We start from the raw sequence: 72,089 nt of genomic DNA on the forward strand, positions 1-72,089 counted from the left end.
AGATGCTCAACCAAATTGAGATCTGGGAAATTTGGAAGCCAATTCAACACCTTTTACAATAATTTTTGAACCATTCTCAGACCATTCTTGAACAGTTTTTGCCTTGTGACTGGGCACATTATCCTTCTGAAATAGACCACTACCATTAGAAAATGTTGTTGCCGTGAAAGGTGTAACGAGTCTGCAACAATACTGGAGGTGTAATGAGACAAAAGCAAACACAGCAAACGCATCATAGCAACTGCCAAGCATTGTGGTGGAGATGTGATGATTTGGCCTTGTTTGCAGCCACAGGACCTTGATGAACCTGATGAACTCCCTTTTATACCAGAATACTCTTATATGTGAGATCTAGCAGCTTAAGCTAACCTGAAACTGGGTCATGCAACAGGATGTTGATCGCAGCATCCTATGAGGGCTGTGCAAAAACAAATGCCCTCAAACATCAATAAACCAAATAGATGTAAGAAAGTATAGTGGGTCCAAAGTTTTCTCCAAAAGAGTGTGAGAGACTGATGAAAGTACTTCTTTTATTATAATGAGTACAAGAAGTATAAAGTTGTCTTCAATATATGCATTTCCTCAAATTTCTGCAGACAGCCCATATCTTGCAGAATACTTTGTTGTATTTGGAATAGAAATTAAGCAAAAAATTATATTTTCTCAAATGTTCATATAATTAAGGTCTTATGTTTTTGGCAGATCAATACCAGATGAATCTCTATTTCATTGTCTTTTCTCTGCTCCATGCACCACCTACTGACAATGAAAACAGCTTTCTTTGTCAAGAGACCTGAATGTGGCCAGACATCACTCTTTTGTGCTGTCAGCAAACCATCATGAAAAGATTCCTTACTTAATTGACAATACATGTGGTAGCAGAACAAAATCTTCACAAACAGAATAGTACTTGAAACAAAAATGAGCAATGATGGATGAGAAAGTCATTACCTATTAATGCCTAAGCTATTTTGTTGAGTTGCTTTATGTCCCACTCTTCATAAAACCATCTACTAATTAAATAAGTGTAACTTTGATATTCAGTAGAAGTAGTACCAGCTCTATTAAATCTATTGTATCTGATCATTATATGTTTTAAAATACATTAAACATAACTCAAATATAATGCTCCATACCTCCATACAGTCAATTATCCACATTTAGATATCATTTTGACAGAATGATTATATCTCAATGTCTAAAAACCTATTTGTTCTTAAGTCTAGACACGTTTATTGTTATCTGCCATTTACAAACAATTTCATTAAATGAAGTAAAGACAAAATGAACAATGAGTAAAGCTAATTTATTTAACGTTATTCTTCAGTAATAACTCAAATAACAAAGTAAAATATAACAGAAAATAGTTTGCCAGCTGGTTATCAAACTAGGTTGAAGAGTGTTCCTTGTATATAATGCTTATAATTAAGAAATAAAGCAAATAAATACAGTTCAGAGCATTTCAACATTGCACTTTTATCACATTTTAAATAGCATAAGCATCTCTGGTATGTTTGTGCTCTAAGGTTAATGCATACTATTAAATGACACATTAATATGTGCCCCTGTGGGACAATAAATAACTAGTCAATGAGATAAACCATTGATGAGTTTCAACCATTCTGAAGGATCAGATGTAGGGAAAGTGAGGATTTGAAAGATTATACTGTATATAAAATAAAAGTGCTGTAGTTCCCAAAGTAGCCAACATTCACTCCACTCACAAACTCTGACTAAAGCTGCCTTTATGTACTTACAGTAACTAATGTGTGAATGTATATGCATATACAGACTATATGCATAAGGCATTAGTGAGATTTTACTTAAGTATCTACAACCAAAGATGTATGAGCAACTATGTGCCTGGTGTATGCTTCTCAGATTTACATTTTTTAATGTAGACCAATATGTCATTATGGATTTGATGACATGCTTTATTGCAAATAAATAAGGTAGTTAAGACCAGTAGATTTTCCATAATCTCCATAACCAGGCAGAAATATGTGGGTTTGTTACAAATAGTGCCTCTGTGAGATGTTTGCAGCCTGGCATTTCCTACTTGTGCCTCTAGGGAGTGACACAGGCCAGGATTTTTAAGTCCATTCATCCACACAGATAGAAGCCACTTATTGAGCTCAGGATGTACTTCTTGATTGTTCTTTGCTGTTATTGAATTCCTGAATAAGGCTCGTAATGGAAGAGGCACAGTAGGTACTACTATTTATAATTCATTCAGCCAACTCATATGGGCCAGCTTGTTTAATGCATCCTTAATAACCCATACAAATACAAAATTCTCAATAGCAAAATTCTCATTACCAATCTCATTGCTGTTTTCTTGCACAGCACACTGGTAAGGCACCAAGAGTTAGGCAGCAAAACATGAATGTGCAAATGTTTTTTTCTCCACACATAAGACAGTGAAAAGAGTTAGAAATCTAGGAAAGATAGAAAAATATACAGTTGAACACAACTTTTCACTAATTTCACTTCTTCTTTACATCAAACGGTCATTCATATCGATGATACATCAGTTTCCAAGACAGCATTATTAGTTCACTGAACCTTTAAGCAGGAGGTGTGTGCATGAGCGTATGTGAATGTGTATGTCATAATAAAAATGACACACATTCTCTGTCTCTGAATATCATTGCTCCAGATACTGGGTCTGGTGTTGGTCTAGACAAAAGCCTCAGTCTTGTCACTGCCATTGATTTTGATGTAGATCTTGGCATCATTTTCTTTCTCTTTTCTCTTTTTGTGAAGGTTTTTCCGAAAACATAGTAGGTAGAGGGGCAACAGGAACCCAAGCATGCTGAGGACAAAGAGACCCACATCCACCTAGGGCGCAGCAGAGAGAAAGTAGAAGAGGTTCAGCAAATTCTCCACCACCACTTTTATTACACACTATGTGATATTCAGCTTATATGAGTAGAGATCTGAGATGTCACCACTACAAACACTCAGATTCCTACTCTTACTCTGTTAAACAGTGTGTTCTTACCCAGAGTGGATTTCCTTCAAGTGGTCCCATCATGGCCATAAAAAGAGGTTGCTGGAGCAGAGCAAAAAGGGCACTAATAAGAGACTGCATCCCTGTCAGGGTTCCGAACTGAGAAGATGGGTAGCTGTAAACACATAAATATACATCCATAAGAATGGTTAGTTATTACATTACTAACTGGAGTGCTACACTGGCAGAACACTCTAAAAAGCTTGGATTAAAAGCAGCAAACTTACACAGCAGCATAAAGTCCTCCAACAGCTGAGTGGATAAAACCTCTGACAATGGTATGCAGAACAAAAGAGAGCATCTGGTGGGAGAGAATATTGGCTAAGATTAGAGATTAAATCACCTAATCTTTCTATGTTAATTAGGGTGTTAATGATCACATCTTTACATTTTATTGCATAATCCTATGAGTAATGACATTAACTCTGCAAACTGTTATGTATTTTCGGAACAAACATACATTCACATTGTCACAAAAACACTGTGTGCAATCATCAGTTCTTTGGATGAATTGGATGAATCAATTGGATGAATTTGGCACATGTTAATGCCATACAGTTCATAGTCCCTACAAATTTTTTTAATTACTTTATCATAAGGGCCACAATTATGACAAAAATGGATCATCAAATATTAAAGATTGCATCAGTTAAGATACCCATAACCTGTCTTCTGGGAATTGTTGGCCTTTTGCACTCTTTATGATTCTTGCGGTCTGTTAAATTTTTATTAACTGGTCATTTTCACACCAATTAAAAATTCATTTCACGTCCTATAATTAATAATAATACTATTATTTGTAAAGCATTTGGTCACTTTGTCCTCTAGGAGGAGACAAAATACAGAAATGAAAGAATCAAGAATGTGATACTAATTTGTTGGAGAATGGCTTAATAGATATAGGAAAAGTGTAGATAACCTGATAATATTACATATCTATTTTTATGCTGCTTTTGGTGAGAGTTTTTATCCTAATCTGACTTAAACCCCAACTTTACAATGCTCTCAATGTTTCCTGTTTATTCCTAATCAAATCTCTATATTTAAACCACTCCTTTAAGCAACAGTTTTTTGTGAGGATATGCCAACTTTTCAAACAAGAACTCTAAGCACTATTTCTTGATTGCTTTCTGGGTTTTGGCTCTGTCTTCTCTACATTGAAAGCTGTCCTCTACTTGTGTTTTTTTTTTCCTTCACATTACTGTCTGCGTGTTTGGATAATATGAAATAAAGATTAATAATAATCTTTAACGAATGTTAAGCTCATGCTTACATCCTCCTGCCTCTCATTCATGACTGGGTTCATATTTGGGCAAGTCATCGAAGTAAAGTTTTTTTACTTCTGAGAACAGAAATGTTTGCATTCACTTACCTGCAGCTGGAGGATAGGGATAAGACAGGTGATGCCAAAACCGACAAGCATGATGTTAGTTAAAGCAAAAGCTCGTATGGCATTAGTTATCTTTTGGATTTTTCTGTCCCTTCTCTTGGGCTGTGGCTGATCTCTGAGAAATAAAGTAAAAAAATATATATATTTTGATCTGTTAGAAGATTATTGAGACCATTACATACCATCTAAAAACATATAAGTCAGGTACATGCTTCCATTTAACACATCACAGACAAGTCGATTGAAGTATGTATTTAAAGAAATCATGAGCCTACATACACAGATCACAGATTTTCCATTAGCACGTTATAGCAATGTTTTACTATATACAAAAGCTGACATAAAATATGTTATGTATTAATATAATTTATTACTATGCATGTTATACATTAATACTATTGATGTATGATGCACACTCACTTAATGGCATCCTTCATGTCAGTCTCATCATCGCATTCCTTCAGCTTCCAGTCCATGATCTGACCAATGACTGGAGTGGTCAAGAGGCACAGCAGTTGCATCACACCAAAAATAGAGGTGTACAAACTAACTGTGAGTACAGAGGAAGAGGAAAATGTATCAGTGTATATAATAAATAATCAGAGGTCAGTCAGTATCTACTGTGGTTAATGAATGAGGCAAGGTAAGCATTAATGAGTTTAGTTTCCAAGGTCATGAAAAGCAGGACAGCTAAGAATAAAGTAGTCTTTTTGTCCAGTAGAGACCTGCACAGGTAAAGGTTAATTGCTGGGTTGGGAAAGTGGCTGAATTCCCTAGGCTAGCTTAGAAATAGGGGTGGGTGATATGGAAAAAATACAACACCACAATACAGTACAATATGTTGTTGGAAGTACTGATGAGACCACTGACACCATCATAAAATTGATATATTGTAATGTCACAATCTCTATACCATTTCACCCATCCCTATATACAACCACCAATTTCATACCCAACTCCATTCTTTCAACTTCAGAAACAGTCCAAGAAGCATGATGAATTTAAAAGGAAGTGGAACAGAAAAAAATAAGTCATTGCCATTGGAGGAATTAGGAAATAATATTGCAATACTAATTACCATGAAAACAATGGCCCACTGTCATCATCTTTAATAATTCATACACGGGGAAAAAACTGTAACAATCTCTCCATTTCTTCCTTATGTACCTGTATCAAGGTCTCCATTACTCATAGACTCCAATATGCTGTTCATGGCTCCCATGTAGAAGATCAGACGCAGCTGAGTGACACACATTGTAACTAGACTGAGCAGGAACAGAGGGCTTAATATGCTCTTCATGAAGGACTGAGCTGCAACCAAGAACAACAACACATTTTAGTCACCACAATTACATATGGAATATAAATTATATCGTTCCATATTATTTTAGACAATATCCCACTGTGTAAAATTAATTTCTTCTACCTTGACTACACCATGTAACAGATTCTGCAAGGGGTTATGCATATAGCTAATGAAACGAAGCACATGGAGTCTTACATTCGTCTTTAGGCTCACACTGCACCTCTAGGTCCATGGTTGAAAGGCAGAGTTTGTGACCTTCACTGTTGGTCAGTTCCTTCTGGGCGGGAGAGTTGTTTGTGCTTAATCGTTTGCCCACTGTTGTCACCTGCTTATAAAATTCCTTTCCAGTGATCTTGTGGTCAAACCCCAACCAGCTAAACTTGATTTTCACACTGAAGAAAAAACCAGGAAATCACAGGTTAGAAACAAGGTTGTGCAATGTATAATTTTTTTAATTTTACAGTAACACACCACAATTCTGCATTTTCTTTTAATATACGGAAAAACACTATTCAAATACAGATTATAGCAATACAATCACAAGTAATAATTTGTATCTCAATTTTACTACCGTTAAGAAGCATTATGCTAATATGCTTAACACAAATATGTGCATGCTAATGTTCTATGTCTTACGTGTAGTCCATGTCTTCAGGGCCAGGGAAGGCTTCAAGAGGCCAGTTTATGAAACAGTTGAGGAAGACGAGGCCAGCACACACTGACCACACTACCAGGATAGTGATGAAGTTCACTCCCAGGTCATAGATTACCTGCATGGCGGCATAGAAAATATAGTACATTGAAATCTTGACCTTTTATCTGACATCTGTTATTTCTGTTTGTCCTTTGCTCTTTTCTACTTTATATTTCTCAGTATAATGAGCATGCATTTGATTGGAACACTGTGCAGAAATCCCAATATTAACTACATATCATTATTATCTTCAATTTTATGCATGATTGGCATTTGATTGTAATGTGTTCACACCTTAACTCCAGGAAAAGTGACAGCTGATGATGCATAGGAGCCGATCATGAGTGAAATAAAGGTGGAACGTAGGTCTCCAAACATGTTGGGTAGCTGAAAGGACAAAAAAGAAAAAAAAAAAGAAAACACACTATTTATTTTATCTATTCAGTGAAAGTTTTAATTCTTCTTGCTGCCCCTAATATTCATAACACTAGCACCGTGTGGCCCTCTGTAGTAGGTATCAAGGTAAACTGATCTCAGAACAGCTCTGGGCTGTGTAAACTGCTCGACTAATTGGAAACTTGTTTGAAAGTCAGAGAAACAGTATGTGCTTGGTTACATTTCTATCTCTTCCCACTTCATTCTGTCTTGCTTCTCTCTTGTTTCTTTAATTGATCAATCTTCAATCAGACTCTAGTGATTTCATGATATTGTGATATTTATCCATAATAGGAAAATGCTGGAAAATGTAACAGAAAATCAATAATGGAGCTAGGCTGATTGAAAATACCTAGTAACACCAAAATATGACTTCAAACACGCATGATATGTGAATGTCTGATTGTCTGTTTACAATCAATTACTAGAATAAAGCTTATATAGAAAATAGTGAATTAGTGTATACAGAAAGAATTGTAAAAAGATACAGATGAATTAAAGAATGAAATTGGTTTTTGACAAGTAGACGTTTTCCTGGTCATATCGCAACACTCTCACTCACTCACTCATTTTCTACCGCTTATCCGAACTACCTCGGGTCACGGGGAGCCTGTGCCTATCTCAGGCATCATCGGGCATCAAGGCCATATCGCAACACCTTGTATCATAACACTGTTGAGCTCTCACTGGTCAAATACATTAGATTACTATTGCTTTTGCTGTTTTTAGAGCTATGTAGCTTTTATGTAGCTGTTCTTTGGGAGAACTCATTAAATCAGTGCTACCATTACTTATAAGCTTACATGATTTTGGGCTATTGAGGTATAGATTAAACCCATTCAAGTGATCAGACATGCTAATAAGTTTCAGAACTCAACATTAACGATTACTGTTACACCAGCTATGAGTATATTGCTACGCATCACTGCATTACCCAGCAAATAGTTACACAGGACAGCTATTAAACTATGTTGGCATTTGTGTGCTGAGATGAATTTATCTAAATATCAGCTCAACATCTGTATATGTTCTACATGAGTCTAGCAGCAGCAGGTTGATAATGCTAGTACATAAACATTGCACAGGTTTCAGTAATTTGGTGCCCTGAATACTTTCTTTTCAGTATTGCTGTCCTCTGCAATCATGAAAGTGACCCTCCCAAACAGAATATGTTGCTTGGCAATGGAAAAATGCTCCTAATGTTCAAGAAGCCATTAAGGTTGCACAACTGCACAAGCATTCCTGGAGCTGGTGATGACCTCGGGCTGTTGTTGCCAGGTCAGGGCTCTACTGCTCAATCAGGAATTAACACAGGACATCTCACGCCTCAGCAAATCCCAGTCAACAGTAACGCGAAAGAGAAGTAAGAACGGGAGATGGGCCTAATAATTAACCTACTGTACACTAATAGAGAGAGAGAAAGACAGGGGGAGGGGATTTGTTGCTAGAAAACAGAAAAACAAAGTCTCTCATTCTTTTGTCCCTCCATTCATCACCGCAGAGCCTCTGGTAACATCCTATTTTATGTTAAGAGACAAAATGTTAATGGCTTCATGAAAGGGAAGCTTGAGTACATATCCAAGTGGCCAGAGAGGAGAAACAGGGCAGAAAACAATGACATAAGGGGCCTAAAGGGAGTGTGCAACATAGGAGAAATATAATATAAAAGAATTGAATGAACAGCACAACAGAACAAAAATCATGAGAGTAACCCATACTTACTGTGAGGGAAGTGAAGGTCATGCACATTCCTCCAAAGCCGTTAAAAATCAACGCAATAAAGATGAGTACGGAAAGTTCTGGAACAAAAACAAACAGCCTTTTTCAGTTAACTGCACCTTTTTCAGTTAACAACTGCATCAATTAACTGAACTGCTATTCAGTTAATAGCAACATTTCTAATTAATGTTCTGATGATATTGGACAGATTAGCAATAATTATACCATTAGGGTTGCTTGCTCCATAGGCGATTAGCAGGCAGGATAAGCCAAAGCAGGCACTGAAATAAGAAGATGACAGTCAGAAGAAGATCATTTACAGCCTTAAGACCAAAATCAAAGACAGATCCATGGGTCTAACCTGCCAGTCAGACGGAGTTTGCGTGGTCCGTATTTGTCCATGACAATGCCGAGAGGAAGAGCGATGGCACTGAGGAGGAAAGAGCCCACAGTGAAGGCAAGGTTTAGCATCTCATCCTGTTCTTTACAGATCAGCCAGCCATTCAAATGTAGAGGCCCATCCACTGGCTTCAGAGGAACTATCTCTACCCCATCATCATGTGGGAAGTCGTCATACAGATAGTCATACCCAACATCTGCTGGTGGAGTGACCACTTTCGTAGAGGTGTTAAAAGTAGAACCGTTACCTTGAAAAGAAATAGGAACAAACACAGGATAAGCAAATTCATTTCAATGCCATGAAGGCTCTAGCATTCAAGCTAATCTCTATAGCAATAGACTACATCAGAAATACAGTGGGTGATACTGTGACAAGGAACATGGTATGGTTCCTGCTGATAACTCAACTATACCATAGAGTCGTTTACCAGTTTAGTGTTTCCTAGAACATTTTTGAGAACCTCTTTTTATTATTATTATTATTATTATTATTATTATTATTATTATTATTATAAATATTATTATAAATATGCAGTGTTTCAAGAGCTGTATTTAACAGTTACATCTTTATGTACATTACACATCTACATTAACAGGAAATCTCTTTAACTATTGCAAATAAGTCAAACAGATCGCATTTGACCATTTCTAAAAGGATTTTTAAATGGACAATTACCAAACCATTATTAGTTCTTTAAAAGATGTTTTCTGCTGTCCATTTTAATTGCTTTTCATGTTTTTGATATTCAGGAAACATATTTCCACTAAATGCCAATTTCAGCAGCTATAATCACAACAGCACAAAACATCTTTATAATAAGCTGATGGTTTGTGCTGTTTGAAAGCAAATGTAAGAAGACTACAGAAGAGAAAGAAGAGAAACAGATTCCTTCTCCACAGATGGAATTAATGGCGCACATGTGTCATATGGGTGAAACAAAGGTCTAAAGTAAGATAAGATTTAGTTGTTTATAACTAGTAGCTGTTCCATCACACAGCCTCACGTGCTGCTCTAGGAACTGCACAGCTGTTCTTGGAAAAATACACATTCTTTACCTAATATATGCACAGCAGGGTTAGGAATTAGCAACATAGCTCATTCTGAACTGCAAAGACTCAGCTTGAATGCAACAAGAGAGCATGTTATGCTCATTTTGTACTGTATATTACACACTTATGATCTATAATTTATTAGCTATAAAATCTAATTTGTTGTAGGACATTAGCATTTATGACTGTCCAATCTGAGTTTATTGTATCCCTAAGGCCATCACTGTAATGAAAACTAATTAAGTTATATTATGTGACAAATACTTAAGTATACAATAAGAGCAGAACTTTACTGTTCAGCATTACCATATGACCTTGTGCCAGCTGTAAAGTGCTGATTAGCATGGAGATTTCAGTAAAAGACTTAGATAAGACTGCGATAGGCAGGAGGAAAGCAGCAATTTGCTGTTCTTTTATTGTACACTGCTGGAAGAGGTTATTGTTGCACTCTGAGCCTCTTACGTAATCAAACCGCCTGTAACTGGAACTACTCCTTTTTACTTCATTCAGCAGAAGGCCTTAGAGGTCGCTGACACTGAAAAACGTGTTAGCTATTAGGACTAGCACTAAAGTCAAGAGAACACCACTTTACCTATCTTTCTTCTGGCTACACAAAACTGCAAGCTGTTCTTACTGTATATTATCCCCTGTGCCTTAATATTAATGCTGGTGGGCTCATTTGGAAGTGGGGTTTGCAATCATGACCTAAAAAGTGACAGTGATAGACATTCATTCATTCATTCATTTTCTACCGCGTATCCGAACTATTCTTGAGGTGATAGACATCTGAGAAGATTTATAAAATATAAAATGAGTATAATATAAAAATTAGTAACTGAGGTCAAAGCCTTTTGAACCAGTAAAACATTTGCAATAGGCCAGATACAAATTAATTTCTTTGATCATGAAAATCCTGTTATTTATCCTAGCAAGATATATAGATAATAATACACTAATAAAACCCAAAAAACTGATTTTGAGAAGTAAGTCATGCTTCAACCATCCTGTGGAATTCCCAGGTGCATTTAAATGTTAAATGTGCACTGCCCAAGTGACTGAGCAGCACATTTGGGCAAACATCACCCTCTGTCTTAACCACTTTATTGATCTGCATTACTGTGTTGGAACCCAGTTAGGTGTCATAAATTGTTTAGAACTCGTCATAGTGTAGTAATAGCTACATTCCTTGTGTGTCAAGATACCACACACTCTCCTGATGGTAAGCATCCGTTTTTTAAGTTCATCACAGGATCATATTTTCCAATTTTTTAGTAATTCACTAAACTCAAACGATCTAATCTTACACTAATATCCATAAAATAACAGACTTTAAACCTAGTATTTTCCTTTTTGCAGAGTTTAGCTACATGCAGCAAATCCAAAACAAAGGGTTAGCAAACGGTCTTGTGTGATGCTTCAAAAAACATCAATAATACTTTTTCCTACATGAAAATTAAAATTAAGGCACATGTTCTAAAGATTCAATTTTAAGATTAACTCTAAATTCTCCAAATTTGGTAATTGGTAAATCAGTTACCAGTTCCCAAAAATAAGACAAGGGAACTAAAACGAAAACCGCTAGTGTACTTTCTTATTTACAGCCGATACACTTAGCCAGATCTGATAAAATCAGGAACAGATGGTACATGAGGCCACTTTGCACTCAGATATACTCAAGATGAGGGCAAAGGCTTGTATCGCTCTAAAGTTTTTGCTGAGGAAGTTGTATACTATGTGCAACACTGGAACTTTGGCACCATTTGAGAGCTTTTATCATACTGTAATGCCAAGAAAATTTTTATTAGACCATCTGGTTACACAAATGCTTGGTCACAAGTTTCATCATGTCCAAAAGCATGAAATTTGTATCTTTTAATGCTTCTATGGCTGAATATCATCTTTTTTATATAATTCATCTGATAAATACTTGATAAAATGTGATGCTGATTATTTATCTTCAAGTTACAGTAGCTACTACAAATTGATCAAAGCTGTAGCTAATATAGATTGATTAAAGCTCTAAATATGTCTATGACATTCCATATAGGCATTTTGTCCCAATACAGTGTCTTAAATCAGTAGAAACTAGGCAGTATAAAACTGTTCTTTAAAGTCTGCCAAATGTTTTAAAGCTTCTACTAATAGAGATAATGTTTGTCAGTTCACTGTGCCTGTAGCAAGAACACTCCCAAATAGTAAGTCTCCTACAGTTTCCATTCATAGGCATCTTCTTTTGTGCTCTTTAGTCTACATTAGCATGACTTTTGTAATTTATCAGGTTCTAGTTTCTCATTGATTCAAATTCAAATTCAAGGAAACCAAAGAAAACTCAAGGAAGATGATGTGTTCAGGTGCAATCTTTAGACCCTGCAGAGCCACCAGGTCAATGCTTAAGTCAATTAATCAGTCAAGACAGAGCGATAACTCTGATAATGTAATACACAATGTTTTTAGAAGTTGAAAAACAACTATCTACAAAGAGTTAAGTTGTTATTTAAGACTTTATACATTTTAAAGGATTTGCCTCCTCAAATTGTGGCTGATCTGGTTAGGTAACTGAATCTCAGCGGTCAACTTCTTGACCCAAAAGCTCTATAAAGCATTGTAAACACAGAGACGATTTACTGATTAAGACTCTCCAGTGGACTGGCTTGTGGGGGATGAACCCATTCTTCATCCACAGGGAAGGAGAGCACAAAGGGCTTTTATGGCTTGTTTACAGCTGTTGAGCTGATAAATGGCTTTTAGCACTATTGTAGCACAATACATCCCACGCCTTTTAAATGCAAGATAGTAGATAGAAGATATAGTTTATATCTTCATTTGCTAGTTTAAAGCACAATATAAGCCAAACAAGGACTACAGGATCTAAAGCATGACAAAATTTTCACTACCAACATATTATGAACTTAACAAATCATGTTACATGCAAGCTTGGTCTGAATAATGAATTTGAGTTTCTTACTATGTTCTGTGCATAGATAAGCATAGAAGCCTTCAGATTTGAGCATAATGAGAAGAGAGCCCCAGCCAAGCAGTACAGCAGAGAAAAGCAGGTTCTCAATGATGGCCGTCACTGCCATCCACCACCGGCGAGCAAACGCCGTGGACAGTGTAGGAGCCATAGTGAACAAGAGAGTGGACTACAAGAGGTAGATGCACACACACCAGCTCAGGTCTGTAAGTGAAAGAGAGAATTGACAGTCATTTATAAAACTGATGGCACAGAAGTTGATAAGTTTTGGGAAATTGACAAGTGACATTTACAACAAAATAAAGTGATCATATATTTCTTTCCCTGATAAAATAGCCTTGTAGTCAACTTTCATTTTCAGAAACATTATGGCTGTAGGAAAATTTTTATAAGGAATTGAAAGTTAAACTTCCTTTTTTCCCCCCAAAGTTTCATTATGGTCTAGCTGTATATAGCTGTATATAGTATATTTATACCCAAGTGATATAAATGTGATCATATCTTTACTATCATTACAAACATAACCACTAAAACAATTAAAATGGACTTATCTACATTAGAAATAGTAGCTTCTTAAATCGAGTATATATTTTCTAGGTTTTTTTTTTACATTATATCAGAACTAGAACCAATAACAGATACAAAAGTGTTACTCTATCAGTAGCATGTCCATGCTTAAAATAAAATTCAATTTTCTATGGGCAGCTTATAGAAATATTTATTTTTTATTATATAACTTATGGTCTCAAAGCCTACCTAATAGAAACAGGTCGAAGCTCTTCCTCTCGCGCGCTCTCGTCACTAGAGAAATTCCATCTAGCCATTCGCCCTGATTTATAGGAGCCCAAGCCAAAAAAAACGGCAGGAGTTTCTGATTGGCTAACTGTAGTCTTCCACCCAATCAGTGGTGAGTTGTGAAATACACTGATTAAACGTTAACAGGTAACATGAACTCACTCAACTACAGTAGTAGAAGTGAGACACTAAAAGTGATATTATATTATTATTATTTTATAATATTAAAATATTATAAAATAATTAACTAATGTCAATAAAACCTTATTTCTTAATAAACATTAATAAATATTTCGTCCGAGATTTAAAAAAAATTATATTATTTTTATTCGAGATTATTTTTATATTTTATTTCTGAATTGTGTTGCATGGCTCGACAACAAGACTATAATTCAATTTTACTATATCAAGTTATTTAAAAGACAATAACCTTATTTAATATAATAACCTTACTTTAAAAAATAATATTATTAAATAATTAATTTGTGGACTTCAATTTTAGTATAAATGTAGAACACTGCATGCAACAGCCATTGTTCAGTGGTTGTGGAAACAGGCTATGTAGTACAATATTGCAACACTGCAGATAAGCAAAAATTCTAACAATTTATAAAAAATGATTTCCTGTTAATGCGAAGTAGAAGAAAAACAGCTCAGATAACAAGACTGAAATGCTGCGTGCGTTAAAAAAAAAAGAAAGAAAAAAACAGAAGAGGAGCTTTACGCAACAGCTTGTTCGCCACACATGGGCTTAGTCAGAGCTTTTCACGTAGGCTTTTTTCTTGTAGGCTGTCGGAAATGTCACTGGGATCAAAGAGTAAGTTCAGCCCTTTAAAAATTTTGCCAGGTTATCAGTAAGTTTCACAGCTTTGTGCACTCGAGACGTGATGATGATGAGGTCATTCTAAACCAGTCGTTCACGTGTTCTACAACACATGATGTCCTGTTGCACACTCAGCGTTCTCAGTTGTTGAACAGTCTGATCAGCATAATCACTCATCTTTATCGCTCGCTTAGCTAGTCTGCATTCTTTTCCTTCTCCATTTTTACTTCTTTGTTTTTTGTTTGTTTGTTATATCTTTCCGGAAGTCGTTCCTGAGTTCCTCAGGGCTTTAATCATGAGTCTTTACTCAAAATAACAATGGACTGCGCGAGAAGGCAGTAAATATCCGAAAAGATGCTCCACTTGGGGATTGTAAACAATGTCTTGTAATGATAATGATAACAATTAAGCTGAAAGTGGAGTTCTGTGATTCAGAATCATACAAAAAATTAAATAATAATAATAATAATAATAATAATAAAAACAAGATCACATGCTGGCACAATGAGCAGGGAGCTGGCATGAGAAAAGCTGTAAGTCGTGGAGCTCGTGCGCTGACTTCTGTTATTGTTTAATACCTTTTTTTTAATACCTGAAATCCTCCACATAATATGACAGGAATTTGATTCTCCACGTTATAAATCAACAATTTCATAATTGATGCTATCACATAATATACTATGATACAAGAAGACTCTGGTTTTAAAGCCAATGATTTGATATCTGATGATAGACTACAATATGATACAATTTAATTTCATATGACAATGATTTAACATTTGACATAGCATGAATATACTGTGATACTATAAAATACAATATGATTCACTACACTCCGCAATATCCTCAATACAGCTTAGGCTGATATGTGACCAACTTTGTTCAGTCATCTGGGGTAGGCCTGCTTTCAAATGTGATTCATGATGATGTAGAGAAGAACAGTTTTAATAACCAGAGTCACAGGCAAATTAGTTTGCAGTTTATATACACAACATTCATTATTTTCTCCAGGCCAGTGGTCTGTCCCCTTTGATAATAACTGATTTATAATCTATTCAATAGATAATTAACCATTTATGTTTGATTCTTTGAAATTGTTGCATTTTAAATCAACATATGAATCCAAACTTTTGTATATTAGACCCAATAGCTCCTAGATGCTTGTCTTTTGTAGTCTTTTGTCTAGTTATCAGAGATAATTCCACAGATGTGTAGTTTACTGAGTTCATATGATTTTTTTTTCTTTAAGAAATTCATTATACAATCTCAGTGACACCAGAAGCTTATGTAATATATTTAATTAGTTTTAGAATATTCTGATGAAGTATATACATATTTAAAACACATATACAGACAGATTGCATGTGACAATCTGGCTACAGAGCTGATAATCTTTTATGCAAAAATGGAAAGGTAAATTCTTGGACATGTCACAATTTACTGTAAACACACATCCTACACTCTATAAGATCTCTAGGTCAGTGGAATGATGATTATGTATCAACTATATCTTAGTAACATGGGGAACCAGATAATCACATAGTAAGCCATAGAATAGCCATGGCTTCTTACGGCTATGCATTTGGTCCAGTTCCCATACATCAATCAGGCCACGCGTTATTTCATTCTTTTTTTTTTCTTTTTTTTATTATTGATCACCAGCATATTCTGAAAAAATGTTTTAGTTTAACTCAGTTAAACCATAAATCCAAATCCAAACACTTCAATTCAACTCACCAACATGCAAAGTCAAAAATATACAACAGCATACAAGACAGAGACAGACCGTCTTCTTCATCTATCCTGATTTTTAAAGTGATTTATATGTAACTAAGATTTAAATTTCTGGTCTGTCTGGCATCTCTCATAAGTAGTCGTATTCCTCTTTTTTCTGTCCTCTTCTCCTTTACTTTCTTCTGCTTTCTTTGGCCCCTCTTTGAGGGCAGAAACAAAAGCCAGGATGGAGACTATACCCAGATGTTGAGCCACAGCACTGGCAACAACAACACACATATAAAACATCAAACAGTTGTGCAATCACTGCTACATCTTACAGTCTTTTTTAACAATTGCTAACAATTTATATTTTAACAAACTGATTTCTGTGGACTTTAACAAACTATGTCTTAACATGTAGTGCTTACTTCTGTTGACATCCTTGATATTAACACCTTCAGACAATTAAGGTCATATAAAATTATAAAAATGTTATGCTACTCACTCACTCTCACTCATTTTCTTCCGCTTATCCGAACTACCTCGGGTCACGGGGAGCCTGTGCCTCTCTCAGGCATCATCGGGCATCAAGGCAGGATACACCCTGGACGGAGTGCCAACCCATCGCAGGGCACTCACACACACTCTCATTCACTCACGCAATCACACACTACAGACAATTTTCCAGAGATGCCAATCAACCTGCCATGCATGTCTTTGGACCGGGGGAGGAAACCGGAGTACCCGGAGGAAACCCCCGCAGCATGGGGAGAACATGCAAACTCCACACACACAAGGTGGAGGCGGGAATTGAACCCCCAACCCTGGAGGTGCGAGGCGAACGTGCTAACCACTAAGCCACCGTGCCCCCAGTTATGCTACTATCACTTGTAAATAAACTCCACACTAGTGTCTACAACTAAAACTTTTAAACAAACTGTAGTGTTTTATAGCTTCTTCATAGCTTTTTTTTTTTAAATCACCTGAACTCTTGATGCTGTAGGTGGTTTCCATGCCTGCTCGGATGTGGTCATCCACATGGCAGTGCAGCAGCCATGTTCCCTTAGTGCATGCCACTAACTCCAGTGTCTGAAATGTGCCTGGAATCAAGTCAAAAACATCGTCCCGGTGGGGCAGGTCTGTCTGCTCCATGGAGGAGAATTAAAGAAAGCAGTGTACATGTAAACATTTGCTCAGTTTCTTAGTTTAAAAAAGAAATATACTTTTTCCATGATATTTATTAGCATCTGAATAATAATGACTAGCACAGCCTGATGTGTTTTATCATCACCTTGTAGATGAAGGTCTGACCATGTAAATGCACTGTGTGCAGATCAACTTGACCACCGAACCCAAGGAGATACCAGTTTACTCTCTCCCCTTGCCACATTTGCACTCCCTGAAGGTTTCCATACAGCTTGCCATTAATTCCTGAAAAATGAAAATGAATAACACAATACTGACCAGGATTGAACAATATGGAGTTGTTTTTTTTTAAATAATTGTGAAGGTATACAATTTCTAAAATAAACAGCTAGTAGTCAAGAAAAATAACATGGTAAAGTCTCACCATGCATTTTGTTACTCTCCACAAAATCATCATTTCTGATCAGAGGCTTTGAGCTGTTGTAATAGGTTTGGATGTTTTGCTCCAGGTACCATGACATATTCTCATCAAAGATAAAGAAAAGAAGTGCAATTTCTCTATCCACATCCAGTCTTTGTCTGTTCTGGTTTAGTGTCCCTTTCCTGCAGATCACCAGGGGTCCAACTAGCCCACTGACTGTGTCCTGAAACCCAGTACAACATCCAAGAGGAGACATCAAACATCAGTTTGACATCATCTTCAGTTCATGACAATAAAAATAATCTATATAGTCTGTATGCAGTGACAGATTTCTTGTGTGATCTACAGATGACCGTCAGTAACTTTTTAGAGAGATTTTCATCTGAATATTCTTACATACAACAATGAGTTACATGGTAAAGCACATTAGTACTCACTGCTGCCACTATGTGGAAAGTTACCGCTACTGCAGTTCAATATATCAAAGAACAGTTTGGTTTGGTGCCAATTGAGTTACATGGTTGAAACATTAAAGCAGGTTATCATAATAAGTTCCATACACAACTATTATTTATATTTTTCTAAATTCCTAGTTTATCATTAAGGGTTTTTTGAATCTATAATTACACATTGTAGGCATTTATTTGACTGATTGCTGGGAAAAAAAAAATCTCTCATATGATATATTATAGATCAATCTAAGTAATATATAATCAAACTAGTGCTGTCATTTTATTTTAATTTTGTAATTTTATTCGCGATTAATCCGACTCTTTTTGTGTGATTAATCGCACACTTACAGTGAAATTAAACATACACCATTTTGTTTAACATGTGTATTTTTTGACATTTCACAAAATTGCTATATCCAGGAAAGTGAACTATCAGAACAGTTTTAATCTCAAATCAATTTAAACTTCCAGTTCAAGCTAAAACAGAACACACAGAAACTTATTTTTCTAGCTGGCATTTAACCTGTTGCTGATGTTTGTCTACTCACACGCCGTACACATTGATCCAGTGTGGGTCAGATTGCTAGTAGAACCTGAGATGTGGTTTGCTTTTAAATGATATTTTAAACTCGATGAGCTTGGAAGGTAGGCCTGTACTTCATTACAGTGTACGCACACAACTTTGGATGGCACTCTGGATAAACGCAATTTTCTTTTAAAAGAGAAATTAAATCTAAACTAAATCAAACCTATGTACTATAAGTATACTATAATGTATATGTGTTCATTCACCGCTCATTAGAGATCACCTTAATGAAGTCCACAGTAGAGTAGTAAGCAAATGTGATGCAGTTTGGATCAGAGACTCCTGGCCCAGAACTCTCTGGAACAATCCACTGGTACATACTCATGTTTCCTGCAGTTAATGATTACACCCTTCTGTTTAAAAATTCACTCTTTTTTAATTCAAATAATTTTTATTCCATCCAATATTTTAGATGTCCAAACTTGCAGGATTCCTCACCAGGCAAAACAGGTGCTGGATTCTGAGGTGAGGTCTTCACTCCATGAGGCTGGATCGAGTATGGACGAGTAGCTTTATTAAGGAATGTAATATGAACTACTTCACCGACCTCTGCCCTGATGATTGGACCTACACACAAACACACACACGGATGTACAGATGACAGTTACATTACATGACAATTAACAAATAGCAAAGAGGATTAAGGACCAGTTAGAAAATCATATCTTTGTACCCAGTATTTCCAGATGCTTCTCTGAAGATGACCTTTGCTTCATGGTCCTGAAGGTGGCATCAGTGTACTCTCTATAAATCACTTTTTTATATTTTGAGCCAAGCCTGTTCTCACCAGTCCCCACAAATATACTGCCTGGGCTAAGAAACAGAGTATCCATTAAAAGTTTGATAAAAAACTACAACTATAATAAAAAGATACTGTGTGTTTGTAAATACCTGTCCTCCTCTGTGGTGTTGAAGTACTCGAGCTCCCATGAGCGATTTGGTGAGTAGTCCCACTCTAGCTCTTCTGCAGAGATGTAGTAGTGTGCTGTGGGAGCAGAGGCAGGAGCAGATGATCTCTGCCTACAGTTCTTCACTCTGTACTGCTGCTTCATACCTCCCATGTAATGGTCAGTCACTTTGCAGCTCACCTCAAAAAGTCCTGTATTCACATATACATCAGAACACAACCACCCACAGTTTAACAAGCCAATAAAGCACCAGTAAAGAGCAGCTAAAGGTCTAATGGGAGAAGATATAATTGACAATGATTCTCTACACTTGGCAACAATAGCCAGTAGGGGATGCACACTGAGATTTCCCGTGCGAGGGAAAACAGTTCCCCACAATTCTCCAGGCTGATTAAATTTTGCCTTTGTTTTCATTGTCTGCATCTGCTATTACTCATGGCCAGCTTTTTTTCTCCTTAATGGAGATTAAGGAGTAAAATAAAACTAAAAAGGAACACAGAAAGAAAACAAACGAATAAAGCAAGACAGATTTACTAGAAAATGTTATATATTTCTTATTGAAATTAAATATCATAGATAGATCGATAGATAAATATACATATATAATTTGAAGACCATTGAGTTGCAGGTGAATGTTACTGATTTATTTTCAAGATTCCATTGTTTTCGTATACCATTTTGGTGTCTTTGTTTGGTTTGGTGTTTTCCTGTCCCGGTATTGTGCAGTCTGTCTACATGTTTGTTCAGGGGTGGTGTGCATGCTTCAGTGGTTCAAAGCACACCCAAACGCTTGATCTTGACTACACAAACCTTGCTTGCCCACTTAAGCCAGAAGGGGTGTTTGCTTTGCTATTAGATCAATTTTACACTGACAATGATTAAATTGTTTTGATAATAATATACATTTTTTGAGAAATAGTTAAAAAGTGCAAAATCAAAAGCATAAACACCATCTTATCCAGTCTTCCAACTGACTGCTCAATGTTTGCCGTTGTTCTGTATGTAATGTAATGTAATAATGTATAGTTGTTAGATTTTAGTATTTTTAAGCTTTTCATGCAAGGTTTACACTTAAAGTCTGACACAAAACAAATGGTTTTGTTTAATTCCACTGACTTGTTTGTAATTTTGCTTGAAATTAAATTAAATCTTCAGGAACAGTTTTATTCTGTTCATCAGAAGTATTTCTCAGGGTATCTTAAATATCCTGGGAGCAATGGGTACAAAAGGTACAATTTATACCTGTGGGCAATTTAGTGCATCCTCAAATCCACCTTTTGGCATTTGATTGTATGGTGGGAAGAAACTAACAAAATTCATGACTGACCGGTTGTATCTGGTTGCATGAAAACACTGACAGCAGTGTGTGGAAACACAGCAAGGGTGTCACGGGTGATGCCGTCTCTGCGGAAGGTGTTTCCCTGGAAGTACACCCCATGCATGTCCACATCTGTGCCAAGGCCTAGGACGTGCCATCTGACTCGGTCGCCATCACATACCTCCAGCCCTGGTAGGTTCCCGTACATGTAGCCATTCACTGCTGTTTTACACCCGATCAAAGACATAGATGAAACTAGACAGCATGGAATATCCTCTATTTTATATTGTACTGTATCCTCTATATTGTATAGTAATTATTTTAAAAACAGTTTGTCCCGAAAGCAAAAAAAAAAAATTACAAATATGTAAAACGTTACCTCCCAGATGTGCACATTGAAAATAATTTAACTCATATCTCATAAAGTTGTATGAGAAAGTGACAGTGTGTAGGTTACCATGCATCATGTTGCTCTCCTGAAATCCTTCATTCTCTGGGTCTGATTTATTTGTTCCATACATCTTAATATTCTTCTTCAGATACCAGCTTAAGTTTTCATCCATCACAGCGAAAATTAAGAAGAACTCTTTGTCCACATTTTTCTTATATTATCAGCAAAGAATAAAAAAAAAATCTATTTTTGAAATATACATATATTATATTATAGTGTGTAATATATATAACACATACATACATATATACACACACACACACAGTGAGGAAAATAAGTATTTGAACACCCTGCTATTTTGCAAGTTCTCCCACTTGGAAATCATGGAGGGGTCTGAAATTGTCATCGTAGGTGCATGTCCACTGTGAGAGCTGTGAGAGACAATCTTAAAAAAAAAAAAATAATAAAAAAATAAAAAAATTCCAGAAATCACTATGATTTTTTTTATCTATTTATTTGTATGATACAGCTACAAATAAGTATTTGAACACCTGTCTATCAGCTAGAATTCTCACCCTCAAAGACCTGTTAGTCTGCCTTTAAAATGTCCACCTCCACTCCATTTATCCTAAATTAGATGCACCTGTTTGAGGTTGTTAGCTCGAAAAAACGTCCACTGTTGGAGCAATCGTTAGAAAATGGAAGAAGCTAAACATGACTGTCAATCTCCCTCGGACTGGGGCTCCATGCAAGATCTCACCTTGTGGGGTCTCAATGATCCTAAGAAAGGTGAGAAATCAGCCCAAAACTACAGGGGAGAAGCTGGTCAATGACCTGAAAATAGCTGGGACCACCGTTTCCAAGGTTACTCTTGGTAATACACAAAGACGTCATGGTTTGAAATCATGCATGGCACGGAAGGTTCCCCTGCTTAAACCAGCACGTGTCCAGGCCCGTCTTAAGTTTGCCATTGACCATTTGGATGATCCAGAGGAGTCATGGGAGAAAGTCATGTGGTCAGATGAGACCAAAATAGAACTTTTTGGTCATAATTCCACTAAACGTGTTTGGAGGAAGAAGAATGATGAGTACCATCCCAAGAACCTCATCCCTACTGTGAAGCATGGGGGTGGTAGCATCATGCTTTGGGGGTGTTTTTCTGCACATGGGACAGGGAGACTGCACTGTATTAAGGAGAGGATGACCGGGGCCTTGTATTGCGAGATTTTGGAGAACAACCTCCTTCCCTCAGTTAGAGCATTGAAGATGGGTCGAGGCTGGGTCTTCCAACATGACAATGACCCGAAGCACACAGCCAGGATAACCAAGGAGTGGCTCTGTAAGAAGCATATCAAGGTTCTGGTGTGGCCTAGCCAGTCTCCAGACCTAAACCCAATAGAGAATATTTGGAGGGAGCTCAAACTCCGTGTTTCTCAGCGACAGGCCAGAAATCTGTCTGATCTAGAGAAGATCTGTGTGGAGGAGTGGGCCAAAATCCCTCCTGCAGTGTGTGCAAACCTGGTCAAAAACTACAGGAAACGTTTGACCTCTGTAATTGCAAACAAAGGCTACTGTACCAAATATTAACATTGATTTTCTCAGGTGTTCAAATACTTATTTGCAGCTGTATCATACAAATAAATAGTTAAAAAAATCATACATTGTGATTTCTGGATTTTTTTTTTTTAGATTATGTCTCTCACAGTGGACATGCACCTACGATGACAATTTCAGACCCCTCCATGATTTCTAAGTGGGAGAACTTGCAAAATAGCAAGGGTGTTCAAATATATATATTTATATATTCTAAAATGCACATCATTCTTTTCCATTGGTATATACAATCAACTATAAAGAAAAGCATACCTGGGTATTACTGGGGGTCAGTGAACCTCTCTTACACACAAGTAGAGGTCCAAAGAGGCCAGAGTTGGTATCTCTGATAGGGTCATGGGAAGAAAAGTAAAGGTAAGAGATGCAGGCCTGGTCACTGTCAGAGGGCCCTTCTCTTACATACCATGTGTAGTTGAAGGAATCTCCTGGCTGTATGTTAGATCCTTTTTTTTGTGCATCTAATAATCAAATATAAAATCAATAAGATATCAATAAGATAAACCTGAAAATAACTAGTTATAATTAGTTAAGACTCTATAGGCAAGATGCTCTGGCCACTCATAATTAGGACAGATTTGTAAAATTTCATAAGCGCAAATAATTTCATAGGAGATTCTGATTATTATCTATTATTTTTCAAGCTGAAATTTTGCCTTCATATTAGACTAAGTAAGCTTAGGCTGTATTTTGTGTATTAGTATATTTGTTATCAGCTGCTTCGTATTTAAAATATAGATAAAGAAATGAAAGTACAGCAAAAAAAAGTAACTGGTCATTAAAAGTCTGTATTGTCCCCTTCTCACCATCTTCATATTGAGCTCCCTCATATAACTTTGTGTACTGAAGACCATGGGACTGAATGCTGTAATTTCTATCAGCCTTGTTCAAAAATGTGACCTGTAAAGTATCCCCAACTTCAGCTCTTAGTACAGGACCTGACGAAGAAAAAAATAGTATAGAACAAGGTAATACAAATATCAATACAAAATCTCCCTACTTGAAGGAGAGTGCTGTACCTAGGATATACACTACAGTATGTAAATATAACTACAGTATCTGGGGCATGTAATATGCTTTAAAATGTATATCATGGACATTATCCTCATACTGTTCTTATACAACAATAATAATGTTTTTGTATCATTCTTTTTTCTTTCTGGCAAACCTTTATATACCAAATACACAATGTATGTAAAATTTAAAAAGGGTTGTCTACCTAGTATGCCTAGGTACGCATCCTTGCTGATGTTTTCTGTAAATGTTTCATCGGTGTATGCTCTATATACCACTTTTGTATACTCTCCACCAAGATGACCATTATCCGTACCAAAATACAGCTCTGAATTGCTAAGAAGAGTAAAAAGAGAATGTAGATAGAGTATGGCATATATTTTAGATAAAAAAAACATGCAATCGATTAATAATATAAATGTCAATTAAAAAAATTGAAGCTAGAAACTGAATAAAAAAAAATTGTTCAGCTTCATACCTTCCACTTTCATTCAGTGAAACATTAGTGAAACTGTCTGTTCCTGATGGGGCATAGTTCCATCGAACCAGCTCAGCAGCAATGAAGTATTTCCTCACTGTCCCATTCAGAGGAGTGACAGAGGAGTTTGTCTCCCCAGCACATTGAGAAACATTGAACAGTGCCTGCATACCATCTGCACACAAACATCATTACTCTTTCCAGCATTATGCCACAGCTGGTTAGATCCGCAATACTCACACAGGTTTACTCTGCTGTATATCTATACTATACTTATACATACTTAATATGGGATAAATCATCTTTTAAAATGCAAAACTGTTTACACAATAATATTTTGCTTTACATATTTAAAATTGAACCCATTGTCTGGAATATATTGGAAATTTCTCCCAATAATTAAATATACATATTTACAATATGAATGTATTGCAACTTTATGCAAATGTCAGCTTTGTTAGACCAAGAGATGCATGTCTTTTAGAACAATGTGGAATTCTGTTTTTCTGTGGATAAATTGTAAAATAAAAATATTTTTCTTTTTTAGCCAAAATAATGGAGGTCATGCATGGTTCAAATGCGATACATTTATAAAGCTGAAAGACTACCTTGTATATGGCTGTTAACCTGACAGCTCAGCATCCATCTTCCTATTGTTAAGGGCTCCATCAATGCAGTCATGAAAGTGGCAGGAAACAGGCTGACAGTGTCAAAACGATGTCCAATAATCAGTAGTGTCTGCCCATGAAAATATGCCGAGTGGATATCTACTTCATTGCCCATGCCAATGAAATGCCATGAAACCTTTTTGTTCTGGCACAGGTCAAGCCCAGGAAGGTTCCCAAACACATATCCATTAATAGCTATAAAATATGATGAACAATGTTATGCTATTGATAGTATTAGTTTTCAGAATTTCAGCTCAGTCTATGGCATTCAGATACTGCCCCAACAAAGAAATACTTACCATTCATCTGGTTAGACTGCTGGAAGTCTGGATCAGAGGGGTCAACACCAGTAGGATCCAAACAGAACATTTTGATGTTTTCTTCTAGGTACCAGCTCAAGTTTTCATTCACCACGCTAAATAAGAGGAGGAAGTCTTTATCAACATCTGTCCTCCGTACCTGAGAGTAATTAACCCCTGATGGAACAGGCTGCAGGATCCCTGATTGAAACAGACCATGAATATTAGGGGTGTAACTGAACATGTGTAACTGGGCATAAAATGTATCCTAAATGAATATGAATACAGATCTAAACAATAGGCAGATTATTTAGTGTTTTCTGGCTTGTTTGCTTTTTTAAAATCATGCCCCAAAAAAAAAAAAAAAAAAAAAAAATCACACCTCAGCTATAACTCCAAAACCAGAGTTCAAAAAAAGACTTGTAAATTGCCCAAAATGGTTTTGTTTTGTATTTCTCTATTTAAAGTTAACAGTGGTATAATACTCCCAAAAGATTTTTTTTTTAATATTGTAAAATAGTTTGTTCATTGTGCATGTTTTTTCATCATGTAAGGTCTTAGTCAATGAAAAACAAAACCAGAAACAAAATCCAATAGTCAAATTGCTACCACTCATCTATGGATATACACTGAGTGTAATGTGTGATAATGCCATTATTTGATGGCTTACTGATGTACCTTTCTTGCAAGTCAGCAGAGCTCCTATAAGTCCAGAGGAGATGTCATGGTAGGCAATCACATGTGAATGGTAAGCCCAAGTCAGACAGTTGGAATCTCCCTGAGTGGGAGCAAACTCCGGCTTTACTCTCCATGTATAAGTATAATTTCCACCTGGAGGAACACCATCATCCTGCTTCTGTGCTATAGAGCTTTTATCTGGATATAGCGCTCCTGATACACATGAAATCAATTTAGTCCTATCATTTCACATTGCTTAGATATTATTTAAAACATGGAAACTGAGTATTGGAAACTACATATCTTGTATTCATGTAGATTATATTCCTTCACTACATGAATTTCTGTAAAAGCTCCACTTATGACATAGCCCAGAGAAAAAAATATCTTAGTGCCCTATGACTTCTGAAAAGTTAAATAATGCATTGACCCTTTTACCAGTTTATAGTCATTTCCCGGTTTAGAATCATCAGATTTGGGAATACTGCATTACTTCATAGTTCACAGCTAAACTTTGACTTGATAAAATGCATTTTCTTTTAGTTTTTTTCTTAAGAATCTTTCCTCAGTGACTTTTGTTGTTTAGTATGTAATGCTCTTGACCAGGAGAGCACTGATCACACAAAGGAGTGCATTTGTAACACCACCACCCGCAATTAAATTTGTTTAATACATTTACGCTAATGGACTCAATACCTTCTGCCTCTGCGCCACAACTTTAATACCCAATTTCCTTGTACAGTCACTATAAAAGGCATATGCTGCTGAACCTCTTATTTGTAAATACAGTCCAAACACCAGTTGGCAGTTAGTTGTAATAAATCAAATGTAATGATTTGTTTCTGTGGTTATTCATGGTACAGATTTAACTGTGCATTGGTCATTATTATTTTTGTTGAGAGATTGACAATTTAGATGTTTTTGCATATATAATCTATGGTGTTTCATGGTTTCATCAGTCCCAAGGAAATCAATTTTGCCATTTTAAGATGTTGGCTCCATATCAGGCTGGATTGAGTTCAATGTGCTACTGTCCAAACAAATAACAATGGCACCAACTAAGCTCCGAATTTGTGATAAGAGATCTTCCTCAATATTGGGTGTCAGTGCAGTATTAGGAGAAAAAAATCTATTGACAAAGAGACAAAAAAAGAAAATGCCTAGTCATTTTCAAGACCTTATCATGTCTAGTTTAGATCATTTGAAGAAACAGGATGTCCTACTTAGAAGATAATGACTGCACTATGACACAAAGTGTCTTTTTCCCTCTACCATATCCTTTTTCCTTTAAGGAATAGGGGTTTTCATGTAACAAAACCAGACCAGAGATACACAGTTGGCCCTAAGCATCATATACAGGATGAATCTGATCTACTGAATAAATGTTTCAGTACGTTGAAAAATCGTTCATTCTCGTTTAGTGCAGTTCAATTTTAACACCATATATTTTTGTGTGTTCAACATGTTTTAAAAGCCCTCAGCAGACATATTTTACCCTCTGAGTCTCTCATAGTGGACTCCGTGTGTGTGAAGTGAATATCTTCTGTAGGCAAAGTTCTTCAGATGGATCACAATGTCATCTCCAACCTCAGCATGAATCACAGGCCCCAGGTAACCCAGCCAATTTGGTTTGAAGATTTCCTGTGAATATGTCGCATCTGTGTACTGCCTGTATATGGCTTTCTTATACACATGGCCAATTCGATGGGGACCTTGCAGCAGGAACAGTGATGCGTGACTAGAACACAATAAACAACACAATAGTTTCTATTACGGGTACACTATTATTTTCAGCAAATACAGAGGACCTAAACTTGAAACTATGTGGGTTACATAATTATATGTATATTGTTGCATTAGATTCAACGTGAGCCTGCATGAAATTGAAATGTGGTTCATTTCAAAGGGAACATGACAAGGAATTGAGCACCTGAAAGCAAAACCGACAAGTGGTTCTGCATCTTAACTAGTATTTAAAATTCATCTATTTTTTCTGAAATTAATTGCAATCTGATTACAGGAGAGGAATCGAATTTTGATTCCTATACTATTACTATATTGTAATTTCCACTGATCAGCAATAACATTAAGACCAACCACCTATTGTTGAGTTGGAACCACAGCTTTGACCCAAGAAGATATGGACTCCACAAGACAAAGGTTTGTGACGGTGTGTTGTGGTATCTGACATCAACAAGTTTGCAGCAGATCACATAATTCCTTTAAGCTAAGAGGTGGAGCCTTTATGGATCAAACTTGTTTGTAGAGCACAACCCACAGATGCTCAATTAACATGAGAATTCTGTGTAATTTGGAGACCAAGTCAAATCCTTTAACTCTTTTTGTCATTCAAACCACCCTGAACATGTTTTGTAGTATAGCAGGTTTTACTTGGCCTGCAGCAATGTTTAGGTAGGTTTTACGTGTCAAAGTAACCTCCTCACAAATGCCAGGACCCATGATTTCTGAGTAGAAAATTTTCCGGAGAATCACAATGCTAGCTAGTATATTGTTATATTTCTTTATTGGAATATTGTATGTGTATATTGTAAAAACTACGGGTGATCGGGCTTTTTCTTCCTTGGCTCCCAAATTGTGGAATTCCCTGCCGAAGATTGGACATGGCTGCTTTAAGATAAGTAAAACAGATACGATTATTTATTTATCTGTTTATGTATTTATTTTTGGGGAGGGGAACTACACAAGTATCAGACTATTCAGTAACATGTTAACTTTTAGTAGTATCACATAGCACCTTATCTCAGTGCTGACTGATATATTGACACAGTATCGATATATTGATCCAAGCATGATATAATCAAATATCACAAAATAAATTACAAACTAGAAACTCACTCATCCTGAGTAACTGGTTTCCCTGTGATGCGGTTGTAACCTCCAGGTGCATAATCCCATTTCTCTTCTCTTATCCCGATAAAGAAAGTTCGTGTAATTCCTTCATTTTGTCCAAAGAGGGTGCAAAAAGTGATTAGACTCAAAAAACGACGATTTATATGAAACTCCATTCTGTAAACTGCAGCATGTTTTCAGTGAAGTGGTCTGAAAGCTGGATAGTAATGATGAGGCAGGTGATAGTGGTGTTCAGACTATGGCACACGGAACATCCCACAATTTAAGGAATCTGGAGCTTCCCTACACACCTGTGTAATTAAGCAGTGGCACACAGAGACGCGCGAATGTGTAACCCCGTTCATTTTGTATCCCGAATTAACACTTAACTCCGTCCAGGGTGTATCCTGCCTTGATGCCCGATGACGCCTGAGATAGGCACAGGCTCCCCGTGACCCGAGGTAGTTCGGATAAGCGGTAGAAGATGAATGAATGAATGAATGAATGAATGAATGAATGAATGAATGAATGAATGAACACTTATTAAGCACTACTTGAAAAATTGGTACTGCCCCTTTAAGAGAGTGCGTAGTGTATGTGTAATCAGCAGGGAGAAAACACACAGAATGTGAGTAGTGCTGACTCGTTCAAACGAGGACGTACATTGCAAATTGAAGTTAAATGGGGCTGGTTTATTGTTTTGCATGCTTCGTTGAATCGAAATACTGTGGAAGAGTGAAGCTGAAGTCGAAGAGTACTTGTTGCTTTCCGTGATTGTTTACTGAGACATTCTGCTGAATTTATTCTATGTACTGTATATGATTATTTTGTTGTTATATCGTGTTTAGTATTTGAGCAAAACCAGTCAGAATGTATGGATGTCAAAGAAAATGCGCTTAAATTGTTAACGTAAAGAGTTAAATATGCTAAGAAAGCCGCTAAGTGTAGCATCAAGATGATAGTTTTGCTAATCGTGTAACGCCTCGTGCTCATGTTACTGTGTTTTCTTTCACATGTAGAGTAAAATTGTTAACGTATAAAATGTAACTGTGCTAATTTAAATGATGTAAAAGTGTGTTATTGGTGCTCAAACTGTCAAAGATGTTTTGTAAAAAAGGAAAAATCTTATAGTTAAAAGACATGTAATCTCTGTTAACCTTTGTATTTTCCTCCTATACAAATTAGGAGCGCTGAGTCAACTTGACCTTGTCTGTTTTGACTGCTTATAAAAAATGAAGTATATATGATAGCCTAACAGAAATTTTGAATTATTTTCACTATAGAGGCACAAAAGTTGCTGCACAATTACAGGCTGGTATATTTCAAGGGCAGGAGATTGTTTTGAAACCATTTTGACCATTTTTAATGTCAGCAAATAAAACCTGTTTTTTTCCAGGCCAAATTGACTTGAATGCTTATAAATCAAAAATTCTACAATTATCACCATTCTGAGTATAATATCTATTTTACACTTGTAATATCTATTTTGCCCACCTGATGTCATCTGATCAACCAACAACAGGCTACACAAACACACTCAAAAACATGCCATAATTTCATGTGAATAAAACTTTGTTTACCTCCTTATGTTTTATTTTTATTATACTTAATTTATGAATGATAAACCTTATGAAATTATGCCATGTTTTTGATTCATAAATAAGAGAGAGGAAACAAATATGTTTTGAATATGAAAACACAACGTGTGTGTGTGTAAAGATTGTTGGTAGAAGAGAAGAGAAGATATTGTCCCCAGCTGGACAAATGCATATAACAAGTGTGAAATATTTACAAATGATTGTTTTTGTTTTTTGGAGGCCCAATGAATTGCAATGCCCTGTGTGTGTGTGTGTGTGTGTGTATGTAAAGCTTGTTGGTAGATCAGATTTTGCCCCCAGCTGGACAAATGCATCTAACAAGTGTGAAATATTTACAAATGAGTAGCTTTTGTTTTTTCTGGAGGCCTAATGAATTGCTATGCCCAGTGCTTGTGTGTGTGTGTGTGTGTGTGTGTGTGTGTGTGTGTGTGTGTGTGTGTGTGTGTGTGTGTGTGTAATGTTTACAAATGTGTAGCTTTTGTTTTGTCTGGAGGCCAACTGAATTGCAATGCCCAATGCTTTGAACAGTGTTTGACTCTGTGTTTGTGCGTGTGTGTAGCATCATTTCGGTAGATCATATTTTGCCCTCTGCTAGGCGAAGGCATATCAAAAGTGTGAAATATTTACAAATGTGTGGCTTTTTTTCTTTTCTGGAGGCCTAATGAAATGCAATGCCCAATTTGTGTGTGTGCATGTGTGTGGGGTGTGAGTGTGTGTTTTGGGTGTGTGTGTGTTAGTGGACATTTTATGTGTGCATTTTTGTGTCTGTATGTATGTTCATTGCGCTGAAAAGGGCAAAAGTGTGACCTATTGCCCCACTAAATGTGGCCGGATCAAAATGACTCAAGCGGATCAAAAACGCGTAGTATATAATAGTCTGAACACATAGTTCAACGAAAATAGACAAAATTACTTTTGCTTGCAAATTTCATAATTTGGAACAATCCTGGTAAATTTCAGGCAAATATGTGGAAGAAAACCCAAGTTATGACACATTAAATTCTTCCAGCAGGGTCAAAAAGACCCAGGGACAATATGAAGGTTAAGGGATGTTTAAGTGTTTATAATGTGTTGATTTTTAATCCATTTAAAATCTATGTTGTGCAGACAGGTTTTTGTTTCCTGAACAAATTGTTGTTGGATGATATGATTGGAACCTAAATAATCTGAGTGGATTCTTCTGGATAAACGCTTGGTCACCTTGTCGTCATGTATCAACTCTTCAGCTCTTGGTTCTTCTGTTCTTGAGAAACCTGGATGTTATTTTTCTGGGGAAGTGGTATAGGACTCAGACTTTACTTCAGGCACATTGCCTGAGACTGAGACATTTTTCTTACATGTTTTTTAGAATCCCAAGGAAAGGAAAGAAAACTGAACATTTAGACATTGGGGATATCTTTTTTGTTTTTCTCAAATTGCTTGGGTTATAATTGTATTGTTTATATTTGTTTCAAGTTAATTGTCAGTTTATTTTCATTTAAATCCCATTATCAGCTCCACATAGCCGCTTTTCCTGGGGTTTGCCTCACTTTTCTCTCACTGTTGAAGTTAATAAAACTTCACACACAAATGAAAATGCTTCTATTTTGCATTATAATACAAAATTTTCATTACAAATTAGATCTTGTCAGTTACAGAGACACATAAACATAGTCCTCTTTCTTAAAAACTCCCATGGCAGAAAATATACTGACTGTTTTAAATGGGAGACTCTGAAGACCCTTCTATAAATGTTACATGAACATCTAACAAAAACATGACTAATTCAATGATCACGCTGAGTAATCTTTGTTAAACAGCATGCTTTAAAATTAATTTATTATCAAGCTTAGATTAGGTGGAGTGTATACACTATACACTATACAGTACACTATATCCATGTGTATAAACAATTACACCGGAAATAGTAATAATACAAGAGGATCTATGCAGCTCAATAATCACATCTTTATACAAGGGCAATGTCTCCATGGATTCATAAACTTTTATACCTTTATAATACTTTTTATAAAGTATTATAATATTAACGTTTATAATACAGCCAGAACTAATGTCAGAGGTCAAATACACTCCTTCTGTACATTTCATGCTAATTCGTATGTTCATCATGTTCAAGGATTCTTGTACAGTCACATTGTGTGACTGTAATTCTAGCAGAGACAACCAAGTTTTTACATTTCCAGCATTTAGCAGACACTTATCCAGATCAACTTACATTATCTCTTTATTTTTTTATAGGTTATAGGTATAGGTAAATATACTGAGCAATTGAGGGTTAACACACAAGTTCAGCCTCAAAATCAAACTTTGTTTTTTTTTTGTTTTTTTTTTTTGTTTATGTGACTTTAGTACAGTACATACTTATTTAATGTGGCAAAAGTATTGCGGGACAGGAATAAAGAAAAGATTGAACGGTCTTTGGCACCTCAACTATCTTACTTTCACATTATGTTCCTCTCAAATTTGTGATTTGCTTCCACCTGCAAATTGCTTTGTGTATCATATATAATACACCAATACAATTTAAATGTTTAAATTAACATGTACAGTATAGTCACACCATGTAGCAGTTTTGCATGTAGTAGGCTATAAGGTAAGTATCGATTGTTCATTTGAAGTTTATCCAAGTGGAAGAATATAAGTAATAAACTTATATTTTGAAAAGGTAGATTATCTTAATATCAAAACCTTAAATTTTCTCTGGACTTAATGATACATGTCTGACCGTTATAACGAACCAAAAAAAAAACTAGAAAATCGCATTCATGACGATTTATGGTGATTTTATTTCTTTGCCTACATTGACGCTGATGCATTAGGAGGAGGGGGTCCCCTGTACAGGCGACATCTAGTGTAGATATCTGTCAGACAACATTTTATTTATTCTACTCTCTTGTTGCTTAATAACTTGGACCTCTAGCCCCATCAGGTGGCCACCACCTGCCACTACATCTCCATTTAGATCAAAGTATACTTGTTTTAACAGAACTTTAAAATAATGGGATACATTTAACAGTATAGCTACTCCATTATTTAACTCACTTATTTTATAACTTTACGAATTACTTCAAATCCTTTCTTTAACTTAAAAGTGTAGCCAGAGAAACTAACAGAAGGCCTTTTACTTCACAGTAGTCATTTTTGTAGACTTAATCTTAAAGTTAATGAAAACTTCAATAAATCAAGCATGTATTTCCTAATAAACATTTAACTTTTCCAACAGAAAATTAGGACTCTTTTTTTTTTTTTTTTTTTTTTTTATTTTACTCTGTGGTGTATATGCATGTGTTTCACATTCAAAGTTCTAGTCTCTCAGGAGCCTTAGACAGCCTCCCTGACCTAGTCATTATCATTTCACCTTGTGCAGGAGGCACCGGAACATTCCTGAGGTGTGAGCGGTTGCATTGCAGCCATCTTCCATCTGGGGTCTCTACCTCATAAGAACGTGGTGTAGTTGCAGTATTAACAACTGTCCCTTTTGTTCTTGTAGGTTTGATCCATACATGTTGTCCCGGCTGGAGAGGTGGTTAGGTTTGAGTACAGTGTCTGCGATTGAATGTTTCTTCCTGTTGCAGTTTCAGCAATGTATCCTTTTCTCTGAATCTGTCAAAATCAGGCCATTGTGGTTGTAACTGTTCTGGTGACACTGGAACTGGTGTTCTGATTCTCCTCCCCATCAGTAGTTGTGTTGGGGAGCTCCTATGTGCCAATGGAGTGGCTCTGTAGGCCAGCAGAGCTTCGTGGAAATCGCCCTCTTTCGCTAAAAGGGACTTCACAGTTCTGACGGCTCCCCATTGCTGCGGGGGTAACAGGGACGGCTTGTCACATGGGAAAAGACATAGTCCTGTGCAAATTGAGCGAATTCATTACAGGAGAACTGAGGACCATTGTCCGTGACCAGCACTTCTGCACAGCCGTATCTGGCAAACACAGCTTTAAATCTGGCAATGGTCTGTTTTGCTGATGTGCTGCCCTGCAGGGAGCAAACTGCAATATAGTGGGAGAAATAGTCTATCATGACTAAATAGTTCCCATTCTACTATTGGAAAAGATCAGCCGCGACTCTCTGCCATGGTCTGCTTGGGAGTTCAGTCGTGAGGAGAGGCTCAGCTGGTATTTGAGCTTCGTGTGCACAAATCTCGCATCTCTCTGGCCCTAGCTAGACATGTGTTGATACCTTGATGCCCCTGGTGCAGTCTCGGCAGGATGTCAGGTCTTATGCATTAAGGGATTATAGGTCTCTCTCCTTTCATGAGCAGTCCTCTTAATCAGGGTTCCCACGCGTCCTGGAAAACCTGGAAATCCTGGAAAATTTATGACCAATGTTCCAGTCCTGGAAAACACATGGAAAATGAAAGAAAACATAAATTGTCCTGGAAAAAATCTTGTTGTCCTGGAAAATGATTATTTTTAAATAGTGATGCCCCGATTGATTGGCCACCGATCATGATCGGCCGATATTGACTAAAAATAGCTAGATCGGTGAACCCCAAAAGCGCTGATCAAAAAAGACGATCACGTGACGTAAATTACTCGCGCGACTTTTTCACACGTGCATGCACGGTGCACAGGTAAACAACAGCAGAGCGGCACTTACCAGTGGCAACATGAGTTCTCCCGTCTGGAAGTTTTTCAAAGTGTCCGATAAAGACGTAAAGTTAGCCGTTTGCAATGTATGTCGTGATGAAATCCCTCGAGGTGGAAGCAAGCAACGGCATTTTAATACCACTAACATGATTAGGCATCTTAGAACACGCCATACAAATGAATATGCAGAGTATGAGAAACTAAACCAGCCGAAGCCAACAACATCCCCATCCCTCAACCAGCCGACTGTGAGTGATGCATTTAAACTAGTAGTGATGTGAGTGTGAGTGATGCCTTTTATGATTGAGACCTGAAGGATTTTGTACTCTGTGTTAGTAGGCCGAGGCCCAACATGTTTTGGTCTGAAACATTTTGTGGCCAATTGTTTAATTTTAATATATTAAAATTTTTATTTACATTTTACAAGTAGCCTGGGCCTATGTAACCTCATACCATCCCAAGTTCATCTGGTTGGTAACTACCTGCTTGGCCTCCTTGTTTCTCTGCCTTGTTATTTAGAAAGGATGGCATTGGCTTACAGTAGCTTTCATTATTTTATTTTTTGGATCTGATGTAGTTGGTTCCTCAACTACATCAGACGTTCATAATAATAACAGAAAAAAACACTTGCCATAGTTTTGTCCTTTGTGGCAGTAGCCAGTTTTGGTGTAACAAGTTTTACATTTTGCTTGCAATTATAAAATGTAATCAGTGTATTAAGAGGCGACATCCTATTAAGCTGATCTGATGTGTGTTGGTCTGCCTGACCCCTCTTTGTTTGGAATAATTTTAAGTTACTCTGCCTTATTTGGGAAAGATGGCCTACAGTAGCTTTAAGTTCTCATTTTCTAAAATAAACACTTGGTGGTTCATCTTGACTGTAGCCTATTTCTACAGTTTTTTTCTCAATACAGTTAATTTAGAGTTAATTTCATTTCTAAAAATGGTGCTCTGCTAGATTATAGATAAAAGATTCCCATTCCTCTGCCATTCTGTGATCGGCAGTGATCGGCAATCGGCAGATCATGATCTTGGTGATCGGCCCCAAAAATACTGATCGGAGCATCTCTATTTTTAAATGTTCTTGATCATTTAAAGAACAGTTTACAACTGGTCGAAACAATTAGTAACAGAAAGCGCTCTGTTCAGGGACGCTGAGTTTTGACGGGTTTTTTGTTATGCTGTTTAATCTCGCTGTGACGGATGACGCTGGCGGTTTCAGGTGCTAGGAATGGTTTAAGTGCTCGAATGTTTTCAGCAAATGGTGAGGGGTAAGCAGGTTATATTAACCTTGTTAATCTGAATATCATGTGCAAGGGGAATGCACAGCAAACTAAAGCATGCATGACGGCATTGGCCTGAGAAAGGAAAGGGTATGAATATGTGCAGTCTTTTTATTTAATAAATGTTGAAATTTCATTCACATGACAAATTGTCTTTACAAGTATAGTTAAGTAATAGCCATAAAGTGTATGTTGTTTTTAAGACTTCTGGAGAGAAGAAAATATTACTTTAGGCCGTGAATCTGTGATCCTTGTCTTTTTTGCTAAATTTGAAATGTCCTGGAAAAGTCCTGGAAAATGATCTCTGAAAAAGAGTGGGAACCCTGTTAATTCATGCAAGACTGACCGATTGGGCCAGTAGGATAGCAGCTGCTCATGCACATCTTGTCTGTGTCTCGGCCAGCCATTTACAATGTATCGGCTGAGACATTTGTAGATGTCATCTGAAGTTTGTGCACTCTTAATCTGTTCCAGCTTTGGCTGGCAAACTGTCTACTACACTGTCCAGATAAGCTTTGCATTCTCTTTCCAAGTCCAGCTCTGCCTCTGTAGCTGTGGCTGGAAGAGGCGCTCTGGACAGGGTATCAGCTGTTATCAGGTTTTTACCTGGGACATGGATGATGTTGAAATTAAATCTGAGCAGCCTGAGTCTGAATCTGATAATCCTTGGTAGGAGGTCATCCAATGCTCTGGACTTCAGAAGTGTTATGAGTGGCTCGTGGTCAGTTCTTATGGTAAAATCCAGTCCACTTAAGTATCCTCACAAGCACTCACATGCCCAGGTCACAGCTAAAGCCACCTTTTCTATTTGAGCATATCTTGATTAGTTTTAGTCAGACTTCTAGAAATGAAAACGACAGGTCTCCACTCACCATCTGTCTGTTTTTGTGTCAAGACACCTCCTAATCCATGTGAAGAGGCATCAGCTGATACCATGGTTTCGTGATTTGGGCTGTACTGGGCTAACAGTCTCTGACCCCAATTCTTTTTTTGTCTCAAGAAACGCTTTCTGTTGAGGTGCTCCCCATGTCCAGCTGTTCTCTGTCCTTAACTGGTCATGTCTGGACTTTGTCAGATCAGGCAGGCGTGGCGAAAATTTGCCTACAAAATTTACCATGCCCATGAAATGGGCATTATACCACGGTCTGCTCTGATGCCTTGATTATTTATGACATGACCCAGAAAGCGGATTTCTGTCAGAGCAAACTGGCATTTCTCGTTCAGTGTGAGTCCAGCCTCTCTGAATTTTTTTAACACTGTGCAGCCTGTCATCGTGCTCTGCCCGGTCTCTTCCGATAACAAGGACATCAAGGGACCCCGTCAACACCATCAATTAGCTGAGAGATCCTCTTCTGGAAATGTTTGGGTTCCGAAGATATACCGGAAGGTAGCCTTTTGAAGTAATTGCGCCCCTCTGGAGTAATGAACGTGGTCAACAGCATTGAGTCTTTGTGGAGTGGTACCTGCCAGAAGCCTGATGTTGCATTGAGCATTGTAAAAACTCTTACTCCTTCCAGCTTGGCCAGTGTCTCATCCACTGCCAGTTGGATATGTCTCTCTCTGATGACGATCTCGTTCAGCCGGGGTTAAGTCCACGCAAATGCAAATTTTCCCCGACGATTTCACTATTGGGACCCTGCCCACGCACCATTCTGTCGGTTTTTCAACACGGGCTATAACTCCCATCTTCTCCATCCGGTCTAGTTCCTCTTTGACTTTGGCCCAGAGAGGAATGTCTACACATTGTGGCGCAGAGAGGGCATAGGGTGTTGCATTGTCTATCAGCTTAATTTTGTACTCCCCCTTAAGGTTACCCAGCCCTTTAAATACATCTGGGTAAGTTGAGCGAAAGTGAGTCTCTGCATCGTCAATACTATTGAGCTGGGTGATCATCTGTAGTCTGTGGATAGCAGGAAGACCCAATAAGGGTGTGGTCAGGTCTTTCACAATGAACACCTCCTCCTCAGTTTTTTTGTCCCCTCTCTGAATCACTGCATGCAGCTGCCCTTTAACATCCAGAGGTTGGTTGGCGGGACCCAGTCTGCACGGTGCTGAGTGTCTGCCATATCTATCCAGTGTGAATTCTGATTCTGGGATCACAGTCACAGATGCACCCGTGCCCATTTTAAAACACAGTGGGCTGCCATTTATGGTAAGTATTTCAGTCCATGTGGATGACTGTGGATAGTCAACAGCCCCAAGATAAGCCGCTCCACCCTTTTCAATTGAATCCAGCTTTTGAACTGATCTGCACACAGCCACAAATGTCCCTTCTTTTGACATTTTCTACACTCAACGTCTTTTGCTGGGCATTCAGTCCATGAATGTTTTGGGGTTTTGCCACTTCCCGCACTGTTTTGACTTAGTTAAGGTAGACTGAGGCTGATAATGGCTTCCACGTTGAAAAGATTTTTTGAGCCTGTCTCTTACTGTTGAGAGAGTACATATATGCCGTTTGGCCTGTCCATTGCGTCAGCGGTCTTCCAGGCTTTGGTCAATGATGTCCTGCGAGACCTTCTGAACAAGTATTTCTTCGTCTCTTGGATGATATTCTGATCTTTTCCCGCTCCTTGGAGGAACACAGAAACCTTGTTCGAGTCGTGCTCCAACGTCTCCTTGAGAATCATCTGTATGTGAAAGCTGAGAAATGTGAATTCCACACCACCAGTACCACCTTTTTGAAAGCACTTCCCTGTGCTTTCTTCTCAAGGCACCTCAGTCTGGCTGAACAGAAATATCCTATAGGTGAACGGGAAATCTTGGCCGTCAAGTTGGGCCTGGAGGAATGACGGCACTGGTTGGAGGGTGCTGGGCAGCCCTTTCTAGTGTGGACGGACCACCGGAATCTTGGATATCTTTGCTCAGCCAAGCGTCTGAATTCCAGGCAAACCTGTTTTAATTTCACCCTGTCCTACCAACCGGAATCCAAGAATTCCAAGCCGGACGCTCTATCTTGGCAATTCACCGTGGAGGATGATGGAGAACCTGCCGTGGAACATATACTTCCTTCCTCCGTCATGGTCCAAGCCCTTCGGCTTGACATTGAATGGAGGGTCCAGCAGGCCACCTCCAGTCTCCCAGTTCCAGAGGGCTGTCCAGAGTGAAGGTTGTTCCTTCCTGACCATCTACACTCCCAAGTCCTCCAATGGTGCCACAGCTCTCACCTGTTCTGTCACCCTGGCTCTGCCCGCACCGTGTCAGTCCTCCAGCAGCACTTCTGGTGGCTTAAAATAAGGAAGGATGCCCGGGAGTTTGTGGTGGCATGTCCTGTCTGCGCTCAGCAAAAGACACCCCGGGGCCTCCCAGCCGGCTTGCCCTTCCTGTCCCCAGGCTGCCCTGGTCTCACGTCTCCATAGATTTTGTTACGGGCTTACCCCCATCAGCTGGGCTCACCACCTTCTGTCAGCCAAGGAAACAGCCCTGCTCATGCTCCAGCATGTCTTTCACCTGCATGGCCTTCCATGCAACATGGTGTCCGATCGAGGTCCCCAGTTCACCTCTAACTTCTGGAGAGAGTTTTGACAGCTCCTGGGGGTCACCATCAGCCTGTCTTCTTGGTTCCACACTCAGTCTAACGGACAAACTGAGCGGCTAAACCAGGAACTAGAAAAAGGACTTAGCATCCTCTGTTCCAAAGAACCTACATCCTGGTCCTTTAACCTGGTGTGGGTGGAATACACCCAAAACTCCCTGCCGTCGGCTGCCACGGGTCTCTCCCCCTTCCAGGCCACATATGGATACCAGCCTCCACTGTTCTCCAAACAGGAAATGAAGGCATCAGTTCCCTCTGCCCTTGCCCTGGTCAAGCGTTGCCGACGTGTCTGGAGAAAGGCATGTGCGGTAGTGTTAATTTCGTCACCTATTTTTAATTTAGTCTTAGTCTTAGTCTTGTGCCAAATGTCCTTTTTAGTTTTAGTCATATTTAGTCATTCACATATCTTTTTTTGTTAGTCTTAGTTTTAGTCGACTAAAAGTCATTTTAGTCTAGTTTTAGTCAAAAGAAAACTCAAGGTATCTTAGTCAAGTTTTAGTTGACTAAAAGTCTTTTAATTTTAGTCTAGTTTTAGTCAGAAAATTGTAGCTTGACCACATCTGGAATCTATTGTAAGAATAAATACAACAATAATATCAGGAACAGAAGTGTTATAGTGGAAATAAATAATTTAATGAAAAGCCTAAGATCAAAACTGTAGGTGTATGTGTAATATATATATATATATATATATATATATATATAATATATAATATATATTACCAACCTAATGCAAGTTATACATGGTATTGCACAAACCATTATTGATGATATTTGGAGCAATATTACATGTAATTGTTAAACTTGATTCCCTTACATATACATTTGCTTTTAAGCCTAATTATTCATTTTGATTATGATGTGATTGTGACAGGGGCGAGGGAAGAGGTTTCAGGTTGGGGGTGCTGAGTTTTTTCTGTCACCACTTTTGAATAAGAAACAATATCAAGGCTATAAAACTTGTCAAAACTCCGCGAATCACAAAAGTATCAGTGAGAAGTTGAGAACACTCGTTTAAACAGTGCATACACTCGAACTTGACTGCACATCACATTTTTTATTTTAATGATACTGCTTTTAATCATAATGCAAAGACCGGTCATCGGGATATAAGCTGTCATGTACAATAAAAGAGCCTGCGCAGCGACAGGAAATATAATTTAACACAAAAAACCTGCCTAGACCTAGGGTGGACTTGCGCTCAGGATTTTTTTATTTACTTATTTATTTATTTATTTGAGCGGCGTGTGGACGAATTCTTTCTATGCACACAGTATTTTATTTCTTGATAACAGACCGCTGCGGACTATAACACACCGTTGCCATGAAAAACAGAGCATTGCCATGGACACACAGGATTCTAACCGTAGAGACGGAGCGCACTATTTTCTTTAGAGGAAGCAATACAATCATTTTTAAATCAATAAACTCCTTTTTAAATCATCATTTTGTGTCAAATTATTGATTTATTTGGTAGGTAGCAATATAATAAGCGGGATCCGCTTCGCGGACCTGTAACTTGAGCAACAGCGTGAAGCCGCGAACTCGTTGTGGATATTTTAAAGGCGTAACAGCTGATGAAAAAGACAATTGTAGACGAAAATGAAGAGAGATTTTATCTTAGTTTTTATTTTATACAAAACATTTTCGTTTCGTCTTTTTTCGTCAACAATAATGCATGTTAATTTAGTCTTAGTCAGCGTTTTTGGACAGTGGTGCAGTCTTGTCATCGTCTCGTCTTAGTCATGAAAAAAAAGGTTGTTGACGAACATATTTCGTCTCCTCTTGTCTGACGAAATTAACACTAATGTGCGGACCTACTCTGTTTTTCTAGGAGCTACGCCCGGTGGGCCAATCGCAAGCGCCGTCCGTCACCCCGTATCACGTTGGTCAGAGGGTTTGGCTATCCACCAGAGACCTGCCGCTTAAGGTTGCCTGCAGGAAACTTGCCCCACGCTTTGTAGGGCCTTTTCCCCATCTCCAAGGTGCTCAATCCAGTGGCGGTCAGACTCAAGCTCCCCAGAGCCCTACGTATTCACCCTAGCTTCCATGTCTCCAGACTCAAACCAGTTCAAGCCTGCTCACTGGTGTTAGGCACTATATAAGGATGCTGCTTTCACATGGTTCCTTGCCAGATGTTGGTTCCTTGCCAGATGTCTCAGCTTGCCCTGTGCACTGTGATTCATCCAGCCTTGTTCCTGTTCTGCCCTGCCTCATTTGACTCGGTTTGTTTCTAGTTTCTGTGTTTTTGCATGCCCTGTATTACCCTGCCTGCCTGTGTACCGTATTATTGGACCATTTGTCACTTTGTGTTTTTGCCTACCCTGTATTCATTGCCTGCCTCTGTACTCGATTAGAGACTGGTCTTTATGGTAAGTGTTTGCCTGCCTTGCCTGATTATTGTGTCAAGCTCATTAAAGACTTTTATTATATATATTGGCGTCCTGCATTTGAGTCCTCCGTTTCGGCCCACCCTGACACCTTGATCATTACAGCTCCTGATAGGATGAAATTCTCCACATAATCTGACAGGATTTTGATTCTCCACATTATAAGTCAACAATTTCATAATTGATGCGATCACATAATATACTATGATACATAAAGACTCAGGTTTTTAAGCCAGTGATTTGATGAAGACTACAATATGATACAATTTAATTTCATAAGACAATGATTTAACATTTGACATGAGCATGAATATACTGTGATACTATAAAATACAATATGATGCACTACACTCCATAATATCCTCAATACACCTTAGACTGATATAGATATATACTGATATAGCTCCTAGATGCTTGTCTTTTGTAGTAGGCCTAGTTATCAGAGATAATTCCACAGATGTGTAGTTTACTGAGTTCATATGACTTTTCTTTTTCTTTAAGAAATTCATTATAAAATCTGTGACACCAGCATCTTATGTAATGTATTTAATTAGTTTTAGAATATTCTGATGAAGTTTATACATATTTAAACACATATACTGACAGATTGCATGTGACATCAAGTATGTTACATCTTCTGGCTACACAGTTGATAATCTTTTATGCAAAAATGGAGAGGCATTGAGACATGTCACAATTTATTGTAAGCACACATCCTACACTCTATAAGATCTCTAAGTCATTGGAATGATTATTATGTATCAACTATATCTTAGTAACATGGGGAACCAGATAATCACATAGTAAGCAATAGAATAGCCATGGCTGCTTGTGGCTATGCATTTGGTTCAGTTCCCATACGTCAATCAGGCCACTTGTTATTTAATTCTTTTTTTTTTTTTTTTTAATTATTATTATTGATAACCAGCATGTTCTGAAAAAAATGTTTTAGTTTAACCCATTTAAACCCTAAACACAAATCCAAACACTTCAAGTCAACTCACCAACATGCAAAGTCAAAAATATGCAACAGCATACAAGACAGAGACAGTCTTCATCTATCCTGATTTTTAAAGTGATTTATATGTATCTAAGGTTTAAATTTCTGGTCTGTCTGGCTTCTCTCATAAGTAGTCGTATTCCTCTTTTTTTTTTTGTCCTCTTCTCCTTTACTTTCTTCTGCTTTCTTTGGCTCCTCTTTTTGTCACCAAATATACCAAAGAGCTTATTTAAATACTTTTTATCTATATATTCAGAGTGCAACACTTAAAGTTTGTGCTGAAACAATGACAACTATGTTTCTTTTGGCTTGCATTGCTCAGAGAAATTACATTGTAAAGTTAAGTGTGCTTTTGGATTACAGCAATGCAAAAGACTTTTTTGGATATCTGCAGTTTGTGTGGAGCAGGTAAACAAACATTGGCTAAATCTTTAAGAAACAAAAAAAGTTTTGGTATAATCTCCCATTTATAATGCACTACTTAAATAGAATAGATCTATGTATGCTATTTTAATTAAACCTATACAGTATCTATAAGGTCTATAAAATCTATACTTCAGCTAATTTTACTTTAGTCCGAGGGCAGAAATAAAAGCCAGGATGGAGACTATACCCAGATGTTGAGTCACAGCACTGGCACCTACAACACACATAAACCATCAAACAGTTGTGCAATCACTGCTACATCTTACAGTCTTTTTTAACAATTGCTAACAAGTTATGTTTTAACAAACTAATTTTTGTGGACTTTAACAAACTATGTTTCAACATGTAGTGCTTACTTCTGTTGACATCCTGAATATTAACACCTTCAGACAATTAAGGTCATATAAAAGTATAAAAGTTATGCTAGTATAACTTGTAAATAAACTCCACACTAGTGTCTAAAACTAAAACTTTTAAACAAACTGTAGCGTTTTATAGCTTCTTCATAGCCTTTTTTTTTATTATTTTTTAAATCACCTGAACTCTTGATGCTGTAGGTGGTTTCCATGCCTGCTCGGATGTGGTCATCCACATGGCAGTGCAGCAGCCATGTTCCCTTAGTGTATGCCACTAACTCCAGTGTCTGAAATGTGCCTGGAATCAAGTCAAAAACATCGTCCCGGTGGGGCAGGTCTGTCTGCTCCATGGAGGAGAATTAAAGAAAGCAGTGTACATGTAAACATTTGCTCACTTTCTTAGTTTAAAAAAGAAATATACTTTTTCCATGATATTTATTAGCATCTGAATAATAATGACTAGCACAGCCTAATGTGTTTCATTATCACCTTGTAGATGAAGGTCTGACCATGTAAATGCACTGTGTGCAGATCAACTTGACCACCCAACCCAAGGAGATACCAGTTTACTCTCTCCCCTTGCCACATTTCCACTCCCTGAAGGTTTCCATACAGCTTGCCATTAATTCCTGAAAAATGAAAATGAATAACACAATACTGACCAGGGTTGAACAATATGGAGTTTTTTTTAATAATTGTGAATGTATAAAATTTCTAAAATAAACAGCTAGTAGTCAGGAAAAATAACATGGTAAAGTCTCACCATGCATTTTGTTACTCTCCACAAAATCATCATTTCTGATCAGAGGCTTTGAGCTGTTGTAATAGGTTTGGATGTTTTGCTCCAGGTACCATGACATATTCTCATCAAAGATAAAGAAAAGAAGTGCAATTTCTCTATCCACATCCAGTCTTTGTCTGTTTTGGTTTAGTGTCCCTTTCCTGCAGATCACCAGGGGTCCAACTAGCCCACTGACTGTGTCCTGAAACCCAGTACAGTACAACATCCAAGAGAAGACATCAAACATCAGTTTGACATCATCTTCAGTTCAATGATGATAAAAATAATCTATATAGTCTGTATGCAGTGACAGATTTCTTGTGTGATCTACAGATGCCCGTCAGTAACTTATATATTAAATATAAGAATTGGAATATTCTTACATATAACAATGAGTTACATTGTAAAGCAGATCAGTACTCACTGCTGCCAATATGTGGAGAGTTACCGCTACTTCAGTTTAATATATCAAAGAACAGTTTTTGTTTGGTGCCAATTACATGGTTGATACAATAAAGCAGGTTATCATAATTAGATCTAAAATCCTAGGTTATAATTAAGTTTTTTTTTAAATCTATAATTACACATTGTAGGCATTCATTTGACAGATTGCTGGTAAAAATTCTATATATAAGGATCAATCTAAGTAATATATAATCAAACTAGGGCTGTCAATAGATTTATTTTAATCGCAATTAATCAGACTCTTTTTGTGTGATTAACTGTGATTAATCGCACACTTATAGTGAAATTAAACATACATTATTTTGTTTAACGTGTATTTTTTTTGACATTTCACAAAATTGCTATATCCAGGAAAGTGAACTGTCAGAACAGTTTTAATCTCAAATCAATTTAAACTTCCAGTTCAAGCTAAAACAGAACACACAGAAACTTATTTTTCTAGCTGGCATTTAACCTATTGCTAATGTTTGTCTACTCACACGCCGTACACATTGATCCAGTGTGGGTCAGATTGCTAGTAGAACCTGAGATGTGGTTTGCTTTTAAATGATATTTTAAACTCAATGAGCTTGGAAGGTAGGCCTGTACTGTACTTCATTACAGTGTACGCACACAACTTTGCATTTATCCAGAGTGCCATCCAATTTTCTTTTGAAAGAGGAATTAAATCTAAACTAAATCAAACCTATGTACTATAAGTATACTATAATGTATATGTGTTCATTCACCGCTCATTAGAGATCACCTTAATGAAGTCCACAGTAGAGTAGTAAGCAAATGTGATGCAGTTTGGATCAGAGACTCCTGGCCCAGAACTCTCTGGAACAATCCACTGGTACATACTCATGTTTCCTGCAGTTAATGATTACACCCTTCTGTTTAAAAATTCACTCTTTTTTTTTAATTCAAATCATTTTTATTCCATCCAATATTTTAGATGTCCAAACTTGCAGGATTCCTCACCAGGCAAAACAGGTGCTGGATTCTGAGGTGAGGTCTTCACTCCATGAGGCTGGATCGAGTATGGATGAGTAGCTTTATTAAGGAATGTAATATGAACTACTTCACCGACCTCTGCCCTGATGATTGGACCTACACACAAACACACACACGGATGTACAGATGACAGTTACATTACATGACAATTAACAAATAGCAAAGAGGATTAAGGACCAGTTAGAAAATCATATCTTTGTACCCAGTATTTCCAGATGCTTCTCTGAAGATGACCTTTGCTTCATGGTCCTGAAGGTGGCATTAGTGTACTCTCTATAAATCACTTTTTTATATTTTGATCCAAGCCTGTTCTCACCAGTCCCCACAAATATACTGCCTGGGCTAAGAAACAGAGTATCCATTAAAAGTTTGATAAAAAACTACAATTATAATAAAGATACTTATGTGTGTTTGTAAATACCTGTCCTCCTCTGTGGTGTTGAAGTACTCGAGCTCCCATGAGCGATTTGGTGAGTAGTCCCACTCTAGCTCTTCTGCAGAGATGTAGTAGTGTGCTGTGGGAGCAGAAGCAGGAGCAGATGATCTCTGCCTACAGTTCTTCACTCTGTACTGCTGCTTCATCCCTCCCATGTAATGGTCAGTCACTTTGCAGCTCACCTCAAAAAGTCCTGTATTCACACATACATCAGAACACAACCACCTATAGTTTAACAAGCCAATAAAGCACCAATAAAGAGCAGCTAAAGGTCTAATGGGAGAAGAGATCATTTACGATGATTCTCTACACTCGGCAACAATAGCCAGTAGGGGACGCACACAGATTTCCCGTGTGAGGGAAAACAGTTCCCCACAATTCTCCAGGCTGATTAAATTTTGCCTTTGTTTTCATTGTCTGCGTCTGCTATTACTCATGGCCAGCTTTTGAAATGGAGATTAAGGAGTAAAATAAAAATAAAAAGGAACACAGAAAGAAAACGAACAAATAGAGCAAGACAGATTTACTAGACATTTTATATATTACTTATTGAACTTAAATATCATAGAAAGATATTATATATATATATATATATATATATATATATATATATATATATATATATAAAAGCACCACACATATATAACGCCATACACATTGATCCACACTGGATCAATGTGTATGGCGTTATATATGTGTGGTGCTTTTATATATATATATATATATATATATATATATATATATATATATATATATATATATATATATATATATATATATATATATAAAAATACAGACACACACACACACACACACACATATATATATATATATATTATAATATATATTATACCATTGAGTTGCAGGTAAATTTTAATGATTTATTTTCGATTCCATTGTACCATTTGGTGTCTTGTTTGTTTGGTTTGGTGTTTTCCTGTCCCTGTGTTGTGCAGTCTGTCTACATGTTTGTTCAGGGGTGGTGTGCATGCTTCAGTGGTTCAGAGTTTCTCAAGCTTTACAAAAAACACACCCAAACGCTTGATCTTGACTACACATAAACCCTGCTTGCCCACTTAAGCCAGAAGTGGTGTTTGCTTTGCTATTAGATCAATTTTACACTGACAATGACACCATCTTATCCAGTCTTCCAAATGACTGCTCAATGTTTGCCGTTGTTCTGTATGTAATGTAATAATGTATAGTTGTCAGATTTTAGTATTTTTAAGCTTTTCATGCAAGGTTTACACTTAAATTCTGACACAAAACAAATGGTTTAATTCCACTGACTTGTTTGTAATTTTGCTTGAAATTAAATTAAATCTTCAGGAACAGTTTTATCCTGTTCATCAGAAGTATTTCTCAGGGTATCTTAAATATCCTGGGAGCAATAGGTACAAAAGTACAGTTTATACCTGTGGGCAATTTAGTGCATCCTCAAATCCACCTTTTGGCATTTGATTGTATGGTGGGAAGAAACTAACAAAATTCATGACTGACCGGTTGTATCTGGTTGCATGAAAACATTAACAGCAGTCTGTGGGAACACAGCAAGGGTGTCACGGGTGATGCCGTCTCTGCGGAAGGTGTTTCCCTGGAAGTACACCCCATGCATGTCCACATCTGTGCCAAGGCCTAGGACGTGCCATCTGACTCGGTCGCCATCACATACCTCCAGCCCTGGTAGGTTCCCGTACATGTAGCCATTCACTGCTGTATTACACCCGAACAAAGACATAGATGAAACCAGACAGCATGGAATATCCTCTATTTTATATTGTACTGTATCCTCTATATTGTATAGTAATTATTCTGAAAACAGTTTGTCCAAAAGCAAAGAAAATGAATAATGTGAAAACGTGAACAACTCCCAGACTTTCACATTGAAAATAATTTAACTCATATCTCATAAAGTTGTATGAGAAAGTGACAGTGTGTAGGTTACCATGCATCATGTTGCTCTCCTGAAATCCTTCATTCTCTGGGTCTGATTCATTTGTACCATATATCAGAATATTCTTCTTCAGATACCAGCTTACGTTTTCATCCATCACAGTGAAAAGTAGGAAGAACTCTTTGTCCACATCTTTCTTATATTTTCAGCAAAGAATAAAAAAAATGTTCAAATCTATTTTTGAAATATAATATACATATATGTATTACTGTGCGTATATGTGTATATATATGTGTATATATATATATATATATATATATATATATATATATATATATATATATATATATATACACATATACATATATATATATATATATTCATATTCATTCTAAAATGCACATCATTCTTTTCCATTGGTATATACAATCAACTGTAGAGAAAAGAATACCTGGGTATTATTGGGGGTCAGTGAACCTCTCTTACACACAAGTAGAGGTCCAAAGAGGCCAGAGTTGGTATCTCTGATGGGGTCATGGGAAGAAAAGTAAAGGTAAGAGATGCAGGCCTGGTCACTGTCAGAGGGCCCTTCTCTCACATACCATGTGTAGTTGAAGGAATCTCCTGGCTGTACATTAGATCCTTTTTTTTCTGTATCTAATAATCAAATATAAAATCAATAAGATATCTAAGATAAACCTGAAAATAACTAGTTATAATTAGTTAAGACTCTATAGGTAAGATGCTCTGGCCACTCATAATTAGGACAGATTTGTAAAATTTCATTAGAGCAAATTATTTCATAGGAGCTTCTGATTATTATCTATTATTTTTCAAGCTGAAATTTTGCCTTCATATTAGTCTAAGTAAGCTTAGGCTGTATTTTGTGTATTGGTACAGTATATTTGTTATCAGGTGCTTATTTAAAATATAGATTAAAAAAAAGTACAGCAAAAAAAAAGTAACTGGTCATTAAAAGTCTGTATTGTCCCCTTCTCACCATCTTCATATTGAGCTCCCTCATCTAACTTTGCGTATTGAAGACCATGGGACTGAATGCTGTAATTTCTATCAGCCTTGTTCAAAAATGTGACCTGTAAAGTATCCCCAACTTCAGCTCTTAGTACAGGACCTGACGAAGAAAAAAAAAGGAATAGTATAGAACAAGGTAATACAAATATCAATACAAAATCTCCCTACTTGAAGGAGAGTGCTGTACCTGTAGGATATACACTATGTAAATATATCTACAGTATCTGTGACATGTAATATGCTTTAAAATGTATATCATGGACATTATCCTCATACTGTTCTTATACAACAATAATAATGTTTTTGTATCATTCTTTTTTCTTTCTGGCAAACCTTTATATACCAAATACACAATGTATGTAAAATTTAAAAAGGGTTGTCTACCTAGTATGCCTAGGTACGCATCCTTGCTGATGTTTTCTGTAAATGTTTCATCGGTGTATGCTCTATATACCACTTTTGTATACTCTCCACCAAGACGACCATTATCCGTACCAAAATACAGCTCTGAATTGCTAAGAAGAGTAAAAAGAGAATGTAGATCGAGTATGGCATATATTTTAGATAAAAAAAACATGCAATCGATTAATAATATAAATGTCAATTAAAAAAATTGAAGCTAGAAACTGAATAAAAAAAATTGTTCAGCTTCATACCTTCCACTTTCATTCAGTGAAACATTAGTGAAACTGTCTGTTCCTGATGGGGCATAGTTCCATCGAACCAGCTCAGCAGCAATGAAGTATTTCCTCACTGTCCCATTCAGAGGAGTGACAGAGGAGTTTGTCTCCCCAGCACATTGAGAAACATTGAACAGTGCCTGCATACCATCTGCACACAAACATCATTACTCTTTCCAGCATTATGCCACAGCTGGTTAGATCCGCAATACTCACACAGGTTTACTCTGCTGTATATCTATACTATACTTATACATACTTAATATGGGATAAATCATCTTTTAAAATGCAAAACTGCTTACAGAATAATATTTTGCTTTACTTATTTAAAATTGAACCCATTGTCTGGAATATATTGGAAAATTCTCCCAATAATTCAATATACGTATTTCCAATATGAATGTATTGCAACTTTATGCAAATGTCAGCTTTGTCAGACCAAGAGAGTCATGGGAAAACAGGACACATGCATATCTTTTAGAACAATGTGGAATTCTGTTTTTCTGTGGATAAATTGTAAAATAAATATTTTTCTTTTTTAGCCAAAATTAATGGATGTCATTCATGTTTCAAATGCAACACATTTATAAAGCTGAAAGTCTACCTTGTATATGGCTGTTAACCTGACAGCTCAGCATCCATCTTCCTATTGTTAAGGGCTCCATCAATGCAGTCATGAAAGTGGCAGGAAACAGGCTGACAGTGTCAAAACGATGTCCATCAATCAGTAATGTCTGCCCATGAAAATATGCCGAGTGGATATCTACTTCATTGCCCATGCCAATGAAATGCCATGAAACTTTTTTGTTCTGGCACAGGTCAAGCCCAGGAAGGTTCCCAAACACATATCCATTAATTGCTATAAAATATAATGAAGAATGTAATGCTATTGATAGTATTAGTTTTCAGAATTTCAGCTCTGTCTATGGCATTCAGATACTGCCCCAACAAAGAAATACTTACCATTCATCTGGTTAGACTGCTGGAAGTCTGGATCAGAGGGGTCAACACCAGTAGGATCCGAACAGAACATTTTGATGTTTTCTTCTAGGTACCAGCTCAAGTTTTCATTCACCACACTAAATAAGAGGAGGAAGTCTTTATCAACATCTGTCCTCCGTACCTGAGAGTAATTATCCCCTGATGGAATAGGCTGCAGGATCCCTGATTGAAACAGGCCATGAATATTAGGGGTGTAACTGAACATGTGTAACTGGGCATAAAATGTATCCTAAATGAATATGAATACAGATCTAAACAATAGGCAGATTATTTAGTGATTTTTGTTTTTGTTTTTTTTTTTAAATCATGTTTTAAAAAAATCATGCTTTTCCCTATTTAAAGTTAACAGTGGTATAATACTCCCCCAAAAAAATTTGTTTTTAAAACTGTAAAATTGTTTGTTTATTGTGCATTTTTTTTCATCATGTATGAAAAGGTCTTAGTCAATGAAAAACAAAAACAGAAACAAAATTAAATAGTCAAATTGCTACCACTCATCTATGGATATACACTGAGTGTAATGTGTGATAATGCCATTATTTGATGGCTTACTGATGTACCTTTCTTGCAAGTCAGCAGAGCTCCTATAAGTCCAGATGAGATGTCATGGTAGGCAATCACATGTGAATGGTAAGCCCAAGTCAGACAGTTGGAATCTCCCTGAGTGGGAGCAAACTCCGGCTTTACTCTCCATGTATAAGTATAATTTCCACCTGGAGGAACACCATCATCCTGCTTCTGTGCTATAGAGCTTTTATCTGGATATAGCGCTCCTGATACACATGAAATCAATTTAGTCCTATCATTTCACATTGCTTAGATAGTATTTAAAACATGGAAACAGAGTTATTTCATACATTTTCCTCTTAAGCCCTCAAGTTTAATATCAGTTATCCTCCATTTTCATGTAAAAATAGTTCTAACAACAAAAAGGCACCTTTAATGGAAGACAGAGCTTGGGTAGGATGAATGTGGGGTAAATGTATATGTCTTATATTCATGTAGATTACATTCCTTCACTACGTGTATTTCTGTAAAAGCTCCACTTATGACATAGCCCAGAGAAATAAATAAAATAGCTTAGTGACCTATGACTTCTGAAAAGTTAAATAATGCGTTGACCCTTTTACCAGTTTATAGTCATTTCCCTGTTTAGACTCATCAGATTTGGGAATACTGCATTACTTCATAGTTCACAGCTAAACTTTGACTTGATAAAATGCATTTTCTTTTAGTTTTTTTCTTAAGAATCTTTCCTCAGTGACTTTTTTGTTGTTTAGTATGTAATGCTCTTGACCAGGAGAGCACTGATCACACAAAGGAGTGCATTTGTAACAACACCACCCGCAATTAAATTTGTTTAATACATTTACGCTAATGGACTCAATACCTTCTGCCTCTGTGCCACAACTTTAATACCCAATTTCCTTGTACAGTCACTATAAAAGGCATATGCTGCTGAACCTCTTATTTGTAAATACAGTCCAAACACCAGTTGGCAGTTAGTTGTAATAAATCAAATGTGATGATTTGTTTCTGTGGTTATTCATGGTACAGATTTAACTGTGCATTGGTCATTATTATTTTTGTTGAGAGATTGACAATTTAGATGTTTTTGCATATATAATCTATGGTGTTTCATGGTTTCATCAGTACCAAGGAAATCAATTTTGCCATTTTAAGATGTTGGCTCCATATCAGGCTGGATTGAGTTCAGTGTGCTACTGTCCAAACAAATAACAATGGCACCAACTAAGCTCCGAATTTGTGATAAGAGATCTTCCTCAATATTGGGTGTCAGTGCAGTTTTAGGAGAAAAAAATCTATTGACAAAGAGACAAAAAAAAAAGAAAATGCCTAGTCATTTTTGAGACCTTATCATGTCTAGTCTAGATCATTTGAAGAAACAGGGTGTCCTACTTAGAAGATAATGACTGCATTATGACGCAAAGTGTCTTTTTTCCCTTTACCATATCCTTTTTCTTTTAAGGAATAGGGGTTTTCATGTAACAAAACCAGACCACAGTTACGCAGTTGGCCCTAAGCATCATATACAGGATGAATCTGATCTACTGAATAAATGTTTCAGTACATTGAAAAATCGTTCATTCTTGTTTAGCGCAGGTAAATTTTAACACCATATATATTTTTGTGTGTTAACCATGTTTTAAACGGCCTCAGCAGACATATTTTACCCTCTGAGTCTTTCTCATAGTGGACTCCATGTGGGTGAAGTGAATATCTTCTGTAGGCAAAGTTCTTCAGATGGATCACAATGTCATCTCCAACCTCAGCATGAATCACAGGCCCCAGGTAACCCAGCCAAGTTGGTTTGAAGATTTCCTGTGAATATGTCGCATCTGTGTACTGCCTGTATATGGCTTTCTTATACACATGGCCAATTCGATGGGGACCTTGAAGCAGGAACAGTGATGCGTGACTAGAACACAATAAACAACACAATAGTTTCTATTACGGGTCTTAACTGCATCTTAACTAGTATCTAAAATGCATCTATTTTTTCTAAAATTAATTGCAATCTGATTACAGCAGTGGAATTGAATTTTGATTTCTATACTATTACTATATTGAAATTAAATTTTTATTTTGGGGTATTTCCACTGATCAGCAATAACATTAAGACCAACCACCTATTGTTGAGTAGGAACCACAGCTCTGACCCAAGAAGATATGAACTCCACAAGACAAAGGTTTGTGATGGTGTGTTGTGGTATCTGACACCAACAAGTTAGCAGCAGATCACATCATTCCTGGAAGCTGTGAGGTGGAGCCTTTATGGATCAAACTTGTTTGTCCAGCACAACCCACAGATGCTCAATTAACATGAGAATTCTGTGCAATTTGGAGACCAAGTCAAAACCTTTAACTCTTTTTGTCATTCAAACCACCCTGAACATGTTTTGTAGTATAGCAGGTTTTACTTGGCCTGCAGCAATGTTTAGGTAGGTTTTACGTGTCAAAGTAACCTCCTCACAAATGCCAGGACCCATGATTTCCCAGTAGAAAATTTGTTACAATGCTAGCTAGTATATTACGTTATTTTTTTTATTAGTATATTGTAATATGTTTTCACACTTTATTTTATATGTAGTAAATATTTTACTGTTACATTTTACACATTACTGATTGGTACTTTATGTAATGCAGGTCATTTTATTCTTCTTTAGTTCTGTGTTGTTTCAATTAGTGCCATTATCCTAGAGCAAAGGCTCTTTCAGAAGTGGGCAAGGGCCAGCATGAGCACTCTAACCGCTCTGTGGCTATGCAGCAGCGTTTTCAGCAATTTGTGCTACAATATCAATTTGGCCCCAGATCCTATGCTTGCCCATTTATCCTGCTTTCAACACATCAACTGATACTGAAATGGAACAATTATGCACAATTGCTTAATTACATTTCTAAGAAACTGTTTTGTTGCCTGCTTTTTTATTTAGACATTTAAAGGCCTTTAGAGGTCTTTTTTCCTCTGGTTAGTAACAGTATTAGTGACAGTAGAGACAATAGTGACAGAACTTGAAACTTGAACTTGAAAGTATAAGGTTATTTGTTGAATACTTTTACTTTCAATTTCACAAGATTTTAACACATTATCTCTCAGCTGCTTTACTTCAACTAGGGAATCGTTTCTCAATTAAGATTCTTTAAGATAAATAAAACAGATAAGATTATTTATTTATTTATTTATTTATTTATTTATTTACTTACTTATGTTTGGGGAGGGGGACTACACATAAGTATCAAACTATTCAATAACATGTTTAACTTTCAGTAGTATCACATAGCACCTTACTGTATCTCAGTGCTGACTGATATATGGATACAATATCGATATATTGACCCAAGCATGATATAATCAAATATTATAAATAAATAAATTACAAACTAGAAACTCACTCATCCTGAGTAACTGGTTTCCCTGTGATGCGGTTGTAACCTCCAGGTGCATAATCCCAATTCTCTTCCCTTATCCCGATAAAGAAAGTTCGTGTAATTCCTTCATTTTGTCCAAAGAGGGTGCAAAAAGTGATTAGACTCAAAAAACACCGACGATTTATATGAAACTCCATTCTGTAAACTGCAGCGTGTTTTTAGTGAAGTGCTCTGAAAGCTGGATAGTAATGATGAGGCAGGTGATAGTGGTGTTCAGACTATGGCACACGGAACATCCCACAATTTAAGGAATCTGGAGCTTCCCAACACACCTGCGTAATTAAGCAGTGGCACACAGAGACGCGCGCATGCAATATTCACCAAGTTAATCACAGATTCTCATTTATTCTTGGTGCAGTTCTCATAAATCCTATTTTGTTTTATGATATTTCATTTACAATTTTTGTTTGTATAGTATACAGTGTAATCATAACTCTGTTATTTAATTAAAGATAGTTAGAGTAAAACAGATGGACTGCGCCTGGTGAAAAACAGCCCAAAGGAATGTCCGTAATGTGTTATTCTGCTTATTCTGCTTGAACGTCAGGTTGTGTTTTTTATTTATCTGTTACATTTCTAAGAACCTGTCTTAGACAGACCCGTCTTTGTGTTTTTTCACAATCCTGTTATCAGCTCCACATAGTTGCTTTTGTAGCCTCACTTTTCACTCACTCTTAAAGTTAATAAAACTCACACACACACAAACACACACAGACACACACAAACACACACACACAAAAGAAAATGCTTCTATTTTGCATTATAATAAAAAACAATTTTCATTACAAATTAGATCTTGTCAGTTACAGAGACACATAAACATAGTCCTCTTTCTTAAACACTCCCATGGCAGAAAATATGCTGACTGTTTTAAATGGGAGACTCTGAAGACCCTTCTATAAATTTTACATGAACATCTAACAAAAACATGACTAATTCAATGATTACACTGAGTAATCTTTGTTAAACAGCATGCTTTAAAATTTATTTATTATCAAGCTTAGATTAGGTGTAGTGTCTACACTATATCCATGTGTATAAATAATTACAACGGAAATAGTAATATACCAGAGGAACTATGCAGCTGAATAATCACATCTTTATACAAGTTCAATGTCTCCAAAGATTCATAAACTTTTATACCTAACATTTATAATACTGCCAGAACTAATGTCAGAGATGTGTAGTTTGGCCTACATGTAAATTGATACAGCACCTACTGACCAATCAGATTCTATGATATAAACAAAAAAATAAGGTAACAAGCTTTGTTGTTCATTTATCCTGACCTGTATGGGCTCAGAGGTGGCTTTAGTCAAAGATGCCACTAAAGCTAGATGCAGTTTTATTACAGTTGCACAGTAGATGAAACGCACACAGATGCAGCATGCACTAACTCTGAAAACCATAGGCAATGTGCTCATAACTACACAGATTTCAAATGGTTTTAAACATTTTTAAAATTAATATCTCCAGCAACAATGGATGAATCCTGCTGTTTTGAATCCTCTCATGGAGAGGTGATGGACTTGTATTTATAGTTGATGCCAACAAAGGTTTAGTTTCATGCACACTAGACTGCAGTTAATGCAATTCTGTTTATTTCCAACACACCTTAATAATGTACAAATGCCTTGTTTAACTGGTTCAATAGTTTAATTGCAACTAAAATGTAAAGGACACTAGATTTTTTAGAAACTGGGTTGGGCATCCCACATAAAGCATTTATTTTGTACAAAGTATTAAAGTTTAAATTGTCTTATTATGTGTATTAACATTTAGCTAAGTAGTGCAGGTATGTGGCAGAACAGGAATATGATCTGTTTTTCACGCCCAGTGTGCTGAGAATAGGCTCCAGATTCACTGTGACCCTGACAGGGAAAAAGTGTTTACTGAAAAAAATTAATGAATGAATCGATGATTGAATGATAACTATCTGCATAAATAAATTTTATTAATGAAACATAAACCTGAGCAACACAATAAATATATATCAGGGATGCTTACAATGTGTATAGTTTTAAATATTTGGTGATTTAACAATCATCAGATTGTATTTTAACAAATGCAAGTTAAACTATTTTGTTAATTATAAGGTAGGATGAAGAGATAATCTACTTCCAGCCAAAGTTAGACCAAGAATAACTATATATACACATAGGTGTCTTCAGAGAGGAGCTAGCAGGTGCTTCAGCATACCCAAGAAAGAACAAAGCTCCCCATAGCACCACAAACATTTTTTTTCCTTAAAGCAATAATATAAAGACAGTGTTTATTACTTAATAATAATAATCTTTAATAATTTAAAACAATTTTAAAAGCATTTACTTATTACGCATGTGTATTGTAATGTCACATGACATGAGTTGCAGCTATGTTGGCATAGGCTTAATATCATTACATTATATCATTTACATAGTTTCTTCTGAGACTTCAAATAGTGTTGTTATTTGGTAACTACCCGGTGCTATAGGTGTTTTTATGTATTTATGCAAAATCGTTGGAAGATTGTTTAATTTTGTTATTTCAGTGCTTTCTTTCATTTCATAAAATGATATCAAAAATTAATTTGCATGTCCTGGTGGTTTGAGACTCAAAATAGTAACTATTATTAAGTAGTATTAAGTAGTATCTGGTAAATATAACCCCAGTGTTATAGGTGTTTGTTGTATTGCCACTGACTGAAATTCTGGTGTTCAATTAATGTCTATGTGAAATAAATAAATAAATAAATAAATAATAGTAATAATAATTACAAACAAAAGGCCACAACCTATTTTGCAAGTATATTATTATTATTATTATTATTATTATTATTATTATTATTATTATTATTATTATTATTGATAAGCCCAAAACCTATTTTACAAATATAATAATAATAATAATAATAATAATAATAATAATAATAATAATAATAATAATAATAATAATACCAAAACCTATTTTTCTGCCATACATGTTACTAAAAAGGACTAGACGTGGCGGTGGAAGTTTTCCCGTTGTCGTCAACCTTTTGTAATATTGCCATTTCTCCACAAGGTGGCATCACTCACTCCGCTGTGTAAATTCGGATCTCACAAAGTCGCTGAAGAAGATGTTCAACGAACAAGATGGCGGACTTTCGTTAATCGTTTAGGTTTGTTTTTGGCGACTTGCGGATATAATTCGCCTTCATTTGCACGTCCAACTGCACTGCAGCGATATTCGTTGCCCTGTCGCAATGTTCAAGAAAGCGAAAAGGTGCAATTTCAGACGCCGGAACGATTCTGACGAGGAGGAAAAAGACGAGGTCCAGGATGAGGCGAGTGTGGAGGTGCTGCAGCCGTGCGGGCCTGCGGGGGACAGCGCACACACACCCGCCGTAGACAAGCTTATAGCACTTCATACTCTAAACAGCCATGGAAACGGAGTTCCTCCAGGAGCCATGAAGCTTCCTAAAGACAAGAAAAAGAAAAAGGAATGTCGAGAAGAGCCTAAAGCCAGCTTACTGAGCTTCAACGACGAAGAAGGTATGAGAGATTCACGAAGTCTGTAATCAGACTTCCTGAATATCCGTCAAATGCATTACACCTGTTATAGGAATGAGCAGTACATTTATTACATATACAAGCACATTTCTATATGGAGTCGTGAGTTAGTAGTGCTTCAGCTCTTCCGCCTTACAAGGCTAGCGAGCTAACAAGGCTAGCGAGCTAACTAACGCTAGCATGTACGTTACGCAGCTCCTGAAAAATATTTGGAGATAATAATAATAAGTAGCCTGCAGTGTTCAACAAGGTCGAATACACTCTTTCTGTAGATTCCATGCTAATTCCTATGTTCGTCGTGTTGAGTATTAGGATTTGGTTCAGTAAAAAAAAAAAATCTGCCATGCATATTTTATAAATAACACATCCACATAATTTCATCCACAATGATGTACTTTTTTGTATAATGAATTTTATTATTAGCAACTTATGAATTCTTATACTGACCCGTGTTGTTGTTTTTTTTGTTTGTTTGTTTGTATAATTCCAGATGACACTGAAGTGTTCAGAGTGAAGAAATCCTATCACAGTAAGAAGATTGTCAAACAACTCAAAAAGGAGTACAGAGAGGAAAAGAGCACTCATGTTGTGCAGGAACCAACTCGCCTTGATGGTACATAACACGTAATTAATTCTCAAACCAATTCACCATTTGTGTCTGTGTCTCTTTTTCCCATAAATAGGACATTGTAATGTGTGCATGTGTTTATACACCTGAGCTTTGTTATTTAATAGGTGTTCAGTCTCTGTCTGGTACTGGTGTTAAAGAGGAGGCAGTGGACAGCAGAGGCAGCAGTGAACAAGGTGAAGGTGAGATGGAGGTGGACAGTAATGAGGAACAGGATGATGAGGGTGAAACCCGGCAGGCAGGAAACTTTTCTCAGACACTCTCTGCGCTCAGCTCCCTCAGACCAGGTTTGTTTCTTTTCTTTTTGTGGAATAATTAGCTTTAATTCCTGCTGTATTTGAGAAGAGGGTGTGTACACTATTGTCAGTGAAATTCTTCCATCAGGTGAGATCCCAGACGCAGCCTTCATTCACGCGGCCCGTAAACGGCGACAGATGGCACGGGAACTTGGAGGCGATGCTCCACTTGTGGAGACGGACGTGTCAGGAAAACGTCTGGTCCATGAAGATGAGCAAGGTGGAAGTGATGAAGATGAGAAGAGGATTGTGTTCAGTGGTGTCAAGCAGAAGACCCAGCGTCAGAAAATAGCAGAGGAAATTGGTAAGTTTAGGGCTCGCTGCCAATAGAAAATATTTGTAGATTCTAGTTAAAAGAAATAATTGTTGATTTGTAAATATGAAGTATTGAGGGTAATGATGGGTAATATGTGCATAATGATGCAGGTATTGAGTGCAGTGATGATGAGGCCTTGAATACTGAAGGGAATGACGAGGAAGTCAGTCGATGGGAGCAGGAGCAGATCCGGAAAGGCATTAGCATCCCTCAGGTCATCTTCTATAGTTTTTTTTTTTCTTCCAGATGTTTTTATTTTCCTTTTTCCTTAATTCAGACACATCCTTGTTTTGTTCCGAGCATGAGCCTCTCTTTACGGCAAGGTTTATAAAAGTTAGTGATCATGAAAGCAGGCATGCTACAGAGATCACACAGTCACTGAGAAATACCATTTCTTTCCATTGAATAACAAGCTTTCTTCATAATCTTTAACTGTCTGTTTGGTTTCACAATGTTTTGTGTTTGTTTATTTGTAGTCAAATTATATGCAGCATGTCAAGACACTCAGTTATTAGTGGAACTATGAGACTTCATATCTTTTTATCGTTATCTTGTCCTTTCAAATATTTATGCACTTGCAAAAATCAGGTTAACTAGCTTTCTGAGCCAGGCTTTCCGAACCAAAAGCCCAGGGTTGTGGAGCTGGACCTGATCCAAGTCCTCTTTTAACCCAAGCCCCAAAAAGCTTAGAATTAGGACACAAACTCCTAAGAACACAAAGAAATATGTTTATCTGCACATCTGCATATCCAGTGGAAAACTCACTGATGTGTCTCCGCAAGGCTTTTGGTTCAGTGCTGCTTGGGGTAGGTGGATAGTCACAGTTAACTTTGGCTCCACCCTTTGGACTTTTGCTTCTTTACTGTTTATATCCCAGATGTAGTAGCTATAGTAGTGGCAGTGTAATGCCAATTTCCTAAGCGCTATTCCTAGAAGCCATCTTGGAGACTTTAATTGGTAATTAAATTTACTGAACCTATTAAGTCCTTCTCTCTGCTTTTAGGTCCAAACCAGTCAGCCAGGGGAAGCAAACATGTATTACCAGACTGGCTACGAGAACCAGCAGTACGCAGCATCATATAGCATGCCATACGGATACAGTGCGCTCGGAACAGAAAGTGTAAAACCTGTGAAAGTGGAGAACACTGTTCCTTACCCAGTCCCTAGCAGCAGCCTTACTCCAGTCACTACAGCTCTGGTAAAGAAACGGCTCATGGACAGGTAGGCTCAGAGCGACTCCCTGTTCCTCACTTCCCCTGTCTGCTTTATCCGAGGTACCAGCAAAAAGTTTATTTTATAGACTACGGGTTTAAAGAAAGAAAAAATGTAATGGCAATGTGTACAACACAGTCTAACTGCAGAAGGGTTTTTTCCTGATGTTTTAAAACCTTCTTGTACATTAAGTTAAGATCAGTTTTATTCCCCCCAAGATTTTTCTCACAGTTGGGTTTGGTTAGGTTTCTTACTGAGCTATTTCTGTCCATGTTCATTAAGACCCACCCCCAGGATCTTGGGTGATTCTTAAAGTGTCTGTAAACTGACTAACAGGAGGTGCATCATGACACAAACAAGCATTCTGTACCAGTTGTCAGATTTTTTTTTGTTTTCTGCTCATAGATGCTCATAGATGCTTATAGATTGTGTGTCTGAATTTGATGTATTTTGCATATACCCTTTCTTTGGTGCCCATTATTTTTACCAACCCACAAGTTTCTGAACTAAAACAAAACAATTTGGCTAACAAAGTTGTGGAAAATCTGACCATCAAAGCCCGGCATGTTAGATTATGGATAACTAAAGTTTGCAGGGTGTCAAAGCTACAAGGAGAGGGTTCGACAAACTTGATGTAAACCTGTGGAAGTGTGTGAGTAGAAGTCACAAGCTCAGGTGTGTTACACTGCTGTGGACTGTGGGTCCTGATGCATGTCTCCTGTATGCCAGGCTAAGCTCCATGCGCCAGGGCCGCGATGCCAGTGCCCGGCGCTACGAGCAGATCCAAGACGAGCTGCAGGCTTCCGAAAATAGCATCCTGCAGCTGGAGGACTCCTCGCAGCACGCTGCTGAGCAGTATAAATTCTTGCAAGAAATGCGAGGGTATGTTCGAGACTTGCTTGAGTGTTTCAGTGAAAAGGTAAGAAAAACCTTAGATACTGTTCTTTTACCCCCACCATGTAGGCTTGACTGCAGAATTCATTTTCTTGTATGTGAATTTGTTCCTTTTTGTTATGCAGTGTTGTTGGTGGCTAACCATAAATATCACCAAAAAGTTTATTAATTGCATGGAATGAAGTTGCAATAGCAAAACTAATTTTCTCATAATGACTTTTTTTTACAATCTATGTGTAAGTCTTTAAGTTGTATTGATTTGCTGTTGTTTTTTTTTTTATATTTCATAGTGTGAAATTAAAGGATGGAAAACTGAAGTCAAATTTATTCAATCCCACTATGATTTATCGGTCATAAATAATAAAATTAAAAATTTAATTAATTAAGGTTTTTTTTTGCATTTGTCTGGCCTTTCAATTTGTTTGTGTTCTTGTTCTGTAATGATGATAATCTGCAGTACGTTTTTTTCACAGCAGATCAGTCTGAGAGTGGGACAGGAAATATTGCACATCCTTCAGCTTTGCTCCTCATATCACCTTATTAACAGCATGTCTTTAATTTCAGCTCAAAAGCGGACATATGACAGCTTACGTTGCCTCAGTGCCTTTGCTGTACCACAAATATCAATGGCTATAAATGTTTAGGGGTAGAAGCATTTGTAGCTAATTATGCTAGTTGTTCGTACAAAACAGACAAAACATTTCAGATTATGAATGAAGTCTTTCATAGCATGTCTGTATTTCCTAGCAAATTGCAAAACAGACTAGCCAATTGACACCCCTGTGCCCAAGCAGAATGCACCAAGCCCCAGAGCCACTCATTCTCGCTCTCCAACCCGTCAGCCTGGAGCATCCATCACATAACCTATCGTATCTTTCAGGTGCCTGCTGTTCTGGAGCTGGAAGCTGCAATGCACCAGTTACTAAGGCAACGGGCGGCACGGCGAGTCCAGAGAAGACAGGATGATATTAAAGATGAATCAGCGGAGTTTTCGAGCCTTTCAAGTCAGTCCATCTTGAAGGTTTTTATTATTTATTTGAATGGCCTCATTATTTTCCTTTTCTTCTTGTATAATATCAGCCACATTTAGCCAGACTGCTAGTCCCAGCCAGAGTCATGGCACAGCTTAACAGACGCCTATATTTTAGTGGACTGGCCATTTCCTGCTCAGTAGCAGGCACGTTGTGTACCCCTTGCTATTTTGCGTGTGTGTGAAAGAGATTACGAACACTCGGTTCTGAAATGACAATGTGTTCAGTTCTCTTGTGAGAAATTACTGAGCCAGTGTGAAACTGTCACATCAGAATCACTGCTAAGGTGCCGCATAAGTAAGTATGAGTCAGTCAGTTGGGCAGCGTTATGTAATGCAGATTAAATAAGAGCCTGAACATACATTTTTATGCCAATTCTCAGTAACGCTTTTAAACACTGTCATATTTACCCGTATAACTTTTCTGAGCAGTATTAAATTTCATGATAATATTCATAAAATGTGAATGTTCATGTAGGTAGAAAATTATTCTTGTTTAGTTGGAGAACGTTTCTGGAAAGGGAGATTAATATTTTCCTTGTCTGTTGCAGGTAAGGCTGTTATGGCCCCAAATCTGGACCCTTTTGGCAGAGACCGTGCAGCCTATCAGGAGCTCAGCAGGCAGAGGAGGGTAGCAGAACGTGAGGCCAGGAGGTACAGTCTCTCAGACCTTGAATTATGAATTTGATTTTAAAGTACCGCTTGGAGTTTAATGTGCACTGTTTGGAATATGATCGTGTGGATTATACATCATTAGGAATATAACTTATTATATATTCCCATGTTTGGTTTTGGCAGAGCTCGCCGCAGACAAGCTCGTGAACAGAATGGGGCAAGGGCTGAACATAAGGAGGGACTGTCCAGCGATGATGAGGAGACCTCCACTGACATAACAAGCTTTAACCTAGAGAGAGGTAATCATTTTATTTTCTAAGTGAAATTTGTTGCATTTGTTAATATGGATATTTGAGTCGATACATTGTTGGTACATAACTGAGAAAGAAATTTATATAAATATATCATTATGGAAAAAAAAATCATATAATCAACCTTTAATCATGTCTGTTTATGGAAACTGAATTGTAAGAGAACCCGATTAAACTTATATCCCAGTTCTCATTATATTCTGTTAAATATTAATGTCTAAAAAGACTTTAAAATTCCTACGGTTCATATTTTTGACAGACTTGTATCTTTTCTCTCTTTTTCTCTTTGCTAGATCGTATTTTAAAAGAATCAAAGAAGGTGTTTGAGGACGTCGTCGATGATTTCCATTCAATAGATTGCATCAAGTCTCGATTTGAGGTGTGGAAGAATCTTTACTTCACGTCTTACAGAGATGCTTACATCGGTCAATGCCTGCCTAAACTTTTCAACCCACTGATCCGACTTCAGCTAATCCCGTGGTCACCTCTGGAGGTACACGTTTTTCCTTTCTTGCTCTGAGTTTTTTGTTAACAAGCAACTGATGTACTGTATATCCCATGGTTCTCTTGTGAAAATATAGTGACAGCTACGGATAGAAGTTATGATCAACCTTTAATAAAGAAATTATAATTTCTAATATTTTCTAAATTATATTATTTTCTCATTTCTGATATTCTCTGAAAATAATAAAGAAACAAAGCAAAACCTCAGTTTTTAGGTTATTTCTCCATCTTTTCATGCAATAAATGTGTATGTGGGTTTGATTACAGTAGTTGATGATGTTGTGTCTTTTGTGTGTAGGACGACTACCCGAACTTTGAGTACATGCTCTGGTTTGAGACACTGCTGTTCTATGGCTATGAGGAGCAAAGCACTGAGCACCAGGAAGACATTGACAGCGGTCTCCTGCCTGCTATTGTTGAGAGAGTGGTACTCCCCAAACTCGCAGGTCAGTACAGTTCCTTCTTTGTCACAGTGACACTCCCATCTACAGCCTTATTCTCCCCTTTAAAGCTGCTTATAAGTTACCGTATTTTCCGCACTATAAAGCGTACCGAATTATAAGGTGCAGTCTCAATTACGGGGTCTATTTCTGTACTTAACCCATACATAAGGCGCACCATATTATAAGGCGCATGCTATCATACGGTCTACAAAAAAGGTAACGGAAGCAAAACAGTGAGTTTAGTTGAACTTTATTCTACTATTTAACAATACACACACACTATTTTTTTAATCAATCTTCTCCCACAAATCCATCAAAGTCCTCATCTACTGTGTCTTCTTAACTTTTCTAATTTTCTTGCGTCCTCCACTTCCGAACCATAGATTCATTGAATTCTTTCGCAGCTGCTCTATTCCCATTTACAACCGTGTAACTGATAGCCTGTAGTTTGAATTGTGCCTCGTAAGCATGTCTCTTCACTGGTGCCATTTTCAGGGGTCCTTAGACAAACAAATGTTGTCTTCTGATTTTTATTGGTGGATGCACTTAAGGTGCATTTATTGCCACCTATTGGACTGGAGTGAGGAGCGCATAATGGTTAGGCAGAAACAAATGTTGTTTTGCAACATACCGGTAGTATACCTACCGGAGGCGTGGCGGAGGTAAGCGTACCTACTGTACGTATTACGTAATGTTTTCTGATTGGTTTATCGCTGCCAGCGTACGTAGTGTATGTATTACGTTCCTGTGTCAGCGGGAAATGGTCTGACAGTCAATCAAGCGGATCGCTTACCAAAGTCGCACAACAACATTTTTACAGATTTTTGGAACTCAGTGCACACATAAGGCGCACTGGTTTATTAGGCGCACGGCCGATTTTTGAGAAAATTTAAGGCACTTGGGTGCGCCTTATAGTGCGGAAAATACGGTAATATAGTTCTTTTTGTTTTGTGGAATTTCTTTTCAGAAAATGGTTTAAAAATCAGTGATCATTTTTTATTATAAAGAAGCAGTTATAATCAAATAATATGGGTGCATACAGCAATAAAGTTGTAAACATAAACAGTAAGAGAGCTATCATTGCAAAATTTTCCATTGTGTCTCCTACTGGTTGGTGTTCTCAGTGCTAACGGAGCAGGTGTGGGATCCATTGTCTCACAGTGAGACTTCCAGGCTGGTGGCCTTCATGCTGCGCCTAATAAAGGGCTACCCTACCATTTTGCATGGAGACAACCGCAACACACAGGTTAGAAAACTGGCTTACTCTGATATAGAACACAGCGAACACGGAGAGATACATCCTTATCAGTAGCAACAGAACATTTCAAGCCTAAATTTATACATGTTTATTCACCAAGTGCTCACCATGCTTTTTTTGGCTTTTATTCACAGTTGCCTGGTAGACAAGTGCTATTACTGTTAGTCTGTTCAGTTAGCCTACAGGGATATTTTCAGAATCAGGATCCCAGTGGGGTGACAACAATGCACAAAATTATAGCACAGCACACTTTGTGAGTTTAAATGGTGCAGTTAACTAAAATAATGTTACCCATCACTTTTTAGTCTAGCCTTTACTTGATGATAAATGAACAATTTATACACCTTTAATAGTTACTGAATATATATATTTTTAAAATGTGTATTTTTTTTTTTAAAGAGATAACACTAAGCAAGCGCATGCACTGGAAGCTGCTTCATATTTCAATTTGTCTTGTGTTTGTAGGAGCTGCTCAGGACAATCGTCGTGCGCACACGACGGGCGTTAGATGAGGATATCTTCATGCCACTCTTTCCAAAAACGTATGTTATAGACAATTTTTATTATCCAAAATCATATTTTGGAGATCTGCTACTATAAAAACCCTTTGGCTGACCTATTTAGACTTGTTCCCTCTTAGTGTCATGGAAAACAAGAATTCAAGTCCTTACCTCTTCTTCCAAAGGCAGTTCTGGTCCTGTGTGAAGGTAGCGTGCATATGTATTTGTCTGTCTGTTTGGTATTTTTCAAAAAGCAATAATGTTATAACTGTGTTTTATAAAAATACGTTTATTATAGACACTAACAAGCACTTTAGGAACACTATAATAATATTGGGCAGGGTCTCCATAGCTCAGGATCCGTTTTTTAGTTATCATGTACCCACTGCAGTCTCAGCTTAATTATGCCATAGTGAAATTCACTGAGATCACATTTTCCTCATTCTTATGGCTGCTTATTCACACTCCTTGAGGCTGCTGCATTGCACTACTCCCACATGATTGGCTGATTTAGCTAATTGCATGAATCAGTAGATGTACAGGTATACGTAGAGGTGATCGCTCTGATATAAATTGACAGTCTCTGGAAGGTCAACTCTTGTTCTCTTTACTCCTCCAGTCTCACATTAATAAACTTTTGGCCAGTTCTCTCATGTTTTCTCTGCTTGAAAGTTGCAGAACCTCTGTTTTACATCAGGGTAATGGAGATACTGCTCTGTTTTGCCCCCTAGTGGGGTAACTGAGACAAGCTCTTCTACTACAAATCTGTAGTTTAATTATTGTCCACAAGGTGATTTCTATTTAAAGATTTAAAATTCATTTTGCGGGTTGGATAAGAACTTTTATCAGACATTTTATGGCCCACAGGCTGGATGTTAGACACTTCTGCCATAGTTGATTTAAGTGAGGTAGAATTTGTGATGAACCTACAAAGTAATACTGCTTTACTACGTCTATCAAAGAATAGTAGCTGAATTTGGTAGTTAAAGGTATTTCTTAATATCTTTCTCCTATTATAAAAAATGGAAAGCCCTCTTTCTCTTTCTGCAGCTCTTGGGAAACATTCTCCAGTGGGATGGCATCCTGTCTCAAAACTGTCTAAAAGAGCTTGCTGTCGACAGCACACTGAATCGCTATATTCTCTCTGCGCTACAGTCAACGGATATTGGGGAGGACAGCGTGGAGAAATGCAAGAAGGTTTGAGCCACGCAGTGTATACTTAAAAACTTCCAAATAACCACAATTTACTGTGTTGGAAGATTATTAGCTTTTATAAGTTCAAGTTGTAAAATTCCCTTTTCTCACTGTTACGTTAAGGTGGTGGAGAGTTTTCCCGTGCAGTGGTTCAGCAGTCTGAAAGGTCAACAGACTCTGCCGCAGTTGGAGAACTTATGCCGCTACATGAAGCACACGGCCAATTCACTGTATCGTAGCAGCTTGACCGCTTCTGATGTGGAAAAGAGGATATCAAGGTGATGGCTTTTTTGTCAGTCCTTACACCTGCAAAGAAAACAAACATATTGTGGAAATGATAAAGAAGCACCTTATAAACTGGACATGGAATACATTAGAGTAAACTCGATTAGGGGAGTTTACTATAGGTTTTTGTATATGATATTTTTTCTAGAAAGGCTTTTGTGCTGATATGGGAGGGTTAGACTGTTCACACAACGCTTAACTTACACAGACGATTTTGTGTAGGTGCTCTGAATATTATCATTAGAGCGTAGGTGAAAACAGATATTAACTGTAGTAACAGTCTCTGAAAGCCCCACTCTTATATTCCAGTCTCACATGTGTACTCTGCTGGAAAGTTTATTAATGTAAAATAAAATCTATCCAATTTTGTTCAGATCATAGGCCAATAATAACGTAAATGTACTCATTAAAATTATAAAGTGGTTAAAGTTGATATTTGTTTTTCCGTGCCAGTCAGCAAAAATGTAAAATGTTTGAGGAGCAAAGATGTACCTGTAGTACCTGTTTCTTTTTTTTAAAATTGTTTTTAACTGTTTCCTGAACAGGGAGCAGATTAAGGAAGTGGTGAAGCTTCTGGGTCGACTCAATGCTTTGGATCACGTGATCGCTGTTGCCTCAGAGCATGGAATTAAAGACATTAAGACCTTGCTGGAGAGTAAATGAGTGAGAACTAACTTGAGGAGCCCTGGTTCAAAAAGACTTATGACTGGCCTTTGGGGTGCAATGTGTATAAATTGTGGATACTGTACATGCCTGTGCTATGAATTTTTTTGATCTGTTGATATACACGCACACATTACTGCACAAAGACCTTTTCTGATGTAAAAAAAATCCACCTTCAATGTGAAATTAAATTATATACAGCTTAAGCATTTAGGGGTTAATAACAAAAAATAAATAATAATTAAATTTAAAATAATAAAAATCTTACAATAACCTGATTGTATAAGTGTACACACCCCTAAATTAATATTTTCTTGATGTACCTTTTGTTTTTATTACACCAGTCAGTCTTTTGGGGTAAGAGTCTGTCAGTGTGGCACGTCTTGACTTGCCAATATATTTCAACTCTTCTTGCAAAACATTCGCGATCCATTAGTAGTATGGGTATCTACTGTGCATAGTCCAGTGTACTGTCCACTTCAGGTCACCCCACAGGCTTTTTTTGGTTAATCCTTTTCTTTGTTGATTGAGAGATGTTTTGGGTCTGCATGATAAAATCTCTTTTTAACTTCAGCTTACTAGCAGACACCTGTCAATTGTTGTCAACAGACCATAACACATCTTGCCACACGGTTTGGTGTTAAGTTGAGCTTGGGATTTTTTTTTTGTCTCACACTCCTACAGCTCAGTCAATTTTGCCATAGGTAAGTTTTTGTGCTTTAATTCATTTTGCAAGGGCATCTCATTCTTGCTGATGTTGCTGTTGTGCTCCATTTTCTCAGTTGGTGATGACCTTTACAGTGTTCCATGGTAAATATAATGTTTTGGACATTATTATTCTGTCTTTTTCCTGATCAGACCCTTTAAACAAATGAGACACGTTCATGCTTTGAAAGCTCTTTCGGGAACTATGGCATTAGCAGTCGGATGAAGCCAAGATGATGTGAAGTCGTTCTGTAGAAACAGCAGATCTTTGGTATTAATCAAAATATTTTCATTTAAAGCACTATATGATAATTACTTTTGAACACTGTTCATTCTTAACATAGCCGCATCCCCAATTCTAAAAAGGTGTGCACAGTTGCCATGCAACTTTTTATTTTATTTTCACCTAAAATGTTTGCTTGTTTTTCTCTAAATTTAAGAGATGTAATTTCATATTGAGGATGGAAATGGTTCTTACATGACTTGGATCTTGGTTATTCTGGTTGTTTTTTTTACGTCACAACTTACCATTCTAACAGGGTTGTGTAGATTTTTATATACATTGTACATGAGAAATTAATTTAACAGGTTTGCAGGTTGGCTTCAGTCTGCAGTGAAATGTTTTAACTTGCGTATTTCTGGACGTTTCATCCAGTTCAAAGTTTGCTTAGACCCAAATTTAGTTTCATTCCAGTCAATCAGCAACTTTTTAAACCTGTCAGTAAAATGTAATATCATCTGAAGTTTGGATGCAGCTTGGCTGTAGAAATAGCACTTGTGCCTTTTGTTTGCATGGCGTACATAAATCTGCATCATTCACCTCAGTTTATAATGTTAAATATTTTGTGCATTTTTAAAATTATTTTTTTGATTGTTTTATTAACAAGAATAAAAATCAGTTTCTCTTGAAAGCAGTGTGATGTGGAATATATTCTTATGAGACTTTTCTTCTGTATGCAAGTAATAGGTAGCGAAAGTCTACAATTTTGCAGAACCCCTTTATTTTTTCCATCAATGCAAAGGATTAACCATATCACTATTTTTTTTATTGGGGGCCATACATGCAGTGTATTGCAGTGACACGGACATGGCAGTTGTGTGTTTGTGTGTGGTCACTGGCTCACTAGTCACTTTCTTTGTACCACATACCTTGGCCCAATTTGATTATATGAATAATTCATATTCCATATAAGCTAAATCAAAGTGCTATTAATGTCACGAACCTAAGCGGTCAGAAGACTTTTAAGTGTTTTTTATAACAGCAGCTCTAAGACACTGCTCACTGTAATTTAAATCACATTACAAGTTGCAGCTGTTTTAAAGAACTTGCATGGCAGACAGTTCTCATAATCTAAACCTAATAAACAAAATAATGTTAAATCATATGCTACAAATGTCACATGTATCAAATGTGTTTCATTATTCTCCATTTTATTTAATGAACTACTGTCCAATTGTTAAGGAATGACAATAAAAATCTTGCACTTGAAAAGGTGTCCTACATCCTAACAAAAGTATCACGGCAAAGGTCAAGCCAATCAAACACTTTCACTATAAGTGTATGTAAACTTAAGACTTGCTAATCTGATATATTAACAACTGCAAAAACCTGTCTCTTAGCTATTGATTTGAAATGACATCTTATAGAGGTAAACAATACAGCTGTTTGTGAAAGTATTCACCCCCTTGTTTGTCCTGTTTTTGTGCATTACAACCTGAAATTAAAATGGAATTTTGGGGCGTATTGGAGCACTGGATTTACACAAAACGCTTATGATTTGGAGGTGTAAGATATTTTCAACACAAAGACGAACCAACAAAAATCTTGAGGGTACATTAGTATTCACCCACCAAATGTAAATACTTTTTAGGACAGGAAAAACACCAAGGGGGTGAATACTTTTGCAACCCACCATATGTAAACTTTGGGCTCAACTGTACTTTGAGTTTGCGTCTTACATTTACATTTACTGCTTTTAGCAGACACCCTTATCCAGAGTGACTTACAATTCACTGCAATTTAATTTATTGCAATTAAACTGAGCACAGAATTTTAACATTAAATTCAGAAACAGATAGGTGTTTGTTTTTTTTCTCATAGAGGAATATAAACACTTGGTAAGTATTGGAACACTTACACTGAATAAAATGTAAATTACATT

General features: G+C 37.1%; 3 protein-coding genes and 1 pseudogene across 3 annotated transcripts; 1 reads left to right on the forward strand and 3 right to left on the reverse strand.

The window, feature by feature from the left end:
* Positions 1-1,456: 1,456 nt before the first annotated feature.
* slc43a2b (solute carrier family 43 member 2b) lies at positions 1,457-13,794 on the reverse strand. Its single transcript, XM_060895531.1, has 14 exons — positions 13,737-13,794; positions 12,972-13,184; positions 8,919-9,204; positions 8,783-8,838; positions 8,561-8,637; positions 6,698-6,790; positions 6,346-6,479; positions 5,905-6,101; positions 5,571-5,714; positions 4,824-4,953; positions 4,386-4,518; positions 3,241-3,314; positions 3,005-3,128; positions 1,457-2,841 (listed from the first exon to the last, which is right to left on the reverse strand). Exons 2-14 carry the CDS (start codon positions 13,129-13,131, stop codon positions 2,680-2,682), a joined length of 1,770 nt encoding a protein of 589 aa, XP_060751514.1. The 5' UTR covers positions 13,132-13,184; positions 13,737-13,794; the 3' UTR covers positions 1,457-2,679.
* A 2,223-nt stretch (positions 13,795-16,017) lies between these two features.
* On the reverse strand, positions 16,018-29,310 carry LOC132863375 (ferroxidase HEPHL1-like; annotated as a pseudogene).
* A 14,724-nt stretch (positions 29,311-44,034) lies between these two features.
* LOC132863374 (ferroxidase HEPHL1-like) lies at positions 44,035-55,719 on the reverse strand. The gene is made up of 19 exons (XM_060896158.1): positions 55,508-55,719; positions 53,788-54,032; positions 52,153-52,365; positions 51,554-51,754; positions 51,195-51,449; positions 50,567-50,741; positions 50,295-50,425; positions 49,879-50,010; positions 49,330-49,535; positions 48,930-49,074; positions 48,485-48,697; positions 46,970-47,177; positions 46,751-46,890; positions 46,516-46,644; positions 46,298-46,404; positions 45,070-45,289; positions 44,796-44,935; positions 44,488-44,647; positions 44,035-44,164 (listed from the first exon to the last, which is right to left on the reverse strand). Exons 1-19 carry the CDS (start codon positions 55,678-55,680, stop codon positions 44,091-44,093), a joined length of 3,267 nt encoding a protein of 1,088 aa, XP_060752141.1. The 5' UTR covers positions 55,681-55,719; the 3' UTR covers positions 44,035-44,090.
* A 2,914-nt stretch (positions 55,720-58,633) lies between these two features.
* On the forward strand, positions 58,634-70,838 carry paxbp1 (PAX3 and PAX7 binding protein 1). Its single transcript, XM_060895525.1, has 18 exons — positions 58,634-59,055; positions 59,564-59,686; positions 59,809-59,988; positions 60,086-60,301; positions 60,424-60,527; positions 61,317-61,534; positions 62,255-62,444; positions 63,300-63,423; positions 64,001-64,103; positions 64,248-64,363; positions 64,669-64,868; positions 65,178-65,325; positions 66,447-66,568; positions 67,046-67,122; positions 67,221-67,287; positions 68,131-68,277; positions 68,398-68,552; positions 69,105-70,838. Exons 1-18 carry the CDS (start codon positions 58,767-58,769, stop codon positions 69,220-69,222), a joined length of 2,697 nt encoding a protein of 898 aa, XP_060751508.1. The 5' UTR covers positions 58,634-58,766; the 3' UTR covers positions 69,223-70,838.
* Positions 70,839-72,089: the final 1,251 nt, after the last annotated feature.

Source organism: Tachysurus vachellii, chromosome 20, assembly GCF_030014155.1.
Source record: "Tachysurus vachellii isolate PV-2020 chromosome 20, HZAU_Pvac_v1, whole genome shotgun sequence".
NCBI classification, from domain to species: domain Eukaryota; kingdom Metazoa; phylum Chordata; class Actinopteri; order Siluriformes; family Bagridae; genus Tachysurus; species Tachysurus vachellii.

Excerpts from the sequence above, each read along its gene's own strand:
- slc43a2b (XM_060895531.1), bottom strand. The coding sequence starts at position 13,131 with ATGGCTCCTACACTGTCCACGGCGTTTGCTCGCCGGTGGTGGATGGCA. Across the intron at positions 8,638-8,782 it reads TGGAGCAAGCAACCCTAATG|AACTTTCCGTACTCATCTTT; the intron begins GTATAATTATTG and ends TTTTTGTTCCAG. Across the intron at positions 5,715-5,904 it reads GTGTGAGCCTAAAGACGAAT|CTCAGTCCTTCATGAAGAGC; the intron begins GTAAGACTCCAT and ends TCTTGGTTGCAG.
- LOC132863374 (XM_060896158.1), bottom strand. The coding sequence starts at position 55,680 with ATGGAGTTTCATATAAATCGTCGGTGTTTTTTGAGTCTAATCACTTTT. Across the intron at positions 51,755-52,152 it reads TCTGCTGACTTGCAAGAAAG|GGATCCTGCAGCCTATTCCA; the intron begins GTACATCAGTAA and ends TGTTTCAATCAG. Across the intron at positions 44,165-44,487 it reads CTACAGCATCAAGAGTTCAG|GTGCCAGTGCTGTGACTCAA; the intron begins GTGATTTAAAAA and ends TGTGTGTTGTAG.
- paxbp1 (XM_060895525.1), top strand. The coding sequence starts at position 58,767 with ATGTTCAAGAAAGCGAAAAGGTGCAATTTCAGACGCCGGAACGATTCT. Across the intron at positions 63,424-64,000 it reads GGAGTTTTCGAGCCTTTCAA|GTAAGGCTGTTATGGCCCCA; the intron begins GTCAGTCCATCT and ends TGTCTGTTGCAG. Across the intron at positions 64,869-65,177 it reads TCCCGTGGTCACCTCTGGAG|GACGACTACCCGAACTTTGA; the intron begins GTACACGTTTTT and ends TTTTGTGTGTAG.